Source organism: Mesocricetus auratus, unplaced genomic scaffold (assembly GCF_017639785.1).
Source record: "Mesocricetus auratus isolate SY011 unplaced genomic scaffold, BCM_Maur_2.0 Super-Scaffold_100001, whole genome shotgun sequence".
In the NCBI taxonomy this organism is placed as follows: Eukaryota; Metazoa; Chordata; class Mammalia; order Rodentia; family Cricetidae; genus Mesocricetus; species Mesocricetus auratus.
Window position 1 is genome coordinate 10,709,334 of NW_024429187.1, and position 61,209 is coordinate 10,770,542.

The 61,209-nt window shown below is 43.8% G+C and overlaps 2 protein-coding genes across 3 annotated transcripts; one reads left to right on the top strand and one right to left on the bottom strand.

Annotated features, from left to right (window-relative positions):
* Positions 1 to 3,206: 3,206 nt before the first annotated feature.
* Positions 3,207 to 9,208, top strand: Spx (spexin hormone). The gene is made up of 6 exons (XM_005072992.4): positions 3,207 to 3,212; positions 3,546 to 3,626; positions 3,744 to 3,801; positions 4,444 to 4,506; positions 6,052 to 6,135; positions 7,898 to 9,208. The coding sequence occupies exons 1-6, from the start codon at positions 3,207 to 3,209 to the stop codon at positions 7,954 to 7,956; spliced, it is 351 nt and encodes a 116-aa protein (XP_005073049.1). The 3' UTR covers positions 7,957 to 9,208.
* A 2,831-nt stretch (positions 9,209 to 12,039) lies between these two features.
* On the bottom strand, positions 12,040 to 49,542 carry Gys2 (glycogen synthase 2). 2 transcript variants are annotated; one of them, XM_005072918.4, is made up of 17 exons: positions 48,749 to 49,542; positions 41,326 to 41,507; positions 40,077 to 40,268; positions 38,121 to 38,303; positions 34,848 to 34,992; positions 33,734 to 33,851; positions 33,214 to 33,334; positions 30,317 to 30,423; positions 29,209 to 29,268; positions 28,685 to 28,763; positions 27,647 to 27,760; positions 24,337 to 24,463; positions 18,712 to 18,807; positions 17,657 to 17,820; positions 16,511 to 16,591; positions 12,807 to 13,052; positions 12,040 to 12,279 (listed from the first exon to the last, which is right to left on the bottom strand). In XM_005072918.4, exons 1-16 carry the CDS (start codon positions 48,867 to 48,869, stop codon positions 12,822 to 12,824), a joined length of 2,121 nt encoding a protein of 706 aa, XP_005072975.1. In that variant the 5' UTR covers positions 48,870 to 49,542; the 3' UTR covers positions 12,040 to 12,279; positions 12,807 to 12,821. The 2 variants fall into 2 exon arrangements, with proteins under 2 accessions (XP_005072975.1, XP_012970975.1); XM_013115521.3 differs by having other exon boundaries at positions 12,040 to 13,052.
* Positions 49,543 to 61,209: the final 11,667 nt, after the last annotated feature.

Consider the following 61,209-nt stretch of genomic DNA (forward strand, 5'->3'; position numbering starts at 1 on the left):
GTTTTCCTTTATAAGAGTTGCTGTGGTCAGGATGTCTTTTCACAGGAGCAGACACCATACTTAGATAGACACAGAGCCTCAGGCCTCTGCCAGCCCATTATAGCACAACAGAATTGTTCATTAAAAGGCAGAGAAGAAAAAGAAGAGGAAGAGGTTGGGGCTCTGACTACCCATGTCAGGAGTGCACTGGAAAGACCTGAAGGTTCCCCCACCCCCACCCCAGGCCCTCCGAAAGTCTCTGTCATCTTTAAGTCGGCCCTGTAGGACAAACTTTCAACTCAAAGGTCTTTGGGGGACATTTGAGATCCAAACCAGGACATCGGTTCACTGTATTGTTACGTAGCCTCCATGGACTGATAGAAGCCAGCTCGCACACTAACCTTTCTTGTGTGTAATAGTGTGTGGAGTGGAGCTCAAGTCTTCATCTAATACCTGTCTGTATGCAGAGCTGTTTCGATTGAATGCTAGCACAGTTGACGCCCTGTCCCTACTGCTGCACTCTCCTTTCTTTGTAACATATTTTTAAAGATTTATGCTTAGTTTTATTTATGTGAGCATGTGTGAGCCTGCATGTCTGTATATGCAGCACATCTGTGAAGGTGTCCATGGAGGTCACAAGAGGGCATTGGATTCCGTGGAAGTGGAGTTACAGTATGTTATACACTGCCCAGTGTTGGTGATGGAAACCAAATCTGTGTCCTCTGCAAGAACAGTATGTGCTCTTAGCCGCTGAGCCATCTCTCCAGACATTTGTAGCAAGCTTTCTTGTAGAACTATCCTTGGATCTCCACCTCACAAATAATGGCATGGAGACTTGTTGTTAATTATGAAGGTTTGTCCTTTAGCTTTGGCTTGTCCCCAACTAGGTCCTGTAACTCAAATTAATCTGTTTCTAGAAATCTACATTCTGCCACGTGGCTCTATTACCTCTGCTCTGTACCGTATGTCTGACATTTTCAGAGTCTCTCTGGTGTAATCGGTACCTAGATTCCTCCTCTTCTTCCTCTCTCTCCCCAGAAAACCCACATATCTCCTGCATAGCTATTGGACATTCAGCTCTTTAGTAAACCAATCACAGTGACACATTGTCACACAGTGTAAACAAATATTCTGCAACATGTTCCTTTAGTTTTTTTCTTTATCTTTATTCTCCATTATCAATAGCTCTGATTATCTTCAATGGCATACTTCTTATAAATGATTGTTATCAACAGACAATGACAAACCTAACTGCTTTAAACAAAAGACACAAAGGGAATGTCATCATGCCCTAGCACTGAGTTCTGGAATCCACCACTAACACTTCCAGAATTGCTCTAGAAACTAGCTCTTTCTCATTCTAGGGACTCCTTCTGACCAGTCGAAAGCCCTATCAAGCACACAGGTGTTCTAGAGAAGCCTGGGGGTGCAGAAATCTACAAAGTCAGGGAGGCATTTGCAATCTACACAGAAGAAGAAAAACAAACCACTCAACAACATAATCCCGTAACCCACAGCTTCAAATACTCCAATTCACTGTTTCTCCCACCCAAAATGTGAATTTTGGGCAGGTTGTCAACACTTATTTTGATTTTGTTGTATTTTATTTGCTGTCTAACGCACTCCAATTTTGCTTCCACTATCAGACAGCATCGTATTTCCAAATTCATTGTGTGTTGCCTCATCTTGCTTGAGCTCTGAAATTTTAAACTATGGTGTGTGTGTGTGTGTGTGTGTGTGTGTGTGTGTGTGTGTGTGTGTACACAGCACCATGTACTCAGTCGGAGGAAATTTTAGAGGAGTCAGCTCTCCCCTTCCACCATGTGAGACCCAGGGATACAACTGAAGTTATTAATCGGTCTTCGCAGCAGGCGCCTTTACCTGCTGAGTTCTCACAATCACTGCAGACTGTTTGGCCTGCTTGACATCAGTCCCCCTGGAAGGACTGAGTCCCTTTTCCGATTGCTTTTCCGATGGCTCTCCTTCATCTCTTTTCCTGGGTCTTTACCTGTTCACTTTCTGTAGGCTGGTTTCGTAGCTCTGTCAACCTCTTGTTGATAGCTTCGTCCACGCCCCGTCTTTCCCCGCTCTTCAATTCTTTGAATTCTTATAGATCCTACAGTGGACCGCTCCTTTGCTGAAAAGGGAAAAGCTGAGCTAATGGACTCTTTGCAGGGCTCCTACGTGGCATCTCTGGCCACCTAGTTTGCATTCCCACTTGCAAGTCAGACACACATTTTCATTTCTGCGCGTTCATGACTTGTTTCCTTGGGAAGTCTCTGTCGCTCCTGTAAACTGTTTCATGGCTCCATGCTGGAGCCAAAAATCTAAGCAGCACCCTCGCTTGACTGGTTTCTGTTTCTCACACTCTCTGGTTTACCCACAGGCCCTGTATTGTCCACCTCCAAAATGGTTCCTCACTTTCCATCCTTTGACACTCCAGCCTCCCAACACATCTTCTCAGGTACTAACCAGTGCCAAGCACGCCCCCCTGTACCCCCACGGTGTGACTGCCTTCTCCCCCTCAAATAAGCCAAGCTGTTTGCTGTCTTCTCTCTGCATTCCTTTTCATTTGACTGCAGTGAGTAACCTGAATGCCAACTCCAAAACCCCAGGAATCTTATCCTTCTAAGCCCCTTTGAATTTCACGCTCTCCCCCTCTAACTAGAAGAGCACCTTGAGGCCAAGGGGGATGCTGCAGTTAGAGGGGGAATCTGTCAGACGGGGGGGGGGGTGTGGACGGACAGTCAACACATACTTGTTAAATCATTGGCTGGACACGGATGCTTGGGCAAACGGCTGATGTCAAGTTCCTCTGAGGTCCCCTAACCTTTCCGTGTTCACCGGGGTGATTCATCTTCAGCCACAGCTCCTTGTGTTATCCGTTTGTTTTCATTAATAGGGATGGGGATGGAACTCGTGGGGTGGCTAACAGGAAAAACAAAGGCGATGATGATGCTGGTCCAGTCAGAACGTCTCCTGGCTGGTGTGATCAGTCCCTAAACAAACGATATCCGCTCATCAATCAGTGTCCTGTTTCTGCCAACCAGATCTCCCCAGAGGAGTCATCAGATCGGCTCAGTTCTGAAGATTGACAAGCTGCCCCGTGGTCTCCTCTCCCCTGTGCAGGCTCACACTGAGTTTTTAAAGGCCTAGGTTGCAACAGGATTACCAGGCTTGGCGGGTACAGGGACAGTGCACCTGTCGGCTCTGGAAAGGACCAGAACATGAAGGTAAGCCGCAGCAGACCCCGGCGTTTGCCAAGCATTTGCCTCTCTGCCTAGGTTGTATTTACTGAGTATTTCAGCTACAGGGCAATGGAAGAATACACATCCAAACAGGGAAACCCTTTGTCTTTGCTGAGTGAAATAACTTATTCCCCAATTCTTTATTTGGGTGAAGTTAAGAAAAAAAAATCCTGTGTCTAGTTTTTGAAATTAACTCTGCGTGGATTATCTAGAAGGTGGGATCATACACGGAAGTGAAGAGCTTGATGTCTGGTTTGAGGAGAAGGCAGAAAATCCTGGGAAACTCAGACGGACCTGTTTGGTTTATGTTTCTTGCAGGGCCCCAGCAGCCTGGTGGTGACAGCCTTGGCCCTTCTCCTGGCGCTGTCTGTCCTGGGAAACGCCAGCGGAGCTCCACAGGTAATCGCAGGCGGAGGAGAGCACAGCCCCGGTGGGAACTGTGTCACCTCTTGGCTTTTTCTTCCTGCCCCCTCTGCCGCCCTGCTTCAACTCTCTTCTCTCCTCTCTTGGCTGCAGAGACTCTTCGAGAGGAGGAACTGGACTCCCCAGGCTATGCTCTACCTGAAGGGTGCACGTGAGTCCCAGACTCTTTATTCACCGAGCAGGAGCCTGGGGAGAGAGTAGCGGTTGGCTCCGGGAAACAGTTGGGGGGCTCAGGCAATACAGAACCGGTAAGCCAGGTTAGGCGAGACGGAGGACGATGCCTTGACGGCCCGAAACTCGCTGTCGGGGAACGCAGCTCTAACCCCAACACTCTCGAAGCCGAGGCAGGAGAATTCCTGCGAGTGCGAGGCTAGCTTGCGCTACATAGTAAGTTCCAGATCACAGTACGATCCTGTCAGGGCCGGTGGAAGGAGGGAGGAAGAAAGGAGGGGAGAGAGAGGAGAAGGGATCGAGAGAGGGGGAGGGAAGGGAAGGAGAGAGGGAAATAAGGAAGGATGGAGGAGGGGTGCTTGGTTAAACGAGAGAACTACTGGGATTTTTGTTGTTTGTTGTGCAAGCAGTGTGTCTGGGGCTGAAGGAGCAACGAATGAACTTGACAAAGGAAAAAAAAGTTAGGAGTTGGCGTGGTAGGGGTAGGAGGAAGGGAAGGGAGAGGGATGCGCGAACCCGGCTGGGCTGTGCTCCGAGGCAGGGTCGCCCTCCCAGGCCCCGACCTGTGGTCTCCCCTGGCCCGGGTCCGGCGGTCCGAGCTCAGCCCGTGTCTCCCCCGCAGAGGGCCGCCGCTTCATCTCCGACCAGAGCCGCCGGAAGGAGCTCGCAGACCGGCCGCCTCCAGGTGGGTGAGCGCTGCGGGCGGGGGCTCCACCTGCGCCGCTCCCACCCCACCCCACCCCACCCCAGAAGGCAGCTGGGGAGGCCGGTGCCCCCATCAGTGCAGGCAGAGCACAGAGAGACGGTGCTGGTTCAAGAAGCCCACTGGTGTGTTTATGGATAGAGCCTTGCTCTTTTTCCTCCTAATTACTATTAAGGAATGACTTAGAAGATTCAAATGTACCCCCCTCTTAAATTACTAAAAAACAGCTACTAAAAGGTTTTTAGACAAACAGGGTCATTAAAAAATGGATGCCTGAGGCGGGAATCAGTTTTCTCCAGGGACAAGCTCCGGGTTAAATTATCCAACCCCAAATGGTCAGTCCTGAATTATTTGTACACATGAGTTAACACCAGATGACTGGGGGGGGGGGAGATAATAAAGAAAAATTTATGAATTTGAAAAGGGGCATAGGAAGAGTTGGGGGCAGAGAGAGAGCATGGAAATGATGCTTAAAACTCTGAGGGGGAGAGAGAGGAGGAAAGAACGAGAGAAAGGGGGGAGGGAGGGAGGGAAAGAAGGAAGGAAGAAAGAGAGAGGGGAGACAAGAACATTTTCTTTGATGAACTCCATGTCATTGCAGTTTAACAGGAAGAAAAATCGATTTCAGTAAAATCTTGTGTACAAATGCTAAGAATAAAAGCTAGCATTTGAGAAATCTTCAACACTGCTGAACATACCCGTAGCAGACGATTCACAAGCTACCGTTTCTGTTCCTCAAGTTCTGCAGTGTGATCCATCTTATTTTGTGAGGGTGAAATATGTGTCTTCTCTTTCTCTTTTTTCCATCTAAACTCCATGTCTGCATAAAACTGGGACTGTGTCATCTGGCCACTTAAATTTGAGGTGCAGCACAGTGAGGAAGCCTTCACCCGTAGTGGACTAAACATGGAGTTTAAGGAATTTGAAACAGCCCTGAATGTCTAGCAAAAGCATCCTCAGTCAGCTTATTACCTGTGTGTAGCCCAGAATGTAGATGTTCGTCTCAAACTGATTCAGTCGCTGGAAAGTAGAAATTTCAGGCTCCAATGGAATCATTCCAGGATCTCTTGGCCAGACAACAGTTCTGAGCAGTGAGGGGGAAATTCACTCCCTGCTAAGCCCGGAAGAGGGAAAGCTGCAGGGACTGCCCTACTCCATCTTCCTTTCGCAACACACTCCCTAGAATAAGGTGTACATTCCTCTTCCATCCCCAAGCAGAAACACAGCAAGAACAATCGGAAGTCATTTCCAAGAGAAATATGACATCTCAACTTATGACGATCACCATGAGGCCAATGAGACCTGTCTTCAGGTGAAGGCACCCACCACCAAAGCTTACCACCTAAATCCAGTCCCTCCAACCCACATATGCAAGGATAGAGGAGACTCCCCAGAGTAGACCTCTGACCTCCATGTGTGTGGGCTCACGCACGGCTAATTTTATTTACAATGTTTGGTTGACACTAATATTTAAATGCTGCTTTGTTTATATGATTATCAAGGCTGTGTACACTTCTGTTTCTCCAGAAAGACGAAACCCAAATCTTCAACTTCTGACTCTCCCAGAGGCTGCAGCCCTGCTACTGGCTTCGTTGCAGAAACCACAAGAAGGTACAAGTGCGGTGACTTCTTTCCGTTCTGGACTCAGGAGCTTTGACTCCTGCCGAGCCCCTCCTCAGACCCACAGAAACGCTTGTTCAGTAGAAGCCAATGTACTTCCCAGTATAATTAGTCCCAAGAATACGAAAAATACTACCTTGATGAGAGTGGGGAATGGTATGTGAATTTCATGACCCATCACCCATCTTAACAACATTTATTTGTTTCTTTATTTTTAAATGCAGTGTCTTATGTATCCCAGGCTGGCCTCGAATTCCCTAAGTAGCAAAGGTTGGCCTTGAAGTCCTTATCCTCCTGCCTCCACCCAACAGTTAAAACTGAAGGAGCTCCAACCAGTTTTATTGTTTTATAATTGAAAACACTAAAGCCAAAAAAAAGTTGAAATAATCAAAATCCAATTGCTCACATTGAAGATTAAGTCAAACGGAAGTACGGATCCCCAATCCTTTTACAGTTGTGCACACAGCCGTGGATATGGCTCCCCCAAAGTCAGGGTAAGCTTTGGCTGCATGGTCTGTGTCATTTTCTCCCTCCCATCTGGCTTCTTCTAAGCCAGGAGTGGATATAACCTGCAACCAGCCATTCTGTCCGTGTGGCGTGGAAGTCCTAGCAGAACTGAGACATCTTGGTAAGGGATCAGCTAGGTCTTTGGAAGTTCACAGAACTGAGTGTACATCCTAGCTCCACCAACTTTTACTAGCTATGTGACCGTGATACAGGGATGGTCCTACCACTCTAGGGACCCATTGTAATGAGGTGTATAGTATGTGTCTATGCAATATGTGCGTATTTGTGTGTGTATGTGTGAATGCGTGTGGAGACCAGATGTTGTCACTGGATGTCTTGTCATTTTCCACTTTGGTCTTTAGTACAGGTCTCTCACTGAACTGGGACTCACTGATTCATCTATCTGGCTGGTGGGTGGACTTCTAGAGACCTGCCTGTCTCCATACCCCGCCAGTGGGGTTTGCTGGCATGTGTCATCATGTCTGGATCTTTCATCTGAGTGCTGAGGATCTGAACTCAGATCTCCATGAGTGCTTTATTGACTGAGTCCATCTCTCCAGTCCCAATCCTATTATTACGAGTAGACATTGCGGGGCGTTGGTGGCGCACGCCTTTAATCCCAGCACTCGGGAGGTAGAGGCAGGTGGATCTCTGCGAGTTCGGGGCCAGCCTGGTCTACAAGTGTTAGTTCCAGAACAGCCTCCAAAACAATACAGAGAAACCCTGTCTCGAAAAACAAACAAACAAGCACAACAAAAAAGAGTAGACATCATCAGCTGGGCATAGGAAAAGTGAGAGGAAGCTGGATAATAGAGAATGTTGTGTGTAAGTGACCGTTTTAACTTCAGGGTGTGAAACAATAACCAAGTCTTTAGGTTCAATAGCCAGTACAGCATAAAGCATCATCTTGATATAAAATCTGTGATCCCAGCACTTGGGAAATGGAGGCAAGAGGGTCAGAAGTTCCAGGTCGTCCTCAGATATACAGATGTTTGGATATAAAATGTGAATTACCAGCTGTGTTCCAATGTGAGGGGGCATTTCTAAAGCCAAACAAATCAAAATCCAATTTGTAAAAGAACTGTTAGTAGCATAGACCATGAATGGATTTAACTTTAGGAGTCAAACACATATTTCTTGAGGTTCTTTTTCTCTCTCTAAAACCAAGCATGTGAGAGTTTACTATGTTCTCTCTCTCTCTCCCCCTCTTTCTTTCTTTCTCTCTCTCTTTCTTTCCTTCTTACAGATGAGGGAGGGAATTTCGACCAAAGTGAATTCCTCGAAGACAGACTGCTGAGCTGGTGAAAATGCACCAGGGCACATTCAAGTGTACTTCTGTCCATGTAAAAACCACAGCCCCAGGACTAGGACCCGTGCACCCTTCCTTCCACACCTGTAACCTTAGACCCCTGTGCCTCTAGGATTACTCTTCCAGGAGCAAAAGACGCGTGAAATTCTTCGCTGGAACGCCGCCAAGTTCGTTCCCCGCTTTGGGTTCGCATCACCTGTGTCTGATGCAGGCCTGGATTCTATATGGCCTTTAGAATGCCAAGGCTGGGGACTCAGAAATGTGCGCTCTTTTCCCTGCAGTCGGGCGCTGTCTGGATCTCGGCAGTTTGTTTCTCAGCCCGTCACCCCTTTCGGCATCACTCGCAGCAATTCTCCTGTTCCCCGTTTCTCGTTCCCAGTAAGAGAGAAGGCAGGCACGGCAGGGCTTTCTGTGTACGGAGCAGCGGGTATCTTTCTGTAGCTCCTCTAGAGAAGTCAGTTAAGGAGGAAGGTGGGGAGAGGATGCGTGGGATAAAGCATCCATGGAAACGGGTGTTATCTACTGCTGTTTAGACAGGGGAACCTGCATGGTCCCGAACCCCTTGGAAGGTCAGTGAAGACCCAGGGCTGGGCGCCTCCTTGTGTTCCTAGGGGATCTAACTGAAGTCCACTTAGAAACTTGGACCTGAAAGTCACTGGCATAAACAGATGGAGATGGAGTTTGGCAGAGCATATGCCACACAAAGGTACCCTGTTGAGGTACTCTAATTTCTGTGGCTGAAAGAGACTTCACCATGACTTTACATTAAGGTACTCCCATGACACGAGTGTATTCCATATGCGTGATTTACCCATTTCCAAATCTAAACACAAGTTCAGGCGTGTGCACTCGCGTGCGCACACACACACATGCACACACACGCACACACACACAGAGTGGGGGAATTTGGGGATGAGATCCCTACAACAGGCAAAATAACTACTTGGAATTACAGCCTGATCACCATGGTATTTTTTACCTAATCAATTCAGAGTTGTTAACCATAGCAACTGACAAGTGTTGATTCTTATCACCCCCACCTCACAACTATTGCTTCCTAGCTACAGAATATCTTTATGTGAACATCTGTAATCTGTAATTCTATTGCTTCCTAGCTACAGAATATCTTTATGTGAACATCTGTAATCTGTAATTCTGACTTGGGCTGTGTTAAGTAATTAAAACCATGTGTATATGTTTTGTCTGCATCTCTCTTCACAATTAAGTAATAAAACTATATTAAATTAATATACTATTGGCTTCTGCCCCTCCCAAAACTTTCCAAGAACTAGAAACTGTGCGGCATTATCATAGGCACTTGTCACTAGTCATGACTTGACTTAAAAAGTTGTTTTACTAGAGTCCTATATTCAACTTATCGAGCTAGTGAATGGGTACACCGGGTATGGCTTGGTCATGTAAATAGTTTCTTTTTTCCAAGGGTGTCTTTAGCATCTAGCTCTTGGAGTGGGACTTCTCATGGCTGCCGTTTTAAGACGCTGTCTAAGTAACCAGCTGTTGGGGTGCCCCCATCACACTCTCTAAGTGTTCTTCATGTAGAGGCGCTGGATGGTCACATGGCTCCCTCTCTCCACTTGGAAAAACTGTCCAACCCTCGTAGGATGTGTCTGTTGGGTTTTCATTGCTATAGCAGGTTACCTGGGACCGGGTAATTCGTAAAGACATCTATTTTGGTTCAGGGTTTGGAAGGCTGGGAAGGCTGGCATCTCTCTGGTGGTTTGGAGAACCCGGTGCTGTTTGCAGCCTGGAAGAAAAGCGAGGGTAACAGAACACAAGAGAAAGGGAACAACAGGAGGAGACGTCACGCTTCACAGTAACATACTCCAGCGTAACGGCCCGGTTCCTGAGCCTGCAAAGAACTGCATTAATCACTTCCGATGATCTGGCCCCTTTTTGGGATTTTGCTTATAGTGGGAATTTGATGCAGGCAGTGTGCGTGATCAGCGTCCATCACTGAGCTTCACAGCCAAGGGCTTTAATCTCATCTTAGAAGGCCCACCCTCCAACACTACCCCAATAGCAAGCGGATTCCAGGAGGAACAGGTGGGAAGACCGCCTTCCACACAGAACAGGGTGTGTTCTCGAGTCTCTTTATTTCTACCTTTATACAAACTGAAATGAGCAAGGTCGCAGATCAAAACTGTTTTCCTTATGAGACTCATGTTATCAGTTGGAAGTTGCTGATATCAACGCGTGTCGTGTGCTGGACCATGTCTTCTGTGGGATTTCCGGCCCCTTTCTGCGCAGGATGTCGTCCTTTTTACTCTCTCCCCCTCATCTTCAGTCTTGACTCTTGGTTGTTCTCTCTGTGTTTCTGGTAGATGTCTCCCCAAACCCCGACACCATTGTAACTGAAATAGGACAGACAAGGGCAAAGGGGCTCTGCTTTGCCTGGATTAGTGTGGGTCCACACCCCCTCTACTTGGTGAAAAGCATAGAAATGGGTGCATGTTAGAGGCCTTGAGTCTCATTGTTTTATCTTGGCCTTGGGTAAAAGTAGAGCTGGCAATGCAGCTCCGTTCAGTCCCGTCTTTCCAGTGGCTAACGCTTCTAGGAAGAGTCCATCTCTCATTTCGTTTGAGTCTTAAAATCGCTGCACGGCGACACAGCCATGTCACCATGTTACTTCATAGAAACTTGGGTTCCCCCTATGAGGCCTCTTTGGATTTCCTCAAGAACAGTCCTCCCTGCGACCTGAAAAGCCACCAGCACCACATTTGTAAGTCCTACAGTTCCTAGATGCATGCATAACGCCATCTCTGTTCACCTTGGCTTTGCCACAGGAGGGTGGTGGTTTCAGTTAGCTGGGACTGACTGCTGAAACAAAATGCCCCACACTGGCAGTATAACTGAAGCAGACTTGCCTCTTAGAGTTCTGGAAATGTCAGATCAACATGTTGGCAGAATGCCTGTCTGGTGAAGCTGCTTTCCCATAGGTGGCTCCTTGCTGGGCCTCCATAAAGCCACTCCCTGGGGCCTCTCTTCTTCCTTCTCCTCCTCCTCCTCCTCCTCCTCTCCCTCCTCCCCTTTTCCTTTCTTCCTCCCTCTGTAGCTCCCTCCCTTCCTTCTTTATTCTATGTCTTTCCTCTCTTCTTACTTTGCTACTGTGTATTGAGCCCCGAGCATCATGCAACTGAACAAGCAGTCTATGTCTAAGCTACTATCCCCAGCTGAGAGGGTGGGGTCCCTTTTCTAAGGTCACAACTTCATTCCCAAGGACCATGCCCTCACAGCCTAGACACCTTACAAAGGCCATTGTTCCTAGTGTCCTAGTGTTATCATATTGCAGGGTTTTTTTTTAGCAAGATTCATGTTCCTCCTTCCTGATGTGTATAAAAAGGTGAACTTACAACTATCTTCTACATTGGCTTGAGTCATTGCTTGCATTCGTGTTTCTGCTTTCTCCATGGCAAAAGAGGAGCCTACCCTTGTTTTCAACCATGTGACATGGTGTCTTTTTCACTGTTACTCTCAACAACCCAGCTCTAAGAAGACCAACTCATCTACAGAGCATTTTCAGAGCAAGGCCAACTGATACGACGATCAGCGTGATCACTCTGCGGTAGGCGGGACACAGTGGATGGCTAGTCAGTTATGAAAAAATGAACCATGGGGTAAATCAGGGTTCTATTGTTAGTGTTTAGTCAATTTAGTTCATTACATTTGCAATATAATCCTGCTTATTGCAATCATTCAACTATCCCCTTAAATACATTACAGAATATGTTAGAGAAACAGTTCCTGAATTTAAGTAGATTTCTACTTTTTCTACAGTTTCAGTAATTCTTTTTAAAGGGTCCCTTTCATCTGGCTGATGGTGGCACACACCTTTAATACTAGCACCTGGGAAGCAGATCTCTGTGAGTTCGAGGCCAGCCTGGTCTACAGAGGGAGTTCCAGGACAGCCAATACTACACAGAAAACCCTTTCTCAGAAACAAAGAGAGATAGATTCCAGATTCCTTTCAATATGCTAGGTACTATGCATGACAAGTGCTTCACACATGTTATTTTGATATCTGAAACATTTAAAGCAAGATACTATCAAAGAAAATAAAATCTATAGTGACACATTTATTCACTTGGATTTGGCAACTTATTATCTATAAAATATTGAAATTTCCATTTAAACAACTAAAGTACTGTTACAATAAGGTAACATACATTGGTGGTAACATCTTATTATCAATGATTTGAACACAAATTCTAGATGCCAGACATCATGTAGTAAATATCCATTGGCATACATCAGAATATGGATGTGGGGTAGTTTGTTTTCTTGTGGATTTTGACAGTCATCTGCAGAACAAAATAGAAACCCATGGCTTTAATTCAAATGACAAATGAGTAACAAAGTCTTGCTGATCTAAAATACGTGAGCCACACAATCATAGTTCAGATTTAATCTTTTCAGGAAGAGGCAAGCTTCATAAATTAATCAAAGGATTATGATTTTTGAATTTTCTTATCACTTACATTAACCATTTTAATGTAGGGTCTCACTCTTTAACCCCGTCTGGCCTTGGCACCTCCTGTCCCAGCCTTCTGAATGCTAAAATTATGGGTATGAGTCACCATCTCCAACTAAATTGCCCATCTTTAAAATGCCTCTGGTCCTGCCACTTTAAAAACTCTCCTCATCTTTAGATTTGCGGGGACAAGACTTGAAGATTAAAACGTAGTAATGCCATACAATACAACATTGTTGTATTCCAAATTACAAGACGTAATCGCCGCCATTCTTTACGGGCAGAGACCATTGTGATTGTGATTTTCAGAAGGAAAAGGAATCAAGCATTTTCACTTTCTCCCAGAGTCATTCTTACTTTGCTCACTCTGGATCAGTTCTTATATGCCCCGTGGAGCTTTTTCTTCCCCTTTGGTATGTGGTTCAGGAAAAAGGGTGACTTGATGTTTAACCGGTCCCTCTCGGCCTCCTCTTCCTCATTGTATCTTTCATCTTCATCCTCGTCTCTGTCATCTTCCACATCGCTGCTCTGAGGGCTGGAGGTCTGAGATCCCGATGGAGATGGTGGTACTGACGGGGGCCTGGGGTACTTAAACCCATCCGTCTGCCGAAGAAAAAGAAGACGCAAATGTTCAAAGAGACTTCTAGGTGTTCTCTTTTTTGTTGGTTTTCTTGTTTTTTTCTCTCTCTTATTGTTTTTTAAAACAGTCTCTCTATATAGCCCTAACTGCCCTGGAACTCACAATGTAGACTCACAATGACTTCAAACTCATGGAGATCCTCCTGCCTCTGCCTCCAGTGTGCTGGGATTAAAGACGTGAGCCACCATACCTGGGTGGCTTTTCTTTCTTTCTTTCTTTCTTTCTTTCTTTCTTTCTTTCTTTCTTTCTTTCTTTCCTTCCTTCCTTCCTTCTCTCTCTCTCTCTCTCTCTCTCCCTTTCTTTCTTTCCTTCCTTCTCTCTCTCTCTCTCTCTCTCTCTTTCTTTCTTTTTTTTTTGGTTTTTCGAGACAGGGTTTCTCTGTGGTTTTGGAGGTTGTCTTGGAACTCGCTCTGTAGACTATGTTAGCCTAGAACTCACAGAGATCCACCTGCCTCTGCCTCCCAAGGGCTGAGATTAAAGGCGTGTGCCACCAACCCCTGGCTTCTTTTCTTTTTAATATAATGGTCTTTTAAGATTTCTAATTACATTATTACATTCGTGTGTGTGTGTGTGTGTGTGTGTGCACGTGTGCACAGTACATGCTATACACGTGATTTATCTTTTTCCAAATCAGCTTAGGTTTAACACATCCAAACACATGTGAAGGCACACACACACACGTGCACACATCTCACAGATACCAGATGAGAGCATCAGATTTCTTGGTGCTAAATTAATAGGCCATTACTCCATGAGGAGTGCTGGCAAGTCAACTCAGTTTTTCTGGAAGAGCAGCAAGTACTCATAACTGCTGAGCCACCTCGCCAGCCCTGACTTCCTGGTTTTCAGTGACACAGACAGTACAGATGCTAATTTGACTGCTTTTAGGTACTCTGTTGTTATCCTTCATGTGCTCGTGAACTCTGACACTGGTACTGCCAACATTAAAACAGACTCATTAAACATACCATTTAAAATAGACTCATTAAACACGCAGTTACCTTTGATTAAGCACTAAGATATACCAAGGGCTATATCTATTGTCTATAATAACTGTATATAATTATACACTGTATAATTTGATATTCTAATAATATCATCATAAATTTGTTCTTCCTGCTTCCTCTCTGGGAAAGAGACAAAGGAACAGCAAATGACTTTCTAGAAGCCACGGCATGTGAGTGGTACAGCGAAATTTAGTGCCAGGTCTGTGACAACCCCAGGGTCTTTCTTTCCTCCCAACGGGCACACAAGTTTCTCTGTCATCTTTCAGATATTTCCAGAAAGTTCTGGGACATGGGCAGCTAAATAGGTCACCAACACACACCACTAGGGAGAATCCCGGCTGGGTGACCTCAACTGATTGGTGAGAATGTACTAATTGCATACTTTTAGTTTGTGTTCCTGAGACTGTACCAATGGTATCATTTTACATAGTGATAGACACCACATGGTATAAGTGACGCCGCCCAGCTACCCGGAGTCATTGAGAAAGCTCACTTTGCAAATCCATGCTCAGCACCAACTGTGCTTCCTGGATCACAATGACACCAAAGACACAGCCTGGAACGCACCCCAGCATCCCTGCTTGTAGGAGTACATGTGCTTGAAAGCCATTGGTCAACTTCATCTCAGTCACTTTTGCACGCTGTCATTATGTTATACACACGCACACAGTCCTTTCAAGTACTTTGCATGAAATCAAAATAGGAACTGGAGCATGAGTCTGCTAAAGAAGACAGACACTCCCCTCCTCCCTCATTGGCCATTGACTGCTGACAGTTTCCTCACTTGGGGGTGGGCTGCAGCCCTCTCCTGTGAAATCCTTATTAGTGCCCTACACCCATGGGAATACATGCAGTGCTAATTGAACTCAGGGGGCCAGAAGGAGGAGAAGTAGTAAGAGGAGGAGGAGGAGGAGAAAACATGAAGTTGGGAGGGGTACGGGGGTGATCTAAATACATCTGCGAAAGTATCAAGGAATTTTTTAGAAAGAGATGAACTTGCACTTAGGACCCGACAGAGTAAGAGCTGAGTACTCCTTAACTGACTAGAAGTATAAATGGGCGAATGGAGCTGAGTTAGAGAGTGAAATGTGTACCTTTAGATGAATGAGGCACCCAGATCTCTCAGTGACCGCATGGTAAAAGCTGAGGTTGGCATGTGCAGAGGGGAATCCTCCTGCCTCATCTAGGGGCTCATCCTGCCTTCTACATCTCCTCCAGAAATCCGATCTAGATGGGCTAGTCACTGCATTATTAATAAAAATTGTTTTAGTAAAAATGATCCCTCCCTAGGACCCTTGATCAGAGTGCAGCTGGATTTGAGGGGGTTTGTGTGTCCTTAGTGGGGACAGGTAGTTTCTGGGGGTGATAAAATTGATAACACTTGACACTGCGTATACTGTGGAAATTTGTGCACATTTGCTCAAAAGATACTTCTTCAGGACACAGAGCCCTTGAGCAAATTGGGTCTTTCTGTTTGTTTTGTTTTGTTTGTTTAAGACAGGCTTGCTCCATGGTTGTCTCGAAGTCACAAATCCAAATGACTCTTGTGACTCAGCCTCCTGAGTAACTGGGACTATATGTGAATGTCCCTAAGGTGATCTTATGCACAGTGGTGACTCAGATGTAGCCAACCTGCCGTCCACGGGCTACATGAAGCCAAGGATGATAATGAATGCGGTCCAACACAAAACTGTAGACTTTTTTTTAAAGGGTAAGATTTTCTTTGTGTTGTTAAAACAAAATTTGACTGCACAGTTCTTGTGTGAACTTTGTACACTACTGCACAGTATTGCAATATCAAGTGTGGAGACACCCAGATCTCATATTTTCACTCTGGGGCTGTCCCTGGATTTATTCAAGGCTAAAAATAAATGTAGTCTTTGGATCAGTGTGTAGATTCCAGCAGGGATGCTGAAGAGAAATGCCTGGGTCTACACTGCTTCAAGGTATGCCCTCTCCTCTATCTTTAGAAGACAGTATTGTGAACTGTGGTGGTTTCATTGACTGAGATGTCTAGTTGGATATTGGAAAAAAAAAACTCCTGTGGGCCATGCTGAATGGAGGGATCCAGTTCCTCCTCTGAGCTTGAATTTGCTCTATTTTACCCTTCCTAAGTTGGCCATTTTCTATTCAAACACTTCCTTGGATAGCAAATCTACCTCCTGGTAAATCAACCCACTCTATTGTTGAACATCTCAGAAGAATGAGAGCCTAACTGAGCTTCCCAAGCACCACGGCAGAGAGAGTTGTAATGAAGAGATACCCATCTGGTGGAGTGAATCGGCCATTAGGTTTGTGTGCCTCTAGTCTTGACTTTGATTCAACACCACAAAAGGCATACTGCTGGCATCAAAGGTCTTCTTAGAACTGTCAAATAAGAAATGTCATTTTTGTAAAAAGCATTCAATATTTACCGTTGGAGGTGAGGTGGGCTCCAGATGGAATTTGTCTGGAAAAGCTCTGCTTAGACTCAGGTGTCTGGCATGCTGGTAATACTGTCAAGACAAAGCCAATTCACATGTTAAAACATGTTACTTCAGTAATGAGTTAAGGATACAAGGTCCTATCTTTCTAAACCTGAAAGATCTATCTCTACATTAACGGCTATGTAAGACTGTACTTATCCTGGGCTGTCATGTAATAGTTTACTGTATCAGACATTGCGTTGGCCAATAACTAGCTGTATATTTGAAGGTGGGGAAATCTATGTCCCAAGTTTGAGAATCAAAGAAGAAATGACCATTTATAGCTCTATTACCTGTCAACATACATGCCCAGAAATACCACAAAATATTGAGGGATATCAACTGCAGTGGCCATGTTGAGCTTTGGATTGGATATAAACATGACAGGAAATTGCTTCAATTCTTTGATATTGAGATACATTAGACACTAATCTTGCCCAGACCTAGGCAGAGAACAGAACCTAAGGCCCAGCCTTCCTGTTCTTGGTTCAAATGAGGTAGTGGCATTAACTACTTAGGTCATGCTGAGCACAAACATTATTGGATGTAGATACTCAGCAGATGGCTACACCAATTCTTGACCAGGAGAATTCAATAATATGCAAAAAGCGTATTTCAGGAAAGCTAAGGTGCTTCATTTAGTAATAAATCACTCAGTTTTAAGATATGTAGACACCTGCGTTACACCCCTATGGTCAAGTGAGTGGAGGCGTTGCCTGTACTTGCTGCATTTACAGATAGTGTCCACGTCCTTTCCACCCTGCGTTGTTGAAAAATACGATTGCATTATCCGTGGAGTGAAAAACAAGTAAGGTCTTTGCTCTCAACATTTCCTCAACTCCACAAAGCCTCTCTGCATGCCTTTATGCATCAAGCTAAGCGCTACATCTGACAGACTTGCAAGAAGACTTGGGTTTACAGCTTTGAGGCTTCACATTCAGTTAAAAAGCACAGAGACACACCCTGAGATTTCAGCACCTGTGCTACTGAGTTGATTTTACACAGATTGGAACCAAAGGCAAGGTTTTCACTGTAGGTTTTCACTGTGCAAGGTGATCCCAACGTGCTCCTCCTACTCCTGAGGTGCTTGCTCACCCTGCCTAGGTATCTCCAGTCCAGAAGATCTGAGAGCCTCTCTGTGCGGTTCCTCTGGATGATTCTCTGACGGCGTGACTGTTTGCAAAACCCATAGAGAAACTGAGTCAGCTGATTGCAAGAATCATCTGGAGATCGGAAGCGCCGGTCGACTATGTAAATACCTGGAGAGCACACACATATATCAAAATCCGACTTCCAACTCTGTCAGTGTAAATACCTGGAGAACACGCACACAAACCAGAACGTGACTTACTTCCAACGTATTACCTAGGTTCCACCAAAGACCAGAACCAGCATGTCTTCAGCAATTGCCTAAGCTACCACCTTCACTCTGTCTTTCCCCCTCCTAAGGCTGTATGCTTTCTATGATCTTCTAATTATTAAAAATCATTGTCGACCCTCTGCCAACAAAGCAGATCTTACCTTTAAAAAAAGATATGTAGCCCTCTGGGTCAGTAATTCTCTAGGAATTGTTACAAGCCAGCAACACCAGGCAGAACCTGTATCATCTCCTCTTCCCCCACTCTCCCACTTGCAGCCTCACTGAGAACTAGCAGAGGAGAGCTGCCCCCTGCAGACTCAACTGCTAAGAAGTAGGCAGAGAACACATCCTGAATTGAACTTTCTTGTTGCTAGGCAACATGAACTGATTGATACACAGTGAAATGCAAATCGTCCTACAGTCTTTAAAAAAGTGTTGGTGGTTTTTTTCTACCTTGGCATGGATCTTTAAAAGATTAAACGTATTCTCTATAGATTGACCAATATGCATACTCCAAGACCACAGCCACTGAGCTATTGCTCCTAGGACTTCAGGGAAAACATTTTATCACCATCACCAAAAAATAAGTTAAAGGCAAAGTTTGCCCAAGTTCCACCCTTTTGCAATTCTTGGGAACAGTATATTCAGTACTAAGAATATTCTTCCCTACGGATCTCCTACTAAATTTACTTTTTATTAAATGAGAAATATAAACTTTAGTTTCATTTCAGGACAGTTTTAGCATTAAATCCCGTGAATACCCTGAGGGCCCAATGGGGAAAGAACTCACCATACGCAGTAGGGTCAGCCACATGCTCCTGCATGAAACACCCAAAGCCTGAGAGGTTTGTTGTCACACTCGGGATGCCCATGACCGTGCATTCGGCTGCCAGAGAATGGACAAAGAACAGAGAATGAGCTTTGGACCCCACTCTCAATGCTCACAGGCTTGTGGAGAAAACAAGTCCTGTTTGCCTGGTGGTAGACGGTTACTCCCTGCCAGGCATGGTATAAACCCTTTATGTGCATATGTAATCTCTCACCCATCCCATGAAGGGATGCTGACATCATCGCTCTCTGACGGGTGAAGAAATTAAAGCATGGGGAGTTGATGTCACTTGGCCTCCTCATAGAATCGGGGGACATGGGGAGCTGGGGCTTGAAGTGAGACATCCAGTCCTAGAGTCCTTGCTGGGACCTGCTGCTCTCTGCTGCCCAAGCCCAGCTGCCTGTTTTATGGTTGAGTCTCGTTCCGTTCTGAGCTTGTGACTCTGCCTGGCAACTTCATGGGGTTAGGGTGTGTGCTTGGACACAGCCAGGTTCTCCCCTACCGTAATCCCCTCTATGCAATCCCCGCTACTCTCTTACCCCCTCTATGCAATCCCCGCTACTCTCTTACCCCTCTATGCAATCCCCGCTACTCTCTTACCCCTCTATGCAATCCCCGCTACTCTCTTACCCCCTCTATGCAATCCCCGCTACTCTCTTACCCCTCTATGCAATCCCCGCTACTCTCTTAAGGGTGCAGTGAAATCGTGGCATGTTTCAGTCTTCCCTCGCCTTTTGATTAAAACCTGCTTCCCACAAAATATCTGAGCTATCTCTAAAAATACTTTATTTCAAAGATAGCGACACTTTTCTTTGTTCGTTTGTGTGTGAGTGTGTGAACCTGTGTGCACACATTTATTTGGAGGCGAAATTTCCTCAATTGGTCCTCCACCATATTCATTTAGGCAAGGTGTCCCCATCAAACCCAGGGCTTGCCAATGTGGCTGGTATGGCTGGCCATCTTTCTCTGGGTATCCCCTTCCTATTACCTCTGCGGTTGGAAGAACAGGCTTATCGCCAGTCTGATGAGGTGTTTGGTGGGTTTGGGGGATCTGAATGCTGGTCCTTGTGCCAACATCTGAGCCCTTTAACTCTTGAGCCATTTCCCTGTCCCAGCATCTACTTTTTTTTTTTTTTTTGGTTTTTCGAGACAGGATTTCTCTGTATTGCTTTGGAGGCTGTCCTAGACTCACTTTGTAGACCAGGCTGGCCTCGAACTCACAGAGATCCACCTGCCTCTGCCTCCCGGCATCTACATTTTAAACAAGTTATGTACATTTATAGAAATACTCTTGGCTCTTGAATGGAGACGTATATAAGAGGCGTGCTATTACATGTGGTGTAGTTCAGCTTAAATCATGGCTTTGTCTCCTCTGCTTGTGAACACTTCCTCTTGGCTCATCTCTTCAGCTGCCCAGCAGTGTTTTTGACTTTCAGGGATGTGGCAGAAGGAGTGTGGATGGGGATCACCAACTTCTTTGAAATCTACTGAAAATTTTGCAACTCCTCCTTAGAATAATGCATATACACAAAATTTTGCCTAAAATACCATGGGATTCCAAAAACCCTTACTTTCATTCTTATTAGGTAATTCACTAATGTATTTTGTAGTAAAAGCCAGGGGCTCGTGAAAATTCAATGCATGTCCCTTGAATGAGTTTAATAAGTGTTTCTTAGGCCTTCTCAAAGCTCAGTGCTGGTGTCTTAGCTTGATATCTACTGTTGTCCTAAACACCATGACCACAATGGGGAGGAAAGTGTTTGTTTCACCTTATGTCTCACGGTCTATCTTGAAGGGAGGCACCTGCAGGCAGGAAGGTCATGGAGCAACACTGCTCGCTGGCTTTGTCCTCTGGGTGTTCTCAGCGTTCTTTCTCATACAGCCCAGGCCCAATTGCCCAGGAGTGACACCACCCGCAGTGGGCTGGGTCCTCCCAGGTCAATCATTAATCAAGGAAATCCCCCACAGATTTGCTTACAAGGCAATCTCATGGAGGGATGTTCTCAAGCGAGGTCCCCTCTTCCCCAAAACCTAGCTTGTTCCAATTTGACAAGAAATGAAAAATATCCAGCGTAGCTGGCCTCAGCGAATGCTTTCCATAGTTAGAACAGCATCGTATTGTCGTTATAAAAACAAATTAGAGGTTACATATTATGAGAAGGCTCATCTATACCACAGAAAGGCTTGCTTTTCTGTCAAGTATCAATTTGGAGGGTGGCTGAGTCTCTTTGGTGGTCTAAATATAAGATGGCCGCACAGACTCCTGTGTTTGAACAGCTGGTGGTGGCATTTGGGGAAGCCGTGAAACCTCTAGGAGGTGGAGTCGCACTGGAGGAGAGCTTTGGGTTTTATAGTCTCTCTCCACTGCCTGCTGACTCTTCTTCCTGAGTCTAGATGCAACCGTCTAGTCCAGCTTCCCTGCCTTCCGTGTCTGCTGCCATTATCTTTTCTGTCATGGCAGACTATACATCGCTGGGACCAAACGCCCATAAACACCTTTCTTCCTTAAGCTGTTTTTTATTTGTTTGTTTGTCACGGAATTTTATCAAAGCAACAGAAAAAAAAACTAACATACTAATTTTGGTCAATTTAAAAGTACAGAAAAACTATGTTAACACAACTCCCTTCCCTGGTCTCTATCTCGTAAGTTCTTCTTTGTCCTTTATCTTAAGACATTAGGTAAACCTTCTCTACAATTTGGGGTCCTATGGAGTGAAGTGTTGGGAGCCTGGAGAGATGACTCCATCCTTAGAGCATTGGCTGCTCTTTCAGAGGACCCGGATTTGATTTTCAGCTCCCACATGGTGGCTTACAACCCTCTGTAAATTCAGTCCTGGAAGATCCACGCCTCTCTGGCCTCTGGGCACCGCAAGCATGTGGTGCACAGACACCCATACAGGCAAAACACGCATAGGCTTAAAATAAAAGCAGAATGCCTTAAGTAAAAGATGCTTTGCCTGGCGGTGGTGGTGCACGCCTTTAATCCCAGCCAGTGGAAGGCAGAGGCAGGTGGAGCTCTGTGAGTTCAGGGCCAGTCTGGTCTATAAAGTGAATTCCAGGACAGCCAGAGCTGTTACAAAGAGAAACCATGTCTCAAAACAACAACAACAGCAACAAACATTCAATGGAAAGGCAGCTGTTACGTTGATAGCAATCTTTGCACTGAGGGGAATGTCCTCCCAGTCCCCTCAGTCATTCGTGCATTTGGTTTTTTCCTACTCTATCCACAAGAGCTCTCCCTATGGGAAAACTGCACTGCACGCTGCAGGAGAACTGCACTGCACACTGCAGGAGAACTACACTGTACTGCATACTACAGGAGAACTGCACTGCACACTGCAGGAGAACTACACTGTACACTACAGGAGAACTGCACTGCACACTACAGGAGAACTGCACTGCACACTGCAGGAGAACTGCACTGCACGCTGCAGGAGAACTGCACTGCACGCTGCAGGAGAACTGCACTGCACGCTGCAGGAGAACTGCACTGCACACTAGGAATCATGGGAACAGGGATGCATGACAAGTGTTTGGTTCATCAGCAAAATGTGTGTTTTGTTTAACTTTTTATAAAATATGTGACTAAAATATTTTCTGTGGACATTTCCTAAAAAGGAAAACATTTCAACAATGTAGATGTGACTCTAATAGTAAGTTTTAGAATTTCAAGGGAGAAAGAACTAGACAAATGCATTTTATGTCAAATTTCACATTTGACAGTTATATTTTGTCTGTTAATGTTTTAATAATTTTCTACTGCTGATTAACTATATGGGTGGAAGGTAGAAATTCTGGGTGCAAAATCACCTAAAAGAGAAAATACTAATGAAGAAAAAGGAAAGATCAAAAAGCAAATCCTTTACAGTTTGCTTATTCCAATACTATAGAATCCATGTGTTGTAATTTGTTGGGCTTGAATAGTAACAGCTGCAGAGCCTTTATTGTTTGTATTCAGGCATCTGTATTGGCCTGCCCTTGGGCTTCTAATAGGATACACCCTCAGCTGTAGCACCACCTGTTGCACAGTCACTGCATTCCCTTTTAAAAGGGCCCTGACCTCCTCCCATCTTTTTCTATCTCCCCCTCCCTCTCTTCCTCTCCTACCTGTCTCTTTCTCTTCCACCACTCTTGTCCCCAGGGACCAGTCTCTGCCCCTGTTTCTGCCCCTTCTTTCCCCTCTTCTAATAACCCTCCTATATGAATCCTATTGTATGGCGCAGATTCTCTTAGCAGCGTTTTTTAAATTACAACACTTGTACTGCTCATATTCTAATGGTTATGGTATTCTCTCCTTATGGAATTCTAGATGCTGTATTTAAATACTAGAATGAAAATACAGACATGGGATCTGGAGAGATGGCTCAGTGGTTAAGGGCACACACTGCTCTCACAGAGACCCTGGGATCAGTTCCTAGCCTCCAAATGGTGGCTCACAACCATCTATAACTCCAGGTCCAGGGTATCTGATATCCTCTTCTGGCTCCGGAAGGCATTACATGCATATGGTATGCACATACATACATGTAACCAAAACAACTATACACATGAAAAAATTTAAACATATGGATACTGTGGAAGTTCTTCTCTTTAACAATCCAACCTAATACTTAGCCTTTATCTGGCTTCTGCTGTCCCTTAAGCTGCAGGTCAATTTTTTTTAGCATTTTGTTTAAAATAAGTAGAATTTACCTAGATCAGGAAGGTATTTATTATTACCAACAAGACATGGGAAAGCTATTCCTGTCCTTTTACTGGATTGTTGGCAAACTGTTTGCTTTTTATTTATTATTTATTTAGTGGTGCTGGGGATTGGAGGCACAGCCTTGTACACTCTAAGCACATGCTCCATCATTAAGCTACACCTCAAGCCCATGTTTACCTTTTAAAAAGACACTTAAGTACAAAGGTAAATCCATCACTCTCGCGAATGGTAACAATACCACTTAGGGACCAGAAGAGAGAATGACCAATAGTGGATCTGAGAATTCACTATCAATTTGAAAAAGGAAATAAACGGAGGTGGTAGAGTTCCTGAACATATAATGGCATTAGCTACAATACCTTACACACCACTAAACACCATGCTTTCTTAATACTGCCTGTGTTTTCAGGGCTGACTTTTGTTTTACAAAATCCAATTAAATTTTTAAAAATTAACTGCATTCTTCTGAGACAGCTTCTAATGAACCATATTGGAAGACTAATAATTTTCACACCATGTCTATTTAGTTTCTGTTTCACATTAATGAGGTCTATAGAGATAACCAAAAAGTATGCACACCATCCTCATAGGACGTCTGCTCCCTCTTTGGAATGCAACGAAGCAATGGGCTTAGCCTGCTCAGGAGGTAGCAAACCCCACTGTAGCACAGTCACAGGGGTTCCGTCCCCACTCTTAGGTTAGGATCTACAGAGCAGTATAAAATTGATGCCTGAATGGATCCAACCCAAATCACTCCTTAAAGGAACCCAGAAAGCAAAGCCTCAGTAGAGATTTCCTGTCAACTTTAACATTGCATACTCACACTTGAAATAACTTGCAAGCAAATCAGAATCTGTCCATAATCGGCACATGTCACATACCTGGAGTGTAACCCCAGGGTTCATAGTACGATGGAAATACCCCAAGATGACAACCCCGGACAAACTCTTCATAATCCATGGGTAGCAGGGGGCTGGTGGAGGACAGAAATTCTGGGTGTAAAATCACCTAAAAGAGAAAGTTCTAATGAAGAAAATATAGCAACAAAACAAAACATAAAACAACCAAACAAACAAAAAACCCTTCGACCCCCAACCGAAGAGTGGATAGAGAAAATGTGGTACATTCACACAATGGAGTACTATTCAGCAGAAAAAAACAATGGAATCCTGAGATTTGCAGGCAAATGGATGGCACTAGAAGAAACCATCCTGAGTGAGGTAACCCAATCACAGAAAGATAAACATGGCATGTACTCCCTCATATATGGATTTTAGACTTAGATCTGGGGAGTCCCAGCCTACAATCCCATGGCCAGAGAGTCTGGGAAACAGAACCTTCATTCAGTGGCTGATAGAAGCAGAGTCAGACTCCCACAGCTAAGTGCTGAGCTGAACTCAAGAAAGCCAGTGACAGAGAGGGAGGACTGATGACCAAAGGGGTTAAGACTGGGCTGGTTTAACCCCCAGAAACAGCTGACCTGACAAGGGTTAGCTCTTGAATCCCAGACTGATGCCTGGGAATCCATCATGGGACTGATCAAGACCCCCTGAATTCGGGTGTCAGTGAGGAGGCCTAGGTAATCTATTGAGCCTTGGGTAGTAGATCAGTATTTATCCTGGGTATACAAATGGACTTTGGGCTCCCATCCAACAATGAGAGATGCACTCTCACCCTGAACTCTTGAGGGAGGGTCTAGGCCTTGCCCTGGATGAAATGACAGACTATGGACACCCCATGGAGGGCCTCACCCTCCCCGGGGAAATGAGGGGATAATGGGGGGGTTGGTGGGAGGGTGTGGGAGGAGGGGAGGGAAAAGGAGAGGGACCTGGAATTGACATGTGAAGCAACCTTGTTTCTAATTTAAATTTAAATTTAAAAATAAAATATTAAAAAAAACCCTTCTATACTTCCTTCAATCCTAGAGAATCCATGTGTTTTATGTTCAGGGACAGAGGGAAAGGTAAGTCACAAAGAAGTTAGCCTCTCCTTTCCTCCTTCCTCCACTCTGTAGCGCAAAGTCTCTTGACTTTGCCCTTTATCTCCAAATGTTGGTTCACAGGGTGGAGCGTTAGCATGCACACTTTCTGACTTCACACTAAACTAGCCCCTCAGGTCTTCTTCAGCCTTGTTCCCCAACGAGAGTTTTATTTGTTTCTCCAACTGCCAATCCCTGTCTTTTTTGTCACTCTGTTCCCAGTTAAGCAGGAAAGAGGAGATGGGATGGATCACTTGTGACCTACACATGAGTTGTCTGAGAGAAATAGACCCCGGGGGAGGAAGATATTGAAACAGACCTGTCCAGATTAGACCATGCCATTCCCTCTCACCAGATTAGACCATGCCATTCCCTCTCACCAGATTAGACCATGCCATTCCCTCTCTCCCAGAGGCAGTTACTACCTACCAATGCTTGCTTTTATCCTACAAAGCTCTCTAGTCCACACAACAACTGGAGTGTCCTGCAAAGATACGATTCATGCCTCTGCTCAAAAGTCACACTTGACTCAAAGAAAAATGCCACACGTACATAAAGGCCTGTGCCGGTGTTCAAGGAAATACCTTAACTATATGGATATTCTGGAAAAGACAGACTTGTCAGGAGTTAACAAACTACTATTCAGCAGTGCATATGCAGAGCACTAAGACTGTTTAGGACAGAAAAGCTTCCTACTCGTGCTACAGTGACAACTACACGCCTTTATTCGTTTACCCAGACTCAGAATGAACAAAACCAAGATGAGCCCCAATACGAAGGACGTTGGAGAGGTAGCAATGTGCCAACGGAGACTCATCACCTCCAGCAAACAGACCGGGCTGTGAGGATGTTACAGAAAGGAGGGGGTGCCTGAATGAGATGCCCAGCAAATGGGAACTGGACAATGGTCTGGAATCAAAGGCTGTCAAAAAAGTGTGTACACTGGGCTGGGAAGATGGAGGCATACATAAAGGGCTGACTGCACTAGTGGGCATAGCCCGCACAATAACCAGATGGGGACGGAGAGGTGGTTCAATGGCTAAGAGCATCATTCCACCAAAGGACCTGGGTTAGATTCCCAGCACCCACGTGGTGACTCATAACCATCTGTATGTAGTTCTGGTGTCAGCGTATCTGATTAGTTCCGGTGTCAGCCTATCTGATGCCAGCTTCTGGCTTTCTTGGGTACCAGGCATACCCAAGGCATACAACCATCCATTCAGGCAAGACACCCACGCACATAAAACGATAACAAAAACATCACTCTGTGTGGAAAGAATTTGTCATAGTAAACACACTGGCAGGGCCACGGAGGTGGCTCATCAGACACCGCGCCTGTCACCAAGCCTGACAACCTGAGTTTGATCCCAGGAACCAAAGGTGGAAGGAGAGAGAACTGACTCCCACAAGTTGTCCTCTGACCTTTTCATGAAATGCCACGGCACGTTATATGAATAGATATAATTTTGAAATAAAAAGAAAACGCTTAAACACATAACTCTTACCAGAGTTCTCCCATAAAGTATGTTTTAGAATTTATTTTGATCGTTAAAAAGTAGGTAATTTCTTTTCTCTTACTGGTAACATTGTGCAATTAAAACAAATGTTAGGATTAAAGCTAAGAGTTAACTAATATCTAAGAGTAATTACCTAAAACAAGAAGCAGAATCAGTTTTCTTAGAAGTGTTTAAATGTTTGTTTGTTTGGTTTTTTTTACAGAAGATGTTAAAATGATGAAGAGCTCGCAATAAATTCCCTCCAAAGTATACTCTATACAATTCTTTTGTTGGTGTGTGTGCATGTGGGCATGGGAATTTATGTTCTAGTAGGTGTGTGTGGATGTGTATGTGTGTGTGTGTGTTTGTGTGTGTGTGTTCATATCATGCATTTGTGTGTGCACGTGTGTGGAAGACAGAGCTCAGCCTGGGGTGCTGTTTTTAAGGAGTGCTCCATGTCACTTTTTGAGGAAGGGTCTCTTTTTGGCCTGGAGCTCACCAATTAGGCCAGGCTGACTTGCTAGTGATCAAGGATCCTCTGGGTTCCCTGAGCACTGGGTCTACAAGCGTGTGCCTACAGGCCATGCTGTTAGTGTGGCACTGGAAGGTGGCCTCGTGTTGTCACGCTTGCATGGCAAGCATTTTACCAACTGAATTTTTGCCTTGGCCTATTCTGCACATTGTTGAAGCAGTTTATAACAAAGCAATTAGTCCCACCTTGACTCTGTCTGCACGATTGTTGAAAAGTCCAATCCGTCTGATGGTGCTGAGAATGGGATCCGTGGAGTCATCAATCATGTTGTGAGTGGTGACAGGCGGCAAAGACTGTCTCTGAGGGAACAGGAAGAAAATGTTGGTGGTGAAGAGCATTAATAAGCGTGACTCATTTCTGCAAAAGGCCACTGACATCTCATGCACCCTCTGCACTCAGCCCTCTAAGATGACACTCGCTTTGAAAACTAAGCTTTTCGTAGTTCTGGGGAAGAGAAAGAGTTCCAGAACTTTCTTCACAGACAAGAACAGAAAAGTTTCTGCCTTCCACCCACCCCCATGCAGCTACTGTATGAAAGGCTTCTGGATTTTATTCTAGAATGTGACGGTACTTTCGAATCTTCATTCAAGATGAACTTGATTCACTGGAATTGTCCAGCAAACCACACTATTCACAGGACCCCCCCGTGCATGTCTAGGACATTACATTACATTTTAAAATAATTCTGCTCAGCTGAGAAACGCTGGCAATTTCTCTACTATGGCAGGGATTCTGCACTTTTGGAGATTTGTTGTTATTGTTATAATGGACATAGTTTTATAACTGAGTATATTGATTCAAAAGGAATTCTATGAATGTGTTCAAAGACAGAATTGTGAGGTTTGTAAAAGAATCCTTTAAAATGATTCATAAAAGCACATTTACAATTATTCAAGTGACTATTTAAGAGTACTTTTCTGGGTAGACAAAATGTCTCAGTGGTCAAAGGTTCTTGCTGCGGAGTCTGATGTTTTGAGGTCCATCTCTGGGACTCACACGGTGGAGAGAAAGGATCTAACTCCATCAAGTTTTCCTCCTTCCACAAGACTTCCACGAGCCCAGCTCCACAACCACAAATACACATACAATGGAAAGAGAATATTTTTCCAGCTCCCATATCTGAAATTTCCTCATTTATCAAATTCCTTCCTCTGAATGAAGAAAGTACTGCCTAGGTTGATTTTAATAATGAGAGATGGCAGGTACTTTTAAATTTTACTTACCTGAGTCGAAAAAATGGCTCTTTTCATAATTGTTATGTCATCTCGATCCAAGATACTATTCATGTCAGGAATTTCTCCTCTGTGATGACAACGGTGTTAAAAATAAGAACAGGGGGCACTAGTCAAGTGTTTTCTAACTGCCAGGCACATGTAGTTCATTTATTGTAATGAATGATGTTATTTATTGACATATTAGCACAGATTTAATATATGAATATTTAGTATTTACTTGCTATATTAAATCAAAATATACTTGAACTCAGAAGCTCCTTCAGGCACACACTGGGGTACTAATGAGTACCCACTGAATAAGAACCCGTGTGTGTGTATGCACACATGATCTCATAGGCGTAAGCTGTTTACTGATATTGTCAAATGAAAGGCAAAATGCTGGTGCTCATATGACATCTTCAAAGGCTACCAGTCCCATTACATTTGGAACAAACTGTGTGAAAAGTGAATAAACTGTGATGTGTGACTGTGAAGACCTAAACGTTGGCGTGTAAGTTGTTCAAGGTGCTCACCTCAGTAACCCATCGTAGAGTTTCTTTCCAAACTTCTCCTTCATAGCGTGTGCGGTGTCCCTGTTTGGCATAGACAGAGCTCTGATTCAGATGGAATCAAAACGTTTCATATTCACCTTTGGGGGGTTTAAATGAGAATGACATCCATAGGCTCAGATCTTTGAACGCCTAGTCCCTAGTTGCTGGAACTGTCTGGGAAGATTTAGGAGGCATGGCCTTGTTGGAGGAGGTGTGTCACTGGAAGTGGGTTTGGAGGTGTCAGAACGCCCATGCAATTCCTAGTTAGCTCCCTCTGCCTCATGTTTGTGGATCAAGATGCAAACTTTCAGCTACTGCTTAAGCATCACTCACATGCCTGCGCCAGCCCCGACACCCACTCACCTGCCTGCCCGCCCACCTGCCTGCCTGCTGGCTGCCATGCTCCCCACTGTGATGGTCATGGACTCTAACCCCCTGCAACTGTGGACGCTGAATTAACGTTTTTCTTTGTAAGTTGCCTTGGCCATGGTGCTTTGTCACAGCAACAGAAAGGTAACTAAGACATCATCTGTTGTGAAGGTGCTGTTGTCTCATTGGCATTCCTTGAAGCTACAAATATATATTTTTTAAATATAGCCCCTCCTCTTATATCCCTACTGGCTCATATAGCTTGGTTGAAAAGAATCCAGGACCAAGGTCACAAAACATTTGAACAGCCCAGAGAGCTGCAATCCTTTTTTGCTCGAGGTAACTGGGGAATGGTTAAGAGCACGGAGAGTCAGTGAACGGAGGCGTAGACAGAGCGGGTCTGGGCTGAGTGTAGATGGAGTCATCATACTCATCCCCTTGCTTTGGGGTACACTTTAATGTTCCCATCTTTAAAACCCATATGTGGATACTCGCTCATTCTGTGGTGTTTGTTAGGAACTTTTCCCAGTACGGCGCCCACTGTCTTGCGAGCTTTGCACAGTCTAACACAGCGGCTAGCCCCAGGAGAAAAAAACCACATAGCATTTATGCTGTAGTCTTAAAAGAAGAAGCAAAGCTCGAGGGCACAGTTCAGAGGTCACACACTTAGGCAAAACTCCCTTCACTCATTGCCTGAGAGGACCGACAAATGGGAGATTACCACAGCTGTTTCCGCACCGCCTGGCCCTTCAGGGTTTCCACGTTGAAATTGTTTGTCTTGGCAGGCATGATGAAAAACACCACCACAGTGACGTTACTCTTATGCATCTGAGGAGGGTTAGAAAACACAGTAGCGTCACCTAACAAAGATCAAAAAGCATCTGGCACGGGAACCTTAAGCTTGGAAAACTGTTTTCAAGTGTCATGGGGAGAAAGAATGCTGAGCTGTGAGACCTGACTTCCAATCAGGATTTGTCAGTCATGAATATTCCCACACCATTGGCCACGTAAATTAGATAATAGCAGCTACCCATGCCATTGTGTTTTCCTGTGGCTAAAGAACACGTGGGACCTGATTAGGAACAAAAAAAATTCCTTCTTTAAAAATTCAGACTCAAAATTTAATGAGGATTTACTTCTGATTCTTCTTCTAGCTCTTTCTGATCTACTGATTAGTACAAAAATTTTTTTAATGTTTCTGTTTCATGTCTAGATGATTCATGAGATGCATCTTGGCTTTTAGGCCAAAATCTAAAGGAAGAGGGCAAGCATGTGCTTCACGCTCTGATGTAGCAGATTCTGTGCTGGGGCACTTTAAATACACAACTGAACTCCACCCTTACAACCACCACACACATGAGATGTGTGATTCACCTCACATCTTAAGAAAGCATGTTAAGAAGCATGGTATGTGTAATATTCTATCTGCATGCTCATAGCCTGTTAGGAGCAAAACTGATACTTAAACTGTTATTTTTTAGCATCTGAAGTCTATGCTGCCTTGTTCTCTTCCACAAATGTCCTGGGCCTAGCATCTCTCACAGAGCGATGGTGTATATTAAGCAGCTTTGGAGTAAAAGCCTAAGTTCAGTTAAGATTATGAGCATATGGATATCCTTATGAACTAAAATTATAAGACTATGACCTGAGTTGGGGATATCATTCCATCAGTTGTGTGGCCTCTGCCCTCAGTCCATTCAGAAAATCTACAAAAGTCATGGGTCATGACTGCTGTATTATCAAAAAACAAAACAAAAAAAACTACATAGTATGCTTTAATTCTAAGTTGCATGATGATCTTTTCTCTCTAACTTAATAACAATAGGTTTTAATTACTTCATGTCATAAATGTATGGGTTGATTTATTATAATAATGACCCTAAACATGATGCATGTTTGATACAATTATGAGCATGTTTACAAAGCATGCTTTGTGACTATATTCCTAGAAATATGAGCAAAGATTATAGCAGAGTAATCCTTTTCACTTTAATCTTTTATTTTTGCAGATGGTATTATTATTATTAATCACTTTCTTATAATGCAGTTTTAGGAAATATTCATCATACATTGCATAATATCTTTGCTAACAGAAGGGAAAAAAGAATCATATTCCAGAAAAACTTGGAGACGATAATACAGAGCTTAGGAAAACCTAGGTTGTCTCAGTATCTTTTTCTGTTTTAAAAGTGTGCAGGTGTGTGGGTGTGTGTACATGCGCACAGAGCCTGAGGAGATCAGAAGAGGGCATTGATGTCCTGGACTTGAGCTCCAGGAGGTTGTGAGCCACCAGGCGGGTGCTGGGAGCCCAGCTCTGAAGAAGCTTGTGCGTTCAACCTCTGGGACACCTCCTGACTCCCAGCATCTCAGTGTCCCAATAGCACCCAGCTTTTACACTCTGTGTTTGTTCTGCTTTTTAGTTTGATAGGATTGGAATATAAACCCATCACTTTAATCAATAGCTGTGGCGTGAAGCCATTTTCTGTAACTGTCTCCCTGGGGCTGTGCTTCTCTGCTGAGTTCATAGGGAATCTGTTTTTAGGGCCTGCTTCCCGAGCCAAGGTGCAGGAGTAGAACCTTTTCATGTTTCCAGGGATGAACACTTGAAGATCCGTCAACTTGGGCAGCTGGTATAGATGGTAAAGTGGGGTGGAGAGGCTGAGTTTGCAAGGTGTGTCTATTCTGTGGAAGACTAGTGCTGTAACACTCCACTGTTTCACATGCAGAAGGACATGTCTGGATTCGGATTGCTAGGTGTGATGCCAAGGGTGACCTTCAGGACACTATATCATCACCCACATCTGGCTTGTTTTTTTTTTTTTTTTTTTTTTTTGATTTTTCAAGACAAGGTTTCTCTGTGTAGCCTTAGCTGTCCTGGAACTCACTCTGTTAGTCCAGGCTGACCTGGAACTCACTCTGTAGACAAGGCTGGCCTTGACCTCACTGATTCTGCTGCCCCTTGAATTCTGGCATTAAAAACATGTGCTTCCATGGTTTGCCTCTAGTTTCTAATAAATGATATATGGGTTTTAGTTTGTTTGACTTTGCTTTATCTTTCAACAAATTCCCATCAAGGAAAAGAACTATTAGAATGACTTTCTAACATGTAGTACGTATAGTATGAAATTCTGATTTAAAAATGTACTTTAAAGCATAGACAAAGACATGTATGAGTGACATATATAACTCCAATATGTAAATTGAACAGGTAGAGTCATTTCCAGAATGGCATTATCATTTTAAATGTTTAGTACCATTTCTCTCCTCCTCTTCCTCCTCTCTGTCTCTGTCTCCCCTCCCCAGTGTGTGTGTGTGTGTGTGCATGTATGTGTGCGTGTGTGCATGTGTGCATGTATGTGAGTGTGTGCATGTATTGTGTGCATGTATGTGTGTATGTGCGTGCACGTGTGTGTGTATGTGTGTGAGTGTGTGTGTGTGTGTGTGTGTTCAGAGGACAGCTTCTGCAAGTCTTTCCCTCTTTCTATCACGTGGGTTCTGGAGATGGAAATCAGACTTGGTGATAACCTTTTCCGGTTATCATTTTAAGATGTCAAAATCATATTTCCTCTTCACATCCACAGCAGAGCGTCAGCGTGCGACACCCCAGAGCTTTCTTACCCTTAGGAGGAAATTGAGCCTGGATAAGGATTCCAGGAAGATGTCAGCTCCCTTGTTTGAGAACTCATACCTCCCAGCGATGAAAAGGAATAAAGTCTTCTCGAGATCAAAATCCAAATGACTGAAACAAAACAAAGCAACTTCTCATAAAACAGAATAACTGCAACAAAATCCACAGCAGGACGTCTATTCAAGCAGAGGGGGCTAGGGAAAGAGAAGCATTTGCTATAATGCTCGGAAACACCTTGTAAAGGTGTGTGTGTGTGTGTGTGTGTGTGTGTGTGTGTGAGTGAGTGTGTGTGTGTGCGCGCGTGCGTGTGCCTGTGTGTCTTGGAGACCAGAAGACGGTGTCAGAGCCCCTCCCCATGTTAGAGTTACAAGTGGTTGTGAGCCAACTGATGTGGGTGCTTGGAACACAGTTCTGGTCCTCTCCAAGAAGAACGTGTGTTCATAACCATTGAGCCTTCTCTGCAGCCCCAGCGCTTGCTTTTTTTTTTTTTTTAAAGAAACAAAGACATACCCATAGAAATGACCCCGAACAAAATCCTGGATTCTGGCCTTGTACATAACATGAAGATTTTGAAATTCATGCACTGCAGAAAACTTCTTAACATTCAAGCCATTTGGAGTTACTACATCTAGGAAAACAAAATAAAGCCATTGGGAATAGTTCCTGAGAGATAATGTGCATTCTGTCACCTTCAAATAAATAAAGCCCTGAAATTGGTAGTTCCTTAAAGAGACGATTTTGAGTTAGTGTGGGAGGGCAAACACAGGAGGCTCGGTGAGTAAACAGAAGTGGCCCGTGTGGCTTGCTTTTCCAAGGTACTTGGCATGCAACCCTTTAACAGGGCCGCCTCGCCAGCAAAATCTTCACTTTAGAACAGGAGAAGGCAAAGCATGCGTGTAAGCTCAGAGAGGGGCGCTGTGGGCAGAGAAAAACACAGGGAGATCGGGAGAGAGATGAGGACATTGTTGGCTGAACTCTAGGGATCATGAGTGTAAGAATGAGTGAGTCCTACTTGGATCCTTTTGTCAACTTAGTAGCATATCTGGGAAGAGGGAACCGTGATTGAGAAAATGCCCCTGTGAGATGGGTCTATAGGCAACTCTGCAGCACCTTCCCCTCATCAGTGACTGATGTGAGAAGGTCCAGCCCATTGTGGGCGGTGCCTCCTCTTAGGCTGAGCAAGCCAGGCAAAGCAAACCAGCAAGCAGCATTCCTCCACGGTTTCTGTTCCTCCTCGTGTTTCTGCTTCAGTCCCTGCCTTGACTTCCCTTAACGATAGACTGTGATCAGGGCGTGTAAGCTGTAACAAACCCTGTCCTCCCCAAGTTGCTTTTGGTCATGGTGTTTATCATAGCAACTGAAACCCGAATTACGGCAGAGTCCAAGAGAACACCAAATCCAAGGGAGCTTTGGGAAAGAACAAAGAACACAGCATAGCCTATGCTGCCACTGTCCTGTCCCCGGGCACTTGTTTTTCGCTTGCTTGTGTTTGTTGTTTGACAAAACTCATTTATTGAAGGCCCTCCTCTAGGCCCCCAGTGGTACCTGAAAGCAAGGGAACTACAGGAGAGATCACAGCCATTAAGCAAGGGTGATGCGGTACAAACCCAGCCTCCCCAGTTACCAGGTTTCCGCTTCAGCATGTGCTCCGCCTCGATGGCTGTGATTCCGGACACCGTGCTGAACACGTGCGCGCAGTGCACCGAGGCCCGCTCCATGCAGTAGCGGTGATAAATCTGCCTTTCGCCCGCCTCTTTGTCTATGTTGAACTGTGGGAGACAAAAATACATGTTCCGTCTGCGATCTCTTCACAAGCAAGACAAAATCGGTAGTTCACGAGCTCTTCTTCCTCACACTGACAGAAGTCAAAATAACCCCATCAGAGGACGAGTGCGTGTCAAGCCACTTGCTAAATTATAAAACTGGCATTTTAAAAAGCATTGTTTGCTTCATGTCTCCCAGACTGATATTTCATCCCCTATAAAAATTTGATATTTTTTTGCATTTTCTATTCCTTAGTTTATAAGCATAAAGATAGTTGTAGCCTTCAAAGATTTTATATTTTATCATAAACAACGAACCATAAAATAAAAAGACAGTGTAGCAGAATCCTGCAGCAGAAGTGTGCTGGGCCCATACATTTAAAAAAGTTAAAAAAATAAATAAAGGAGGCTGGAGAATGGAGAATGGTCCCGTGGTTAAAAGCACTGGCTGTTCTTGCAAAGGACCCAGGTTTGATTCCCAGAATCCACATGGCGGCTCACAGCTGTCTGTAACTCCAGTTCCTGGGGGATCTGATGCCCATTTCTGACCTCAGCAGGCACTAGGCATGCACATGGCACATGGACATACATGTAGGCAAGACATCTGTATGGATAAAATGAAATTAAAAAATTTTTAAACGAAACAAAGCTGACGCTAAACTTGACATTGACATTTGGATAATTATTATCCTATTAACTTGTTGAGAGAGAAAAGCTGAGAGATTTCCACCACCACCACCCCCCCCCTTGGTTATATATGTCTTCGAAGTTAATGTCAAAGAGTATACGCTCACTTTAAATAATATGTTAGACTGTAGGCTCATCTGTCACTCGATATTATTTTTAGTATATATATTTATACTTATATACATATATTTATATAAGATTTCATATGCATGTTCTGGATATTTTAGCTAAAAACAAAAAACCCAGAAACCAAATCCTCAACGAGCCCTTAAACAGCTGGACTTCTTCTGTTTCCCTCACTCAGTGTTGTCTCTCACAAAGCTTCCTGAGACACTGGCGGTGTCGTAAAAGAGAATCAGACAAACTCCTCTACAGTACTGTCCGATGCCTGCCACGCTGTATTCAGCTCTGCTCTTCACCGTCGTGTTTAATCCCCACGAAACTCACGTCTTCTGTCTTCCTTTTACAGAAGGGGCAACTGAACCTTTCAGAGGTCAGGGAACTTTGCCCAGGATCACATTTCCATTAAATGTCTTATTTGAGGAATGTAATTTGATATGTTTATATATTGCCTAAATCAAAATCTAGTGTGAGCTTGGGATCTCCCACTGTAAAAAAAATGCATATGACTGTAACTCAAAGCCTGATTTTTGACAACTTGTTACCCACTAGTGGATGGCAGAACCATTCACTAGAATGACAGGCTTGAAATACATATGATATATCAGAACATACTTGACATATGTAGTCATCATCCAGGGCATAATGATATAACTATTTAATCAAAGGCTTGTTGCAAGCTATATGTGTCTTATAATGTGTTTGTTCCTAAATAAGACTGTGCATTACAATTATTAGATTTCATTGATTGTTATCTATAAGCCCGCACAGCTCTCTGGAGTGGAGGACTCCATGGGTCACTATCTGTGCCTTATAATGTGTTTGTTCCTAAATAAGACTGCGCATTACACATTATTAGATTTCATTGATTGTTATCTATAAGCCCGCACAGCTCTCTGGAGTGGAGGACTCCATGGGTCACTGGAAGATCCAAACCTGACCTTCTCAGCACAGTGACGAGGTGCACACCACAGGTTTGCCCTCATTAGTGGACAGTTACCGTACACTGTTTGCAGGTCTCTTTGGTCTCCTGGTTTTCTGAATCCCTTGGTGACTTACTGAAAGCCTGGGCCTTAGCTTGGGCTGACCTTTTTGTAGGGCAGCTCTCATTAGCACGGCTGTCTGCACTGTTAGAGGCTTTCAGCCAGGAGCGTCCTTGCATTCCAAATGTGTTCGAGACAGCGGCATCAACTTCCCAGGCTACTGATTATTATTCATGAATGTGCATCCACGAACACACACATTCTGATTCATAGGATCCCAAAACTTTTAATTCTCGGTAAGTTTTTTAAAACTCAAGTTTTCAACTCCCTAATTTTCCTAATAATGAAACCAAACCTTCAAGCGCTAAACTAACTTGATAAGTACAATAGTTATCAAAGACACATGTTTTAGTTTATGATCGTCAGATATGTGCTTTGGATAACCTTTCTGACTTTATAGAAGATGCCTTGAGACTGTAAAGACAGCTCAATGGTAAAGGCACGTGCTGCTCTTGCAGAGACCTGAGTTCAATTCCCAGCTCTCACTTGAGCAGTTCACAACAACTCATAACTCCAGCTCCAGACAATTTGATGTCCTCTTTTGGTCTCCAAGGCACTTGGACACATGTGGCACACACTCACACAGACACATAAATAAAGGTAAAACTGGGAAGATACTTTTATCACGCCAATGAACTGAAAGTTGAAGAAAGATAAAAACTGAATGATCTGAGGTCACAGAATTAGGCAATCAGTAAAATGAGCCATCAGATGTCCACCGCCACTTCCTGTGACACCTGCTCACTGGCCCTGCAAGCTCCTCACCTGTGCACTCCAGAAAGAAGCTGAGGATAAAGCGATAAGGCTCAGATCAGGGAGGTCTACCTAAGACTCCAGCTGTCTACCTGTCAGTCATCAGACCTTGAATCCGGGAAGGAGCAAGAGCCTATGCCTGGCAGTACAGTCTCTCTCTCTCTCTCTCTCTCTCTCTCTCTCTCTCTCTCTCTCTCTCTCTCTCTCTCTCTCTCTCTCTCTCTCTCTCTCTGTCTGTCTCTCTCTCTCTCTCTGCCTCTCTCTCTCTCTCTCTGTCTCTCTCTCTCTCTCCGTCTCTCTCTCCTCTTATGGCCATCTGGGCCTCCCAGCCTCTATATCCAATGCACACAGAGCAAAGTTAAATCCCTTCCAGTTCCATCACCCAGGGCAGCCCTCTCCATGAATCCTGATGAGCTGAAAGGGCATGGCTGCCGTGTGACTGTGAGCTGAAATGCAGAGATCAATAGCTTTCATCTCTGGGCTTCAGGGAGCTGAAGGAAAGGGGACAAGTGGGGCTGGTGGGTGGTTTACCTTGTCAAGCTGGTTGTAGAAGTCAATATTTGCTGCACAGAGATACCGCCCAAGTAGTGTGGCATGGGTTGTAAATATTGTAGCGATGGGGAGTTTCCTGGCACGAGAAAGGACCAGCCCGGTTCCAGCCTGCCATTCATGGAATTGGGCAATGACATGTTTACCGTCTGCGTGATCTGTCACCTGAGTCAGGAGAAAAGCCTTTAGAAAAGTGATTGCTGATGGTTGATCTTGAGAATTGCCCACAGCAGGAGGAGAGATGTGAGGTTTATAAAACGTATCCCTCTTAAAGGAGCCTAAACGAGAAGCGTGCAGACAAGTAGAATTCACTGGTCAAGTCCATATGTTTTTTGTGTCTTAATCCTTCCTTTAAGTAATTGGTCAGATTTATTTTTGTATCCACAGAATAAATACAAATATTATTAATAAATAATATATATCAGCTATACTACTAATAACTTGAATAAACATGCAACAAACAGTAATATTCATTGAGTAAATGACTCAATAACAGAAGTAATGCTTTTGAAGAAGCCAAGGGAATCCACAGTCTACCCATGTGACTCTTTCAAAAATATATCACACACAAACCCTTGCAGAAAATACACCCCCATACCAAACATACGCACACCACACGCACACACACACACAGACACACAAACACACAGACCTTCACAGTAAGCATGTGTAGTAAAGTACACCCAAAAAACACAACACACAAATATATCCCCCTACCAAACACATACACATACCACACCATACACACACACTTTCCCATGTAAAACACATATTTACCACATGCAGCACACACACACACACACACACATACCCCCACACCAAACACACATGCATGCACACATATATAAACATAACCCTACACCAAACACATGCACGCCATACATACACACACCTTTCCGCATAAATATACCCCCCACCAAACACATATTTACCACATACACCACACATACATAAACATAAATATACCCCCACACCAAACACATGTGTGTGCACATACACACACAAACATACCCCTAAACCAAACAAATGCACAACACACACACACACACCCCACTTAATGGCTGGTCTCCCACTTGGGGCCATGGCTCAGCCAGGAAGACTGTAGAGGAAGAGTTGGTGGCACTTACTGGTGCCATGGGACTGTATATCTGTCATTATGACAGACTTTTTCCAAATCACTAACCTGTCTTCCCTTCTACCACCACTAAGAAGCCGCCCGCTCACCTTCTCCAGTCAGTTCTTGGTGAGTATCGGGTAGGACTTCATCAGATGGATCTGGTAAGGGCAGCACCATCACAATACTATGTCCTTAGCGCCCTCCTCACTAGGGGTCTCCTTCCTTAAGATCTGACTTTCCTGTCAGATGTAACCATTTGGAGGTGATAACAGGCCTGCAGGGAAATCCTCCTACTGTGCTTTGAGAAGGTAAGAGAGTAGAGCCTGGGCTCACTTAACAAACTGGCTCCCAGTGTTCTTACACTGTACTCCTCCAGACTAATCTGCTGCTAAGGTTCCTGCATAGCTGCTGAGGCTGATGCAGCCCTTAGTGAATGATGGAAATCTCAAGAAATCACTGTAAGTGCAGTGTGACTCATGCATAGACAAAGTGAACTGTTTCAAGTCTTTCCTGCTGTCTACAACTCACATATATTTTTCATGACTTTTATATATTTATGCATATATTTTGCATATCATCTACATAATCAGGCAATGTAGCTGGGTGTTTATATACATGACTTCATTTAAATATTACATAAGACAAATAGTAATAACTATTACTACTCTGTTCAAAGGTTGGCACATAGTTGAGGAATGGTAAAGACTTCCTTGAAATCCTTTTAAAAATACATTGTGACAATCAATAGAAGCAGTATCTCCAGATTCTCGGGTCATTGCTGGATGCTCAGTGCCGTAGGATGCCCTCATTTCAAACTGTACCTCTTTTAAGAACCAGGCAGTTAGAGACCCAAATATAAGCATGTCGTTGGCTTCTCGGTCATGATGCGGGATGCCAACGCTGCATGCTTCCCAGAAGTCACCCTTCCATCTGTCCAGGTTCCATGCTGAAGAGCTTATGTCAAAAAGCACCACGTATGGACTCCCTTCTATCAACCATCTTCCAAAATACACCTGATACAGAGAGAAAACATAGCCATTGTCTTTTAAGTACAACATAAGGAAGAATGCGTATTTGTGACTTAGAAGCTGCAAACATTTGGAAAGGGTTGTGATTTGAATGTGAAGTGTTTGATCGCTTGGTCCCAACTATTTGGGAAGGTTGTGGAGCTTCTAGGAGGTGGAGCCTCACTAGAGGAAGGCCTTGGATTTCTGTAGCCTGCTGGCCTGCCCTGTGTGCTGCTATGTTGTTCATGCCCCAGGGACTATATCCTTCTGTAATTGCTAGTCAAATACACCCTTTCTCCCTCAGTCTTGTCAGTGTTTGTCATCACAGCCACAACAAAGGGACTAAGACAAAGAAGCATGGCAGACCAAGGGTTAGTGTGAAACGCTTCCCTAAAGACAAAAGCTCATGTGTTGGACCTTTTCTTTTGAGCCACCAGCCAGCTCCCAAATCACGACACAGACCTTATTATTGGTTTTGAATGCTTGGCCTAGCTTAGGCACATTTCTGGCTAGCTCTTTGAACTTAAAAGAACCTGCTCCTCTTTATTTACCTTGCCCTTGGGCTGATTACCTTTCTTACTCCTGTACATCTATCTTGCTTTCCCTGCTTCTCTGTGTCTAGCTGGTTTATTCCACCTGGTGTGTCCCTCACTCCTTCCTCCCTCTTCTCTCATTTTCCTTCCTTCTCTCTTTTTTCTTTTTGAGCCTAGATTTCTCCTCCTATTTATTCTCTCTGCCTGCCAGCCCCATCTATACTTTCTCCTGCCTCGTTATTGGCCGCCCAACTCTTTATCAGACCAATCAGGTGCCTTAGGCAGGCAAGCTAAAATAGATGCAACATATCTTTATATAGTTAAACACGATCCATCCTTATATAATTAGACAAATGCAGCATAAGCAAAGGTAACACAACTTTACACAGAGTAATATTCTAGGTGCATAAACATCTAGGTGCTCATCAGTTGAGAGTTGCTGGAAGATGTGTGTGTGTGTGTGCGTGATCTGCTTTCTGATACCAGCTCACTGAGAGTTACAGAGGGAAGGGACAATTAGAATCTTTTACCTGGCAGCCGTGCTTATTCATGGCATCCATGGCTCTCTTGACAGCATCATTGACGGGCTCACACCGTTCTACTTGAGTCTTCATATTGTGCTCAAAGTAGGGACCTATCAGAAAGTAGTTTTCTCCCCATTCATCTGCTGTTGTTTTGGCCTTGGTCTGAATCACAGTATAGATGCCCCCAACTGTAGAGGAGAAAACATACCATTATTATTCCAGGTGGTAACTCAAGAGATGAATTACTATCTGCCACTGTACCATTTAAAGTAGCATTTCACTTAACTTTTTAAAGGGTGGGATTTAAGATGTTTTGAAGAGTTCAATGTTGGGCCTATTCTAAGCCACTTGAGGTATTTCTCATGGGTTTCACAAAACACTTCAGAGACAATCCCGTGTTTATTTTACAAATGAGTAAACCAAGGCACAGAGAGACTTCTTGATGGACCCGCATTCACACCTTAGGCTGACTCCACAACCTTCAGACAGCAGAGAAAGATCATAACTCAAGACAAGAAGCAATGAATTGACTGGTCTTTAAAAGTCACCGAGGGGAGATACAGCGGGGGGGGCAGGGGGATAAACAGTTTCATGAAAAGATAAACTGTATTGGGTTTCAGAGGGTGTGACGATGGTTTTCTGTTGTGGTCTCAGAAACCCACGTGGAAAGCAAGAGCTCAATGAGGTAGTTGGGATTTAGCTTTCTTAAAAGTTTTAAATGACATTTTTATTTGTATGTACGAAGGGTGCATGTGTGCCATGCCTCATGTGTGAAGACCAGAGGACAGCCTGTGTGTGTTGGGTCTCTCCTTCCACCTTGTGGGTCCCAGGGATTGAACTTGGGTCACCAAGTTTAGTTGCAGATACATTTATCTACTGAGCCATCTCGTCTCTGGTTAAACTTGAGTATTTTTGTGGAGGGGTGTGAATGTGTGAGTGTGTATGTGCTTGTGTATGAGTATGCGTGTGAATGAATGTACATGTGCATGTATACTTCTGTGTGAGTGTATATGTGTAAGAATGTATGTATTTGTGAATACATGTGTGCATATGTTCATGTATGTGTGTATACACATATGTGTAAGAATGTATGTATTTGTGTGTGCATATGTTCATGCATATGTGTATGCACATATGTGTAAGAATGTGTGTATTTGTGTATGTGCCTGTTTTCTAGATACTTTTGGACTAACAAAAAGGATCCCAGTGACTTAGAAAGTTTAGAGCCACAGCTTTTCTTTCTATTTTCTAAGTAGCCACATTTTTATGGTGTGTGTGACCTCTCAGTATGTGTACACTATGCAGTGTTGAAGTCAGGGTAAGCATGCCCCCAGGGAAACTCAATGGAGAAAGCCTGGCAGTTCCCTCTGTAAACGCTAGGTAAGAAACTGTTCATATCCAACATAGTAACAGAAACCCACCCTGGAGCAGAAAGACATGAGGAAGAAATGACCAGTTTCTAAACCAGAGAAAAGAAAGATTTTTGCTATTTGCAGACTGCATAATCTATTATCTAGAAATTGGTGCAAAAACTGCACCAAAAAAAAGTTAACCAGCCTACTAGAACTAACAAATCAGTGAAGTTCTGATGGGATTTGAAGTCCTCACATAGAAGCAATGACATTTCCATATGCCACTGTAAAGAAATCAAGGAAGGCCAGGCAGTAGAGTGGCACACCTCTAATCCCAGCACTCCGGAGGCAGAGGCAGGCAGATCTCTGTGAGTTCTAGGTCATCCTGGTCTACAAAGTAAATTCCTGGACAGCTAGGACTGTTACACAGAGAAATCTTCTCTCAAAAGCAAAAACAAACAAACAAACAAAAAACCCCAAGCCAGGGGCTGCTAAGACAGTTTAAGAGTTAAGAGTTAGCACTGGCTGCTCCTCCATAGGACCCAAGTTTGATTCCCAGCACCCACATCAAGTAACCTACAACCACCTATAACTACAGCCCCAGAGGCTCAGACATCCTCTTCTGGTCTCTATAAATACCTTCACACATGTGGCGTGCACACACACACACACACACACACACACGAATAAATATAAACCTGTTTTGTAAAAAACTAAGTAAAAAAGAACAAAGCAAGAGGAATTATACTACCTGGTTTCAAAGCACACTACAAAAATGTAGTAATCAAAACATCATGGTGTGGGTATAAAGATAAACGGGGATTAGCCAGGTGGTGGTGGTACCCGCCTTTAATCCCAGCACTCGAGAGGCACAGACAGGCGGATCTTTGTGCGTTCCAGGACAGCCAAGGCTGTTACACAGAGAAACCCTGTCTGAAAAACAAAACAAAAATCAAAAATAAATAAGTAAATAAAACAAGAGACAGGGATATCAGTGAAATAGAATAGGAGGCCCAGAAATACAGCCCCACAGCCGCAGGTGACTGACTGCTGACAAGGATGTAAAGAACGCAAGATGACGGGAGGACCTCAGGGACCGATGCTGGGAAATGCGGGCATCTGTGAGCACATGGCAATGGAACCAAGCATCCCCCACAAAACCCAGCCCACATGCGTCCAACACTTCAGCTGGAGATGAGAAGGCCCTGGAGGGAAACACAGAAGACAGTCTTCAGAACGGTGGACTAGACAAGGGTGTTCTGGAGGAGACCCTCAAAGCACAGGGAGCAGCCAAACTCACGCCCAACCAGCCAAAGAAGCAACAAACAGGGTAAACAGAGGCTTGTCCAAGATGAAGTGGGCTGACTATTAGTCTCATGAAGAATTAATAACAACAGCATGTCAGAAACACAGTTCCATAGTGAATCGTCACCCCCATATGGTAAAGGGCAGACCTAAATAGACATTTCTCTAATAGGCTGTTGTTCTCACATCAATCCCTGGGCTATCTGGAAATCTGATAAAAATAGCAGGCTCTCTTCTCAGAAAAAGTCTTACACGAGGCCCATGTAAAGAGTTTGCCATGCAAGCCTGAGGTCCTGACCCACACAGGATGTCATGATCCTCACAGGAGAGGACAGGCAGACGTCTTCGGTTCCCTAGTCAGGCAGTGTAGCCTTATCAAGCCAGTGAGAGAGAGCCTGTCTCAAGAAACAGCCCTACAGCTGTGCACCAAACGGCGAACACATCAGTCCCCAGTGAGTATTTCCAAACACAGACAATGCTGATTAAAGCCAGTGGTCACAAAAAAAAAAAGGCATGAATGTGTGAAAGAGACCTGTAGGACAGGGAAGAGGACAGGTGGGAGACAGTTTATAAAAGAGGGTGGGGTGAGAGCAAATAGAAATGCATGTACAGAACTGTCAAAGAACAAATTTAATCAGCGAATGAATTCATTAGAAGTGAAGGACACGGTGATGTAATTCGCAGGACATTTGATACAATTGGAGATCATCATGAGTAAAAACAGACCGGACTCAGGGTGACAAACAGTGCACGTTTCCCCGTCATCTGTGGGTCTTACCTCTGTCTCCTTAGGGTAATAATTTATCAGGAGTTTCACAACCCAGCCCTGCCTAGTCTCTCGTCACCCCACAGACTCCTGTTTGCTCTCTCCGGTCTGTAAACAGGGAACACTGTGTATCTGGGTTTACACGCTGTCAGTCTTGGGGTGTATTCTTCTCTCTCTCTCTCTCTCTCTCTCTCTCTCTCTCTCTCTCTCTCTCTCTCTCTCTCTCTCTCACACACACACACACACACGACCCTCTCTCCGAGTTGTTGCCCCCTTCCCTGTCTTTGCCCCGCAGTGACTCGGCCCACAGACCTTTGCACAAATGTCTCTCCACTGGGCAGCTGAGACTAGAGCAGGCTGGGAATTGCACCCTGAAAGCCAACACACAGTACAGTCCACACCCATCACACCCGATGATGAAATGCAGTCGTGGCCATCTTCCCGAGAAGCCTGTGCGTTTTAGAGGACTGGACAAATTCTGCAGGCTTCAAGACTGTCTGCTCTTCCAGTACCGGATACCTGGTAGACACTTAATGCTTTTTATTAAACAGTACCTGGGTAGTTGTAATAATAGGCAAATGGATGAGTAAAAAGCAACCGTTTGAGGCTAGTGTGAACAAGCAGGAATAATTGTCTTGAGGTCTGAGCATAATGTATAAGAACTGGGATTCATGGGAGAATTATTTTTCCTCTCTCAGATGTCTCTTGTGGGGCTGGAGAGTTGGCCCAGGGGATAAGACCACATGCTGCTCCTGCAGAGGGAGAACTTGAGTTCGTTTTCCAGCACCCTCAGCCATCTGTAACTCCATGTTGAGGGGCCAGAAGCTCTCTTCTGGCCCTCATGAACACTCCGTTGCAAACAGTACGGAGACCTACATGCAGGCCAACACTCAGACATATGCATTCAATAAAAAAGAAAAACTTTTTAAAAGTCCTGTGTTCTTGTCTATGGACACATCTCTTCTTCTCCACAGATCATTATAGGATGGCCAGAGCATGCTCTATTCACTTTATCCATGAAGCACCTGATATTTAGACATCCTGAGGGTTTTTTTTTCATTTTCTTTTTTTATCTCAAAGCTTTAAAAATCTCTGATATTTGACAATAAGAGTAAGACAATGTTGTTTCATCTATGGAAAACTTCCTTAGACAGTAGACGTTTTTATATTTAGTTGTTATATGGATTTGGAAGAGACAAGTTTTTCCCATCTCTGCCATTTGTGTGATCATGGGGCGCCCCATGTGTCCTTTCAGCTATGAAGTGGGGGCGGGTGACTTCATAAGCTCTAAGCCGCCTTGTATGATAGCCACAAACGGCACAGGACTGCAGCCTCAAGCTAGGCTTGTAAAAGATGCTACGAGAGCAGTGGGTTATTAGGGATTGCTAGAATCTACAAAAGAATTTAGGAAAATTAGATTGAAAATGTTAGATATGTGCTGAAGATGTCAATATGAGTAGATAGCATTTTTTAAGCCAATTAGCAGGGACTGAGAGATGGCCCAGCAGTTAACATTTGCTGCTCTACCGGGGTAAGATTGCAGTTCTCTTATGGCAGCTCACAACCCTCTGCAACTCTAGTTCCAAGAGGACAGACGCCTTCTTCTGGCCTTTCCTGCACACGTGTGGAAAACATCCGTACATATAAACAAAAAGAGAAAGTTTTTTTTTTAAAAAAGGGGCCCACTGAACTCTTATTTATTTATTTTTTATTCAAGACAGGGTTTCTCTGTGCAGCTTTGGAGGCTGTCCTGGAACTCACTCTGTAGACCAGTCTGGCCTGAAACTCACAGGCATCCACCTGCCTCTGCATTCTGAGTGCTGGGATTAAAGGTGTGAGCCACCACCACGCAGCTATGAACGTGTTATATATGCCAGGGACCTCTAGAGCCAGAGATTAGCATGCACATCTCGTAGGACCCATGGGACTGCAGCTTTCACCAGAGATCTCCCCTAACGCCCCATTCGTGTCTGTTCGATGGAGAACAGAAGCAAGAAGAGCCCTGTGGATGTCAGCAGTCTGTGTGTGGCCCTTCACGACTAATTCTCAGCACAAACCCAGGCCAGCTCTCCCCCTTCAAAAGCTCTCTCCTAGAGTTCCTGCCTACTCTGCAGAGAAAACCCTTCTCTCCAGGGACACCGTGTAGTAGACGTGGCCCGGTTCGCAGGAATCTGGCCTTATTCCGAAACTGGAGAGGAAGACTTGGTGACTGGAAAGGGGCATTTGAAAGAGCTTTGACTATAGCACTCTCCTTCTCTGAGCTGAGGTGGGGTCCTCTCTGTGCCTCCTCGCTAATCCAGAGGAAGAAGAACGCATTCTCCCAGCGAGCCAGGTCTGGGCGCTTCTAAACAGAAGAGCGCACTGCTAATCCTTTCTTTCTGTAGTTCCTAAATATGTAGCAGAGAACTTTGGACAGTCAGAGTGAGGTGGAAACCAGGACAGAGTTCAAATTCTCTCTCTCTCTCTCTCTCTCTCTCTCTCTCTCTCTCTCTCTCTGTATGCTACACGTGATGCACATGTGTGTCCATGTTCCTATGAGTGCACGTGTGAATGCATATGCACATACACACATACACAGGGAAGCCAGAGGTCAGCAAAGGCCTGTCCTGGGGCTCTACTTTTTGAAACAGGGTCCCTCACCTGCCTGGAGCATAGCACTTCTGCGAGGGTGACAAGCCAGTAAGCCTCTGGGGTCCACCCAGCCCCGGGACAACAGGCATGTGCTGCCACACCCAGCTTTTGCACGTGGGTTCTGGGGATGGAACTCGAGTCCTCATGCTTACAGTGTTAGCATTTACTGGATACAGTATCTCACCAGCCTCAGCAAATAAAATTCTAACTCTCACACTATGCTGACTCTCTACAGGTACAAGGAAGAAGGAGGACTCCCATTCGTTCTCAGTTCCCATCGCCACATTGCAAAGGTTGTTGTCACCGTTCATCCAGCCATCTCTCTGCCTGGTTTTGCATGATCTTGGGGAACTCAGCCGTCAAAATTCATTCACCTGCTAATGCTCCGCTGAGAGTCTTAATCCAGGTGTGACGTCACACACCTTTAGTCCTAGCACTTGACATTCGAGTTCTAAGCCAGCCATGACTGGACAGTGATCCCCCCATCCCAGCATCCTTTAACTAGAAGCCATAAATCTACAGAAATTGGTCTCCGTATAGTCTTAGAGATATCTGCATTAGGAAAATCATTAGTTTGACTTCATTTTAAAAGCATTTTGTTTTGTTTTAACAAGTTCTGTTTTCTACCGTATTTGTATTCTCTCTATATGCATGACATTGGAGAAAGATTAATTTAATCCCTCTTAATAAAATACAATTTAAATTAAAACCTAATCCAATCTTTGCCAGGCGGTGCTGGTGGCACACACCTTTAATCTCTATAAGGTTGTGGCCAACCTGGTCTACAGAGTGAGTTCCAGCACAGCCAGGGCTGCACAGAGAAACCCTGTCTCAAAAAAATCAAAAACGACAAAAATAAAACAAAACAAAACAAGCAAGCAAACAAAAAACTGAAGCAAAACAGAAAAACCTAATCCAATCTCATCTTGAATTCTTAGAAACATTTATCGAATTTTTCATATAATCACTAATAGTATAAAGACTAATAGTATAAAGAGCTAAAGTTATGTATTGGTCCTGACCACATGCAGCTTTTCCTGTAATAAAAGAATTACTTAATTTGCATCTTATTCCAGAGGAAAATGCTCAAACAAACAAAACCTTTTAAATTTCCATTTTGTCATGACATTAATTAAAATATCTAACATAAATGTGTATATTCAACTACCACTACCATTTTCAATTCTCTCCCTCTCCACCCCATAGGTAGGTTTATGTTTTCATCGCCTGTTGAGAAAAAGTAATGCGATCTACGGGTGTCTTCAGTTCAATATGGCCCCACTCTCTGGTAGTTCATCGTCATCGGGGTCACCTGTGGGTCCCAGCATGCATTCCTCCGCACCCAGCACGGGCCAACGATAAGGGTAGTACAAACCTTTGTTGGTCACCTCCCAAGAAACTTCAAAAAGCAGTAAGTCTTCCACGGGGAGTCTTTCGGCTTCCCACACAGGGAGCCCACTCAGGGAAGCCACAGACAAGGACCGGCCTCTGAGCATTCTTCCGGTGCCTTTGGGGACCTGTTTCAGCGATCCACAGTCACAGGAGATGACCAGCAGCGCAAACCGAGAGGCGTCGGCCTTGGGCTCTGCTCTGCAGTGCGAACCAGCAAGGTGAGGGTCACATGAACTCGCGGCTGGATGAACCGTGCCCAGTTGCTGCCTCCCAGGGAGGCTCTTGAAAAGGAGATACCCGCAGCTACAATCCACACAGACACTGCCTCCCCTGCCCCCCAAAAAATTGCAAGCGAAACCTGCCTGTTCCCAGCCAGGCAGGTAGCCAGAGGACAGACTGAGAGTGACAAGAGTCCAGCCCTTTAGCCCTTGTCCTTTGGACCAAACTCCTACGCTCCCTGGATACCTGTTTCATCACTTGCAGGAACACGAGCAGGGTCTCCCTCACGGCATCTGCAGACTGCGTGGCAGTGTACGCCTTGCTTCTGTCCTCCCTCTCCTTACCTAGAACTTCCAATTTCAGCCCCGCTTATCTTATTCTAAGCGTACAAGCGGAACTGTGGTGAGAGGTTGGATATTGAGTCTCCATAATTGCTGCACCTTTTGTCTGATACACAAGCACAGGCTGAAGTGTCTTTGTGAACAAACACACAAAGAGTCTAACTTCGGCGGTTTAGTGATTGTCGGTCCCCATCTTAACCGCGGAATAGAAATGCATTTTCGTCACATTTGTAGATTTTAAATGTCAAGTACTAGAGGATTTATAGTATTTGATAATTCAGTGGACAGGAAAGTATTCAAATATGGGGAAAAGTTGCAAAATAAATTAGGCTCTGAACTTTCACCGGGATTACAACACCAGTAAATGCCATATATTGTCTCTTCCTGTGTCTGTCAGTATACAACTGTGTGTGTGCCAGTGTGTTTATTCACACGTACAGGGACCACCCACCCACCCACCCACACACACACACACACACACACACACACACACAGCAGTTACAAGTATATCAATTTTGAGTCATGTACATTACAGGGTTAACTTGCTGTCAGCATATCCACATTATTCTGCTTTTTTCTTCAGAAAATCGGTATTTGCCCCACATATTTTTTATGTTGGAATGTTAAAAATGGTCAGTCCAGTAAGACCATTCAGCAGATAGAAGAGCTGGCTGCCACTCCTGATGACCTGAATTTGATCCTAGGAGCCATGTGGGTAGAAATAGACAGCCACCTCCTGCATGTTGCCCTCTGACCTTCATACTTGTATTGTGGCACATGCACATATATATACATGCATGCACACAAATACACACGTGTACACACAAGCACACACACATGTGCACACATACACACATGCACACATGTACACATGCACCACATACACACGTGTACACACACATGCACACACATACACGCATGCACACACATATGCACACATGTATATATATGCAACACCACACACAAAGAAATATAAAATGTAAAAATAGAATTTTTAAAATTCTTACAAGATGGGCGTTGGTGGCATATACCTTTATTCCCAGCCCTCGGGAGGCAGAGGCAGGCGGATCTCTGTGAGTTCGAGGCCAGCCTGGTCTACAGAGCGAGTTCCAGGACAGCCTCCAAAACAATACAGAGAAACCTTGTATCAATAAAACAAACATAAAAAAATAAAATTCTCACAAAACAACTTAATTATTAATACAGTATAGAAAGCATTATTAGGCTTTCAATATTGTCTGGAGTTGGTCTAATTTGCTTAAACCTTTTTTAATGACTCAAAGTGGGTAAACTCATATTACATTGTGTAACATAAATAAATCTATAGAAATGAAATAGAGTGTATGTATGTCTTCCAGGATTCAGTAACATTTAAGAATCATTATCCTTACCGATTAATACACATGCAGTTACATAATTTATTATTTGCTTGTTTGGAGTCCAACAAAAGAGCTTATATGGCTAGCTTTAAAAGTCAAGTACAAGGGCTGGTGAGATGGTTGGGTGAATAAAGGGTCTTGCAGCAAAGCCTGCTCACTTGGCACACACACAAATGAATCATTTTTAAAGAAAATCAGATTCTGCAATAGAATAGACACATGACACACACTCAACATGCCCGTATCTTTGAAGAAATGACTTGTGTGTATTGACTTAACCACTGAGGGTTCTGCAAATACAAATTCCAGAAAGACTGAACAGAGGGTCATGCTGACAAGGAGTGAGAAAGGGGTGCCAGAGCTTAGGTTTGCTGTCATCTCAGCCACCCGGAGACTGTTCTCTTCTAGCACAGAACGGGTTGCAGAGAGCTAACTCACACTACTACCTGCTAAGATCAATTGCTCAGCTGTGAATCAGTCCCTGGTGGGGGTCAAGTGGAAAAAAAAACCACTTCTCAAGTCACATGAACTTCTGCTGTCATTTACTCGGTTCCTATCCAACACATACAGATCAATTCTATAGATGTCAGCATGTTCAATATGGGAATAAAGTCACAAAAGAGGTCAGAGATTGGCTGGAGAAGGGTCTCAGCTGATGTGCCATCCTGGTCACAGTGTCTATAATGGCAGTGGTCACCATGAGGGCCTGGTAGGGTGAGAGGAAGCTTTCGTTTTCAAACTTATTTTGAATATCATACTGTGGATATCTAACTACATAAAACACTTGGAGTGACAACCTTAGGCGAGTAAACACATTTGAAGGCTCATCGCATAAATAATCAGTAGGGTATAAAGTAGAATGAACAGTAAGATTGACTCACATCCGTAAACATGTGTGTGTATGCATGTATGTATATATGCATGTATGTGTGTATGTATGTATGTATGTATGTATGCATGCATGCATGTGAATGGAAGTCGAATCAACAGGCTTAGAGGTTCTATGCTAAAAACCGGACTATTTTTATCTCTGTGTGGTAGTGGTTATGTCTACCATACACGGTTTTGTGCTCAGCAAATTATACATGTATATACACCACACACAAAGTAAATAAAATAGCTTTCAAAGGTGTAATCATACATCTTATGGTTGTTTTATACATTCCCTCTCTTGTTTTTTTTCAACTTTTAAAAGATTTGCTCGTTATGATTTGTGTGTGTGTGTGTGTGTGTGTGTGTGTGTGTGTGTGTATGAGAGTGCCCACGCAGTCCACAAGAGGGCTTTCTACCCCTTAGGACTGGAGTTACAGGTCTCGGTAAGCCACCAGTGTGGGTGCAGGGACCCAAAGGAGCAGTCAGAATTCCCAGCTGCTGAGTTGTATCTCCAGCCCTATTTTGATGACTTTTTAAAAAAAAATTCCTGGTTCCCCTTTTACTTTCTCATGTCAAGTTCTAACAAGTTCAGTGGCATCTCCTAATGATGCCTCCAAGGACCTTGCAGGCACCTCTTTTGACTGTTGTTCTCAACTCGAGGAGTTTTCTGACAAAACTTTTGCTATTGTAGTGGTGAATACTGTTTTCAAAGTTGCTATTTGAGTCGAGAGACATGAAATCCATGGACCTCTATGATATGTCACTGCAGGCTATATTCTCACAAATCCATGTCACTGATATGGAGTCTCATCCACAGAATGCCAGAGATCGGGGCAAGAAAGGAAGGAAGGAAGGAAGGAAGGAAGGAAGGAAGGAAGGAAGGAAGGAAGGAAGGAAGGAAGGAAGGAAGGAGGGAAGGAGGGAGGGAGGGAGGAAGAATTTGCATCAAGCAAAGTTCTCTTCACAAACCTCTGAAGTTTATACGAAAAGTACAAAGGGATGAGCTTGCAGCTGAAGGAGCAGAACCGCCCTGACAGAGACGGAGGAAGAAGGACTCTGAGCCCCAGTTTCACAGCTGAGTTACCTAGTGCTTTTGCCACTCAGGGCAAAGAGGCAAGAGAATGAGCTGAACATGATGGAGATTGAATTTGAGTCCTGTGTTAAGTAGGCCAGCAGGGGTCACCAGATACACTTAGGAAAGCACCGTTGACTGTGACATGTTGGAACCCTCCTGTCCATCTTTAGGGCTCCCAAGGCTTGAAAAGTTCCACCCATATGTCCAGAACGATTCTGGGCGTGTTTTTGATGTTGTTGTTTGTTTGTTTTTCAAGGCAGGGTTTTTCTGTGTAGCCCTGGCTATCCTGGAACTTGCTTTGTAGAACAGGCTGACCTTAAATGCACAGATCCACCTGCCTCTGCTTCCCAAGTGCTGGAATTAAAGGTGTGAGCCACCATGCCTGGCTGATTCTGGATGTGTTTATGAAGTACCTGTTATGTGCACTATTCTAGTGGCCCATGATATTTTCTTTGTTTATTTGTTTCTTTGTTTGTTTGTTTGAGACAGGGTCCCTATACATAATCTTGGTTGTCCTAGAACTTATTACGTAGACCAGGCTGGCCTTGAACTCCAGAGATCCTCCCGCCTCGGCTGCCATGCCCAGATATTTTTCACTCTGCAGTAGTCTCTGCTTTTAATGTGAACATAGAGGCTTTAATCTTGTTAAGTATAGATAAGTCATCCTGGATGGGGTAGCACTAAGTTCCTGAAAAAAAAAAGACTATAAGTGGTAAGCTGTATCAGCAGATGGAAAGGGGGCCCTGTGGGGGCCAGGAAGTGGTGTCAGAACAGGAACCTGGTGAATACATAAAGATCTGGAAGAAGGGGTCATGAAGGCTTCCATTCCCACAGTAACAAAAAGAAAACCAGCCTGGAACTCGAGTAATAATGAAAGTCAAGGGAAGACAAGACAAGAGGAAACAAACAACAAACAGGCCACAGAAAAACTGAGAGAGTGGGCTTTATCCAGTTCGTAACAGGGTGACATTAGAAGGCTTTGACAAGAGAGTTTGCTTTGTAGAAAAGGAAACATTGAGAAGGGCATGGGAGGATGCTTGGAGCCAGAGGATACACAGCCTACATTTTCAGTGACGAATTCTAGAATGTAAAAACTTGCCTCTGCTGAGGGCAGCAGCATCATCTTCATGTTTTCAAAACTGAAATGAAAGCGAATCGTTTAGCATTTGGATGTTCAGGTTTTGATTCCCCATGTGGCATTGTTATATATTTCCATGTTGTTGTCTGTTCAATATGCACGCTTTACGGCACATCTACTGCTGTGATGACAAAATCGAGAGTGCAGTATCAGGCTCTGTGATCAGAAACCGAGTCCTTGTGGGGTTTCCAGTAAAGCAGACGCTGATGAAATAAATAGTGGCCTTGGGTTAGTTACCTCAGTAGCCACTGACATGATGGAAACAAGGGAGGAAGGGCTTATTTTAACCTGTGGTCCTAGATGTGTCAGTACATCATGACAGGAAAGGCATGGTCATGTGCCTTGATTCATAGCAAGATCAGGAACACAGAAAGGAAGATACAGGAAGGGACCTGGGCAAAGTACTGTGAGAGCTAAATTTATGTTTTAAGTTTTATTTACTGTGCTTAACAGACCTGCAAAACAAAAATGCCCCCAACCTGTAAGCCCCACTTGCCTGAGGGCAGATAACTTCCTGTAATCCTGGGGACTGCTGTTAATGGAAGATAACAAGTCACATGTTTTCACTTCTATACACAATGCTGGTTGCCCCAACTGCATAGGATGTGCCTGATCACATGTAGGTGGGAACTGCATAGGCAGGAAGTACGCCAGGATGTATACTTGTCCTGATTGGACAGTGGCAGGGAGTATATAGTCTTGTGGGTTTTGCCTTTATACACACCTGATTGACATAACTCACAGGCATTCTGTGGAAAACTGGGATATGGATCTGGCCAGTGTCCATTGTCCTGACCAGTATTTAATAAAGCTTGCTTCAAATTTGGCTCAAAAACTGTGGTAGTGCTATTATTCTCACTGGGGTGGGATTGACATTTTCTGAGGGCCCCAGGGAGATCAGACCAGCCACCCAAAATCTAAAGTCAGACCTTCACTCTGACTGAAGTGCTGCCTCAGGAGATGTACACTTGAGACAGTCCAAGGCTCTCTGAGGTGTGCTTTCAGTTTCTCATTGATGGATAAGTGAATTGCTATGTTGAGAAAAACAGTAAGCATCTGCAGAGTCCTCCCTGGTGAGCTACAGTCTGGTTTTGTTCTGAGGGATCCCGATCTGGGATATGGATGGGTTCGGCAGGACCCAAATACTCTCCTGTCAAGGGTAAGAAGTGAGACATTGCCTGTCCACATGGTTCTGGATGGTTGGAAAGTTTTGTGTGTCTGGATGGATCTGTGTTTTCTGGGGTGTCTGTAAGTTTTGTCACAAACATGGGAGCCTAGACAGATGTGGGTCAGGCTCAAACAAATATATTAATGATGATGGCCACCACATGTTCGTTTCTGACTAGTCTTCTTTGAGTGTGTAAACTTCAATGGTTTTGTTTTTGCTATCTGCGGCTTCCAGCTTCCAACCAACACGGCTATCACTGTGTGCCATGATTGTTTTGATGGCTAGGGCTCAGAATTAAAACTTATTTTTGTTATACTGTATAAATGTTTCTACTTTTATTTAAGGTATTGTACCCATGCAGCTCATTTTAAAAGGTTATATAAAGTTTTAGTCTTTAAAAACTTTTTAGGATATTTAAAAATGCATGTTAGTAGTTAGTCATCTATAACGACCAAACTTGTTAGCCATGCTAGATACGCTTTCAAGGTAATACAGAGATATATTTTTATGGATGTTTGTTCAGACACTTCAAAGACCTTCAGAATACAGCACTTAAAATGTGTTAATAACATAAGGCTTTTCTTGACAGTGAGACACATGTGCTACTGGAAACACCAAATTTACTTTAAAAAAAGGATGATGGGAATAAAGAAACTTCCATATGGAGTTTGCTTTCTTTGTGGCAAAAGCTAGCCATTTGATCAAGAAACTGCCCTTGCCTATACTACTGAAAATAAGCTGTCCAAACTGGACAGGAAGGACACAAGAGAAAAAGCTGTCAATTTTCGCCAAAACAGGGCAGGACAGTCCTTTAAAAATTATTGATTCACAGAAAAGTCTGTCAGATATTACAGGCTTGTTGGTAAAAAATGGATGCCCTAATGTTGCAGATGACTTTAGGTAGTCATCCAAGTATCAAGATGTCTCGGTGTTTTCAGAAGTGGTTTACACTGAACTTTCTGTTTACTCAGGTAACATTATATCCTTCTGGAGTGTTTGATGGAGTTTAAGACAAGATAGTTATAGGTTTCCTTACTTAGGATAGAAGGTAAATTAGGTACAGAGCTTTGGATTCCCAAGATAGGATACATAATGGAGTATTGTCTCTGAAATTGTGAAATAAGAATGGACAGGACATTGCTAATGTAATTCTTACATGATAACTGTTCTTATTTTATGTAGTTTCACTGTATTAGACTTAAACCCTTTCCTTTTTATTTAGACAAGAGGAGGGAATATTGTGGAAAAACCTTTTCAGACATTGTGAAGATGTGTCTTTGCCAAGGAGTCTTCTTATTGGTTTAATAAAAAGCTAAACAGCCATTAGCTACGCAGGAGCTATGGGCAGGACAGCCAGACACAGAGAACACGGAGAAGAAGAAAGGAGATGTCACCAGGGGATGCAGAGAGAACAAGACATGCGGGACAACAAGACACAAGCAATGTGGCAATATGTAGATCAACAGAAACGGGTTAATTTAAGATGTAAGCGGTAGTTAGTAACAAGCCTAAGGTGTGGTCTAGCTTTATCATTAACAATAAGTCTCTGCGTCAGTATTGAGGAACTAGTGATCCCGACAAGAAGGTCCAGTTACAGAGGGATATAGGAATGATAGGATAAAGAGAGTAGACTATCGAATCTACTTTTAGACTAAAGAAAACAACTACTAGTCTCAAATATTTTACATTGATATGGATTTTTGTATGTTGATACAAATTTAAGGTTATTTTTATCACTACATACTGTAAGGTACTTATGCAACTCTTTAAAATTGTAATGTAAAGCTCTAGTCCTTGAAAGCTATTATTATAAACTGCTTAGGATAATTAAGATAACAATCTTGTGGGAAGGGTTTAGATATGGACAGAAATAAGCTTTATTTAGCCTCACGTATTTTAGACAGGTCATTTTCAAACACTTCAGAGATCTACAGAATACGGCATTTCAGATGTTTTAATGATAGAAGGCTTTTCACAGTCTGCTCCTGGCAGCACCAATCTGCTTCGTAAACAGATGGTGGACATCGAAGAAACTTCATATGGAGTTTGCTTTCAGTGTACCAAAGCTGGCCACTGGACAATAATCTGATCTTGACTCAACTACTGACGGTATGTTGTCCAAATTGGACAAGCAAGACACAAAGAAAGTCAACTGCCAAGAAGAGGTTAGCTGATCCTCCAACACATTCCTGCCTCACAGAAAAATCTGTCAGAAATTCTAGACCTGTAGGCTGAATATGGATGCCCCAATGCTGCAAAGGAAACTTGGGTGACTGTCCAGGCAGCCAGGTGTCTCTGTCATTTCTATAGTTTTGGAAGTTGCTTTCTCTGTACTTCCTGTTTACTCGGGTAATATTTTATTCTTCTTGAGTTTCTGATGGGGTTGAAAACTACATAGTTATAGTTTTATCATCTTCGTTACCAAATATAAAAAATCCACAAAAAATATATAAGGTTTACAAAGATTGAAAGGCAAAAAAGCATAAGTTTTTATCTAAAAAATGTTTTTATGATCTAAAACAATATTTCTAGGATGGTAATACAAATTATGATAGAAAGTAGTTTGGGAATAAAAGTTTGAACCCAATAGGATAGGATAGATAACACAATATGTTCTTAGAATTTGCCAAATACAAACTGGATATTGTTAATGTAATTCTTACCTGATAAATATTCTTAGGTAGTTTTACTGTGAGTCTGTGGAGGACGTTTTGTATTCAAACCATAGCAGTTTTTGAGGGTAAAGAGTAGAACTTCAGGCCCACAAGACTGCAACAAGAAATAACCGGATACAGAATATCAAGAATGGCCTCCCTAAGACAACCATACCTAAGTTGAAACAGAAGACAGAAAACAGAATGTAGAAGAGTTCTACATAGTGGGGCTATCACATGCTACAGCGTGAAGAATGTGGTAAACTCAAGAGTTCAGAGCTGAGCATGCTTACATTCAGGAGTGGGCTGGAGCCTCAGGAAAAACCCATTGCAGATGTAGGACACGTGTGTGCTATATGAGAGAGGTGTCAGAAATTTGATTGCTTAAAGCTATGGAAACTCTCTTTAAGCAAAATATACTATCGAAAGCGACCATTTGTCTCTTTGTGGGAGGGAGAGTCAGGCAGTTTGTATGTAAAATAATAACAAGAGAAAGTTCCTATCTGCCATAAACATCTGCCCTCATCCCCACCCCCAGTCCTCTTCCAGTTTCCCTCAAACTTGTGACTCTCCTGCCTCTGTCTAGAGTGCTGCTACCATTTTCTGGTTTCATTTTTGCATTTACTTTATCGATGTTATTTTTTTTAACAATGCTAAATTTTAAGAATAAAGTTGCTTATTTTTATATTGTATGAATAAAAAGAAATTATTCACAAATATAGTTTGTAAAATAAGATTGTTTTAATTTAAACAAAAATTTGTAAAAATAAAATTAAGTAAGGGTGGCGAGGGAGGTCAATGCAACATGGAATATATTTATTTACCAGAGAAAAAACTTACACACAAGCTGAAAGGTCAAAAGCATGGCAGGCCTCCCAAAGAGAGCGAGAATACTTTTCTTTTCCTTAAATATCCCGCCTGTGCTAATCTCCGTATCCCTGCCCTTTGGGGTGTGGATAGTTTTGTGGGCTCACCCCTACAATTCCCCTTCTAGTCTAAATAGAAGATTTAAACTTGATACAAAACTCAAACATATACAACATATATATGCATGCATATACATATATATATATATAGAGAGAGAAGGTGATAAGTAAATTATAATCTACTTATATCCTAAACTAAACATATCTATCCCATCTAAATTCTAACTTGTCTGAAAGGGATGCCCAAGTCTGAACACCTCCTTCCAATCCCAACCCTAAAATAATTGAAAACTAACATAAACAGATGTAAACTATCCTGTAATATCAACAGTAGGGAAAGGGGGTATGGAATTCTCAAAATTACTTCCTGTTGAAATGGGACAATGACAATCTTGTGGGGACCTGTAGGTAGAAAAATGTTAGTGTAACGTGAGTCTTAAAAGTAGGTTAATTTGTCTCTGTTTGACGGGAGATGTTTGATTGAAGTTCCTGACTGAAGTTTTAGTGTTGATTGAAGCTCTTGTCTGAAGCTCTGGTTAGATTGTAGGAGGTGCACCGTATCAGCTCCTTGGTCTGGAGTTGTGTCAAGTGATGTAGTTCCAAACCAGTTTCCGGATGGTACTTGTCAATTAAGGGCACAGGAGAGGTGGCTCAATGGTTAGGAGCACTGGCTGCTCTTCCTGAGGACCCAGGTTCAATTCCTGGCTACCACTCCATTTCCAGGGCATCTGACACCCTCTTCCAGCCCAAGTGGGCACCAGGCATATATGTGGTGCATACATAGAGGTAAAAAACACCCATACACACAGAATAAACTTAAAACTGTTTAAAAGTTAACACAGATAAACCATGCTTTGTCGCCATCTACACGAATATTACCTTGACAGGCAGGATTACCTCGGGCTTTTAAAATTAAGTTTATTCTGCGATGACTTTATATATTATGCATTTTGATCATAGCCCCGCCCATGCTATCTGCCTCCCACCCTGATCAACCCCCTCCCTGCACATACCACTCCCACTTTTAATATCAAAATCCATTAACACACAGTTGAGCCTGTTTGTGATAAGCACCATCTCAGTACTCTTCTCCTTTACCCTGGCTGTATATTAATATCAAAGACAGGAATGATAATGAATAGAAATTGAAGAGTCCAAGAATAAGAATATAAAAATGTCGGTCCAAAAAATAGGAATGTAGAAATAATAGGAACACCAAGTTGTAAGACTAGGAGAATGAGAGCAGACTGTGGGCAGCCTTCTCAGCAGCTTCAGGGTCAACTATTAACAACGGGTTCCCTTGCTTTAGGACCTATAGCTCTGTCAGCCTCGGAGCTGAAAAGGCTCTCTGCAAACTGAGGGTCAGATGCTTAGACACCCCTTGGCCACTCATGACCAGCAAATTGATGCAAGCTGAGTTAACTTTTAAATGGGAGGAGTCTGTGACTTTGGGTTGTGCATCTATGCAACACTGGCAGTACCCGGGAGGGGGCGGTGCAGAGTTCTGGTAAATGCCGTCAGAAAGTGCCAGAGAGAAACAACAGACTAAACACAAACGGTATTTTAACTGGAAAACCCTATTAACGAAAAATCATCAAAAGCAATCTGTGCATTTTTTTAATTGCACCTCACCCCTTTATTATATTGATCTGGAAAGAGATTTAGTAGTTGTGCCCCAAACGAGTTTTGAACCCACATGGTAGGTAGAGCCAAGCAGCTGGACCATGATACAGACAGTGAAAGACAAAACCTGGACACGATCCGGTTTATCCCATCTGATATGAGGAATGGCCTGCTCTCTGGTTACTACATGGGACTATTTCAGTCACCGCTAGAAACATCAGAGGGGCTTTGTGTGCTGATAAATACATGTGTACCTTTTTTTTTTTATGTAAAAGTGAATGTAACACATAGACTTGACAGGATTGATGCCAACTTTCTGGGGCCAGCAGCTCCTGTAGAGTCGGAGAGGTAGGTGATACCTTTTAAAACACCACGCAAGCAAGTTACTCTCACCTTCCACTGGAGTGACTACATCCACCAGCTACCTAGCTGCAAAAGAGTGCAGGACAGGCTCCAGGGACAAAACTTGGCTGGAGCTTCTCACTGCTTATACCACTGCATGGCTCCTCCCTGATGCCTTTAGTTCCAGCACTCGAGAGTCAGAGGCAGGCAGATCTCTGTGAGTTCAAGGACAGCCTGGTCTGCAGAGCGAGTTCCAGGACAGCCAGTGTTGTAATTTAAGAAAAGCAGCAGCGCTAGAGAAAGATACCATGGGACAGGGTTCAAACAAAGGGGCTTTTATTAGGGAAAGGGATCATAAAAAGGGGAGGGGGAGGGGGAAGGGGAGGGGGAGAGGGAAACTGGCCTCCAGGGATGGGAGCAGCAGGAAAGAGGGGAGAGAGAGAGAAAGAGGGGGGCACAGACAGAGTGAGGGAGAGAGAGAGAGAGGAGGATGGGAGGTAGGCAGGGCCCTTTTACAAGGGAGCATAGTGAATGTGCACCGTGACTGCAGCTGAGGATGCATCCGGTCAGAACCCCAAGGACAGGCCAGTATACTAACAGCCAGAACTATACAAAGAAACCCCGTCTCAAAAAAAGCAAAAAAGAAAAAATAAAAAAAGCGATTTGTAACTGAGTTTTACCTCGAGATTGTAAAAATTATTTTGTT

What these genes read in the sequence shown, in the direction of transcription:
- Spx (XM_005072992.4), top strand. An exon ending in GCTCTACCTGAAGGGTGCAC is followed by an intron (nt 3,802 to 4,443) that starts GTGAGTCCCAGA and finishes TCTCCCCCGCAG; the next exon opens with AGGGCCGCCGCTTCATCTCC. An exon ending in CGCAGACCGGCCGCCTCCAG is followed by an intron (nt 4,507 to 6,051) that starts GTGGGTGAGCGC and finishes CTGTTTCTCCAG; the next exon opens with AAAGACGAAACCCAAATCTT.
- Gys2 (XM_005072918.4), bottom strand. Translation starts at nt 48,869, where the DNA reads ATGCTCAGAGGCCGGTCCTTGTCTGTGGCTTCCCTGAGTGGGCTCCCT. An exon ending in GTTCGGGGTCATTTCTATGG is followed by an intron (nt 33,335 to 33,733) that starts GTATGTCTTTGT and finishes GTTTTGTTTCAG; the next exon opens with TCATTTGGATTTTGATCTCG. An exon ending in ACTGGAGATACCTAGGCAGG is followed by an intron (nt 16,592 to 17,656) that starts GTGAGCAAGCAC and finishes TTGTCTTGACAG; the next exon opens with TATTACCAGCATGCCAGACA.